At 32.3% G+C, this 72,089-nt stretch overlaps 2 protein-coding genes and 1 long non-coding RNA gene across 3 annotated transcripts; all 3 read left to right on the top strand.

The window, feature by feature from the left end:
- The first annotated feature begins 22,239 nt into the window (after nt 1–22,239).
- Nucleotides 22,240–41,049, top strand: LOC134722957 (uncharacterized). The gene is made up of 5 exons (XM_063586591.1): nt 22,240–22,389; nt 31,654–31,902; nt 35,461–35,690; nt 36,555–36,575; nt 40,708–41,049. The coding sequence occupies exons 3-5, from the start codon at nt 35,472–35,474 to the stop codon at nt 41,047–41,049; spliced, it is 582 nt and encodes a 193-aa protein (XP_063442661.1). The 5' UTR covers nt 22,240–22,389; nt 31,654–31,902; nt 35,461–35,471.
- An 11,331-nt stretch (nt 41,050–52,380) lies between these two features.
- LOC134723694 (uncharacterized) lies at nt 52,381–62,958 on the top strand. The gene is made up of 3 exons (XR_010108158.1): nt 52,381–52,636; nt 61,940–62,028; nt 62,469–62,958. It is a non-coding gene; the product is annotated as an uncharacterized LOC134723694 (long non-coding RNA).
- Nucleotides 62,959–63,593: 635 nt separating this feature from the next.
- On the top strand, nt 63,594–71,811 carry LOC134722956 (uncharacterized). The gene is made up of 8 exons (XM_063586590.1): nt 63,594–63,600; nt 63,826–63,887; nt 64,908–64,988; nt 65,731–65,823; nt 66,834–66,968; nt 67,953–68,099; nt 69,139–69,211; nt 70,757–71,811. The coding sequence occupies exons 1-8, from the start codon at nt 63,594–63,596 to the stop codon at nt 71,809–71,811; spliced, it is 1,653 nt and encodes a 550-aa protein (XP_063442660.1).
- Nucleotides 71,812–72,089: the final 278 nt, after the last annotated feature.

Below are 72,089 nucleotides of genomic sequence, written 5' to 3'. Positions count from 1 at the left end.
CTTAAAAAAAAAAAAAAAAAAAAAAAAAAAAGATTAACTTGTGATTGATATTCCTTCAAAACATTATCAAGATCACCTTCGTGTATCATTTGACCCAATCTGCAACATAAAGGCTGATGTGCCTTATGAATCTGCCTATTTTAACATATTTTTTAGCAACATAAATTGTTTTATCATTGAGGGTTGTTATTCTTGTTTGTCGGTTTCTGTATATGTACCGCTCATTAAGATCTTTCACTATTGATGTTCCCACCATCCCGATTTTTTCATTTTGATTCATATTTAGTGTCCCTTGTTTTTTCTTATTTATTTCGGAACTTACTTCCTTATTTTTACATGATGATTATTCTTGCTCATTGGTTGTGTCGGGTCTATCAGACAATTAGGGTGATAAATCATCACTTTTTTGTTGTTTTCTTACAGATAAATTCATATTTTATTCTTATTTCAGTTTTTTGTCTCTTAAAGTTTTATTTTTTTCAGAATTTGTGTCCCGGGGTCATTTTATGGAAATTTGTTTATTTTGTTCACAACTTCTCTTATTTCCTTGATCTCCGTTCATATATTATATATCATTTCATCTCCAGTTTGACTGGTCAAGCGATAGTTATTGGCGCGTGTCACCTGTATCTTTAATAGCTTACACTGTAAACATCCAAGTTCCGTATTTTTATGGCCCCGCAAAGAAGTTTTGGTATGTAAGTTAAACATGATGATTCACAGATCAAGTTAAAGTTTCGTTCCGCTCCGCTAATTTTTGCCGAAATTACGGGCTTTGGACTTTGATAAATGTTTGAAAATCACAGTTAAACGGACCTTTTTCTAATTGCGTTCAGATATCGGGCTGTTTTTTTTTGTATGTGAGCTAACCATGATGAATCTGGTTTTTGTATGTGTAGTTTAAAATCATTAATAATTAAGATATTGTATTTACATGTACTTTTGTGGTCAAGATACTTTGTGGTTTTTAACTGTTATTTACCAGAAGATGATTGCCAAGAAAGCTGGGCTATACCATTACTTCTCCGTCTGGTTTACCTGTGAATCTCTATAAGTTTGCAGGATTTCAGTATTTGTTCTTTTTATTATCAGGTCTGTTTGTGTAGTTTTAATATAGCACCGGACACTTTTAGTGACTGTTGGATTTGTGCATTTATATATGTTTTATTGTTTTATGTTAAGGTAAGGTTTGCATGAAACCTGGATTTTTTTCTTATTGATATTGTCCCAATATGATACATCATTTTGTTCAGGGAGGAATACCCAATCATTTAATGAAAAAAAATCAAACATCGCCCGTCTCGTTTTTTCAGGTGAAAAGCTTAAAATTTTGATTTTTGACGATATTTAGGGAAAAATGTATTTGAATTCTTCTGAAATAATAATGTATGCGAGTGACTATAACAAAATAAATCTGAATAAAACATGTACAAATAATTGTGGTCTATTCATTGATAATAAGTTTTAATAAAAAAAATCATGCAAAAGTTTCTAAAAACAAGATTTTTCAATTTTGGGATTAAAAAAACTCCGTTGCCATGGCAACAAAAAGCAAAAAATATCCCTGTTCCGGGTCCACCGTTTTTGTAAAAAACTGTGAACATATCAATTTAACTATTTTCACTATAATGAGCTAATAAAATTGATATGTCCCCGAACTCGTTTTTACGGTAATGGGCGTTATGCGTGCATCTTTTCATTTCTGTAAAACACAAAAAAAAATGTTTGTTGATCTGCAAAGAAGAAAGTCATCTTTAAAGCATCTTTTAACAAAGAATCTTTTTTTCTTGTAACTTTTTGGGATTGACCATAATCAATGAGATTTTTAGGGATGACATCAAAAGATCAATGTAGGATAAAAAAGTTAATTCAAATAGTTTGGGGTGGGGGATAAAAGTTGCTGCAAGTTTTGTTAATTTGACATGGATTTTACATATATTCATATTGGTCAATTAATTTTTCCCAAATTAAGTTAAGAGGGGGAGAGGGGGGGGGGGGGGGGGGGGGGGGGGTCAGTGAACAAACTATGTGACTTAAGGTTTTTTTTATGCCCAACCTACGATAGAAGAGGGGCATTAAGTTTTCTGGTCTGTGCCTCCGTTCGTTCGTCCGTTCGTTCGTCCTGCTTCCGGTTAAAGTTTTTGGTCGAGGTAGTTTATGATGAAGTTGAAGTCCAATCAATTTTAAACTTAGTACACATGTTCCCTATGCTATGATCTTTCTAATTTTAATGTCAAATTAAAGTATTGACCCCAATGTAATGGTCCACTAAACAAAGAAAAAGAAAGTGTGATGCTCAGGTTAAAGTTTTTGGTCAAGGTAGTTTTTGATGAAGTTGAAGTCCAATCAATGTGAAACTTAGTACACATGTTAACTATGATATACTCTTTCTAATTTTAATGCCAAATTAAAGTATTGACCCCAATTTCAGGGTCCAGTGAACATGTAAAATGATAGTGCGAGTGGGTCATTCGTGTACTATGGACACATTCTTGTTTATCCTGCATTGAACTTTTGAGGTCGTCCCTTAACTTTTATGCTCACCTATCAGTCGGAAGGGGAGGTGTTAAGCTTTGGTCATACTTGTGTATTAAAATATGTACAAAATGTACAAGACATTGGTTTTGAAGGAAACACTTATATTCTTTCAGTGCTTCAAACTGTAATATTTTGAATCTAGGAAAGAATTCAAATTGCCATTAAAAGTAATTCAAATTGCTTTATTGCCCATGTCTGGTAAATTGTTTGAATGCAGCAAATGGATGAAAAGACATCAGTTTTGACTATTAAAATCGTTTACAGCAGCCATGTTTATTCAATTCATTTAGATCTAGACCTCTACAAAAAACTATAGGTCACGGTACGGCCTTCAACAATGAGAAAAGCCCATACCGCATAGTCAGCTATAAAAGGCCCTGATAAGACAATGTAATTAGGATGGGAAAGCATTGAAGAAGAAAGATAGATTACTGGTATGATTTGTCCAATTGTTACACATGATGTTCAGATATGGGGCCTTTGACCAAACAAACAAGCTACATGCTCCTATACATGATGAAAGACGAAACAGGTGATGGCCTTGGAATACGAATGATCAGTCGTATATGTATTGTTCATATTTTCCACCGTCAATTTGCGATTTGATGTTCGCAAATGCCGTTTTACCGTCGACGCGTAGGGGAGCCATATAAACGCAAAATTGATTGTGGCTACCCTTCAACCACACTATTATAAAATAATACGTTAGAGCTTGGAATAAATGGGGAATATGTCCATGGGACACTGATGATGCCCCCTTATGCATAAACATAAAACAATATACTAAGTAAAGCATATATACGTATACATTTTATAACATTTGGTCGAAGCAAACTAAAGGTAGAGAACAGAAACGAAAAATTCAGAAAGCGACCTAAAAAAAAATACTCAGGCCGAGCGTCGTCTCTATTCTTCATTATGGTTTCATATATACAGAGAAAGACTGAAAACTAACAATTTTCAAGATTTTATAGTGCATACGTGCATGTGTAAAGACACATGTTACCATCCTTGTTTTTAGATAAAACTGATTGAAAGTTGACTGATATACATAGACGTTTGTTTGATAAGAGGTTGTAAAATGTCCGGTGGCAAATAGATCAGGCATGTTCAGGACGACACAATACAATCGTTGTGTATAAAAGACACATTGTTGTTGCATCCATAAAATAAATACTAAAAAAAGTGATTGATAAAATAACACTTATTTTGAATGATGTAAATGTATGGATTGTGTGCGTATTTTTTGACAAATTTGATACTTGTACCAAGTTCGACATTCTGTCATTCGTAAAAATTATGCAATAAAAATATTTGAAAATATATATATGCATCCTCTGTAAGTAAAACACATGGCGCATCATGTAAGTTCCAACCATTTTAAACGAAATTGACTAAAAGTGTCACAAAAATGTGACGTTTTTCACTCAATCCTGCGTTTCTATAATTTGTATTTATACTTTATAAAAATCGGAAACGGCGTGCATCAGACTAACAAATTCAATGAAAGAGACACCGTTCTTGAAGCAGAATAAACAACATTTCTATCTTATGAAAGGAGATCGATTTCTACTGTAATGAGCTTCCCATACAATGTTTTTTTTTTAGGTTTTACGGCGGAAGACCAGAGAAAGGGGACAGGAGAAAGGAGAAATGTATCCCCTGTCCGACCCCTCATAAATCTAGAACTGTAAAAGTGACGACATCAAAATTCAAATTTATTCTGTGTTTTTGTGGCAAAAAGCATTGTGCATAAGTTTTATATCAGTTTGTTGATGCTAATTAAAGTTAGAAAACGGAAATCAATTTTATAAAAACAGACTTACACTATGTACGGACATTCGTACAAACAAACAAGGATAAAACTTAACATGATTAATACCCCCTTTGCTACCACTGTGCTTAAACGGCCGTGGGTAACTTAAGTTACCCACAGCCCAAGATGGAGCCGCCTGGCTTCGGTTAGGAAGTTTTCTCCTATATAATTACAATACCATGAATGCAAAAGAAAAGTTCAGTAATTAAAAAGTTATATAAATCTTTTAGTGAAACTCTGCAATGTAAAACGTGGTTACATTTGTAGTCACTACAAAATAAACGATTACAGCACGATTTGCCAAAACACTTATGATGTCCGTAACTTCAAAACAACGTGTCCGTAACTTTTTCCCTTATACCAATAGAGATGTCCGTAACTTTAGCATGATGTCAGTAACTTTCAAAGAGGTCAATCCTTAGCAGAAATACAGATGAATCAGTCCAAACCTCTAAAGAAGATATGTATGATTTGATACCCGATCTTATTGAACCCCTGAGGTCAATGAAACTGTTAGAAGATTTTAAATCTACCTTTATTACTATAATAAACTGACACATGTTCAACAATATAGCCTTCCATCTACTAGATATTGGCATTTTTTCTCACAATCAACAACACATCACACTAGATATAGTAGAGACCATACCTTTTTGGCTAACAATTCAGAAATTATTTAAAGGAAAGAATATCATTTTTTTCCCGCCAAGGAATCATCAGTGAACAATCTATAAAGCTATAGAAAAATGTTAGATAAATTTCGCCGTACCGTCAGATCCCGTTTTATCCCGGGAATATTTTTTTTCAAATTTAACGGAAAATCCGTGACACTCTGGTTTACTTTTTCTCTTGTTTAGTTTGAAGCATATCGCTATTGTATAAATCTATGTAATAATTAAGGGGTTTGATAGTGTTTATTGTCCTTTAACTGTTGAAATTGTTAATCTTACAATTTTGAAAAAAAGTTACCCACATCCGAAAATAAAGTTACGGACAGTCTGATTATTTTTAACTTTAAGTTACGGACATCTTATGCATTTTTTAAAAGTTGGCCTTGCGCTAAAGTGAAGTCAAAATTAACGAATTTGAAGAGATGGTAAGTGATTTCTTTATTTAAAAATCCTATCAATATTTACATAGATCATGAAAAACGTTGCAAAAAGTATATTTCGTATCAACTGTCATCTCAACGAGTTTAGAGTCCGCCATCTTGGGCTGTGGGTAACTTAAGTTACCCACGGCCGTTTAAGCACAGTGGCTACGGCGGGGGCATAAAAATGTACATTTATGAAATAAAATAAAATTCCGCGAAACTTCATGAATGGCTTTAGCACAAAGACGTTATGGCTAAATGTGACGTCATATAAATGAAAACTAACAAACTGAAGGTCATAACGTTACTTGTACGATTCAAATTTTGATAAAATTAGCTAAAAACGGCGATTTTGAGGTAGGTGTTGTTTTATTTTCGATAATATTGTATTTGTCGAACATTGGTTAATCGAAGCAATTCAAAATGGCGGGTCCCTCCTTTTCAAAAATATTTTAATTCGAGTTATCAGTCGGAAAGCTGACCCCGGTTTGACCCCATTTCTTAAAGCAACAATGGACGTCATGTGATTACCATATATGGGCATTTTTTTACCCAAAAAAGGGAAGCCCGTTTTTTTGAATTTGTAGCTGTTACAATGAATTAAAACTGATTTGCTTTTACGTGAACATTCTTGAGTATATAAGGAATATTTTCATTAACTCAATTATGGTTTAACTCATTTCTTTCTTTCATAATATGTCTTCAAAGTGTAGGTTTTGACCAAAAAATGTGGTCAAAAAAAATTTAAATCGTAATTTTCTTTCTTAACTTCTCGGGAAGCTATGCTGAATTTAAATTATGTTATGTAACATAACTTTGACTATGATATGTCAAATTTGTGCCAGTTGATACATTGTATGCACAGATACGCAAATGTGCCAGTTAGAAGTGTCGATATTTCTGACGAAGCGGGGCCGACGGTAATTCACGAGTTACGTCCCTTTGTTTGACACTATAATGAAAAACTATTGTTATATCAAACACCATATGCTGCTATTTACAAGTGGATATTATTAAAAATAATCTCTTATATACATTTTGATACTATAAACATGTGCCAAAAAATAGAGAAACACATTTTATCACTTTTCAGAACTCAGTCTCAGTGAAATAGGCCCTAGATGTGTCCCTATGTGCCATAATAGGGTTAATAATTTAATATTAATTTAATATTCCAAGAGTTAATTTAATATTCAAGTTTTGGTAGGTATTTTTACTGCTGCAACCAAATTATTTTAACACAGAAATAAATGTCTACTCAATTTATACAAGGGGTAGTCTAAATGTTCATGAATAATGGATCAAGACAGTATGAAAATGATAAAAAAAAAAACAGGAGTTGATTTCCTTTTCATTTCTGACACTTGCAAGTAGGTCCTACCTTTTTCATTTAAACTTAAAAGAGATCATAATGAAAGTATTCTGAATGTAAAATCTTCTGTTCATTGTTTTAAATAAAAGGAAAATTATTTGCAATCTTTGTATGAACAATCTATTAAATATATCAATAAATGTTATCTCATTGATTTCATGCAAGTTATAGTTTTTAAATTGATGAATGGGCTCAAATTATAAAATAACACACTAAACCAATAAATAAATGCTGCTAATCATGAACTTGAAAATGAATAAGATTAAAATAGACTCAGTAATATTTTTCTTTTTCTATTTGAAAAAAATTACAATTAATAACATTAAAAAAACTATGCATTTTTATATTTATGTGAAAGTATTTCAGAGCAGTTTCTGGGGGCTAAGTGGACAATTATGTTTTAGATCACAAGTCAAAATTAAGTCACACTTCATGTCAGTATGAAAAAGCTTTGAATAAGATTGATTAAAATGATACTCTGAAAGAGATTGTTTAGGCAGCAACCATTTGTTTTCAGGGAGGGGGAACTATGGATTTCCCCCCCTGACAAGTTGAAAACAATTCTTCTCTTTTCAATTTTAGCATTTCATTAAATGGCAGCTGAGGGTAAAAGAAACATTTTTTTTCTCAGGGTAAAACAACAAATTATATTACAATCAATACTCAATAGCCACCAACCCCTACCCCACCAGAAAATCAAATGGTTTGTTGGCTACCAAAGTTCAAATTTAGGACAATACTTTTTCATTTACTTTTGCAGGATTCCTTAAAATCACAAAATGTGTTTTATGTCGGTCATCTAAAGCAGTTAGTGTTGAACAAAGACAGTATACGATTTACTTACCTTGTTTTAGTTAAGTCATACATTTCACTGACTTAGTCTAAAGAGAATATATTAATCCAGTCAAATATTCACAGCTGATCTCGCCATTACTTTATCAAACAAACATACTAAATATGTGTACATTGACTGTGTTTAGATGCAAGGTGACATCAATGTGTAAGACCGAAAAACTACAATGTCAAAAAATGTCCTTATTTTTGAATTTAGTTAAAACGGGGTTTCCCAAGGGGTGATAGAACGTTATACTTGATGCTTTTATTTTTATTTTGAAATACGTGTTATTAATTTTTTGTATAGTACATAGTCTTTGTTATTAAATCTATGAAAAAAAGAGAAGAAAATAATTTTAAACGACGATCAACGGCATTACGGGATCGTTAAAAGACGGCCAATTTGACATGTTTGAGAATTTATTCCTGTTGATAATATATTATATAATCCATGCTTAACAAATCGAAATAAATATATTACAGACCCTATTGGCTAGTAGGAAACTGAAAAAGGGATAAACTTCCAAATTGGCGCCAAAAAAAAATTCCGCGAAATTAACGCAATTTCAGAATGGCGGGTTTTAATATCAGTTCCATTGTTGTCTTAAGAAAGTAGCAACAACGGTCGTTTCTAAGGGCTTGCTTTCCGACTGTTATCTCCCTGTGTACGCAAACCTTACCTTAAAGACCAAACAGCCTATTGTTTATGCGCATCAGCTAACGCAACTTGGTAGTGACATACAATCTCTATGACGTTGTTTCCAGCAATGAAAAAAAAACGTCAAATTGTAACGTCCTATTTCGCGTTTTTCACGGATTCCAACATGGTGTACGCTACGTCTCCCAAGAAAAGAGGAACTATTATGCGTTGCGCTACTTTAAAATATCTTGTGGAAATTTAACACAAATGTACACATAATTTAAGATACTACATTATATTTAACCTTCGTTCTAATAGAAATAAAAAAAAAAAAAATTTTGATCTTGACTTTTTGCATTTGCGCCGTTCTGCCTTTCATTTTTTTTTTATTCTTTCACATGCGTAGATTTTGTCTTATTTTGGCGTCGATCTGTATTTCATTTTTTTCTTCTTCACTTTCGTAGATTTTTGTCTTTCGTTTGTGCCGATTGTATACAGGTTAGGTGAAAATTATTTGTATGCCCGATTTATGGACATATTATGTTTTCTGGTCTGCGCGTCCGTTCGTTCGTCTGTCCCGCTTCAGGTTAAAGTTTTTGGTTACAGTTTTTGGTCAAGGTAGTTTTTGACGAAGTTGAAGTCCTATCAACTTAAAACTTAGTAAACATGTTCCTTATGCAATGATCCTTCTACTTAAAGTGTCGATTTTGCAAAACTTTAAAAATTGAGTATTCACAAGGTTAGGCCGATATTCAATTATCCCTTAAAGTTTTAACATACTGGTAACATGTGCATGTAACTGATGTCTGGATGATTCTCGTAAAATAATGCCCGATCTTGCAATGAAGTTAAAATTTATTTATACTGCTTATTGGACAAAATCTTATAGTAAAAATAAAATGATGACAAAGGGTCATTTTTGTTTGTCATTTGTTTCATTTCAAATTGTCTTTAAGAGAAATGATAAACATATCGTCTAATCTCACTGAAGCTTACAGCTAATTTCCTAATGTCTGTAGATCAACACTTTGGTTTGCATGCTTGCTTTGTTTGTATATTTTGTATAATTATATTTTGATAACGTATATACAGATTTACATATCTATATATAAAGATGTCAATCTTAATTTCAGAGCTTCAGTAGATATTCATACAAACAAAGCAAGGAAGCCAACCAAAGTTTTACCCTACAAGCATCTGGAAATTAGCTGTAAGGCAAAAATATTAATAAAACTAATACTACTCAGCGAATGTGAATTAAAATCAAAATTTTCAGTGTTTAAAACTAAATTGTCAGTGTAAATTTAACTTATGACAAAAACAATTGCTCCAAGAATAATATCTTACATCAAATCGCTCCCTTTCATTTAGCTACAACTGTGACCGGAACGATTGAAAAAAAATCGATTTTAAATGCCGGCAACATTTTTTTCTTTGTTTTACTTTGTAATGTTTTAGAATCGAAACGTTCATTCATATATTATACCTATAACTTTAATTTCCTTATATCTTAAATATTCAAAAATAATGAATTCACAAACTTGATGCAAAAATTTCTAAACGTCCGTCTTAGTCGGGAAAAATAATAGTTTAATAATTGTATGTCCGTCTTTTAACAGTACTGAATTAGTTCGTTACGGCAAACTTCCTTCTGAAATTGACGCGAAAAAGAAACAAGCACATAAAGTCTGGTATAGTCAAATACTCTGTAAGTTAACCAGTGCAATCTTTCATTTCTTTTTTTATTTTCAATAATTCTGCTTATGTGGAACAGATGACAAAAAAATATATAAAGCGACGTGAAAGCTAGGTTATTTCAAACAATTTTCCATTCCGACGGATGGTGTTTCTGAAGGTTTATATTGTGCGGCAACATCATAAAGATCTGAAACTGATACATGCTTATCTCTAGTATTAACGGACAATAAAGTAGGTGAATATAGTTGTTGCTCTTTGAAATTTAAATGTGGGTTTCAAACGTTCAATTTGTGATTTCTTTTTTCAAATAGTGCGCCATCAAGGAAAGTTTTTCGGTAAAACAGGAAAATGAGGTTGCTATAGTGACAAAACTAAGTCGGTGACCCCCATTTTTTTTCATCATATTTTGTTCCTCAAATCATGAAATATCTTCACACAAAATTTTAAGGAAAAATCACTGGTAGAAATGAATAGGCTGTTTGGTCTTTAATACTTATGATTAATATGTAATTTCAATGAAAACATATTTATGGCATTTATATGATTGCTATTGTTTATTTATGCCAAAATATGATTATCATAACTTATGTGCTGAGTTTTGATTTACTACATCAGAATGGGATTGGAGGATCTTGCAAAAATCTTTATCGATGGGAAATGATTAATTCTCGAATACTTTTGACATTACTCGTTGCCTGTTTGTATGCAAAAATAAACTCATCATAGATACAAGGATTAAATTTAGTATTTATGCCAGACGCGCGTTTCGTTTACCAAAGAATCATAGTGACGCTCGAATCCGAAAATGGTACATAAGTCAAACAAAATACAAAGTTGAAGGGCATTGAGAATCCAAATTCTTGAAAAAAATCCAAATACAGCCAAATGTAATCTATTCCTGAGGTAGAAAAGCCTTAGTATATCAAAAATTTAAATGCTTTGTAAACAGTTAGTTTATCGTTAGTATTTTAATCTCATTTGATTGCTTGATAATTTGTGCATTTAAATATTTATTCCAGAATATTATCATTTCTTATGGATTTTTGTACTAAACCGTAACGGGAGTGGGGAAGTTTGTGTTTTGTGCGCTGTTGTTTGTCTGCTTAGTTTGTTCATTTTAAGCCATGGCTTTGTCGGTTTTTGTCAATTTATGAGTTTGAATGTCCCTTTGGTATATTTCACCTCGCTTTTAACAATAGATAATTCAACACAATGGCTATGTCTATGTGATATAAACCGTTGAACGGAGTAAACATGAAACGAACTAGGCATTAAAGGCCAACTAAGGTGTGTTTCTGTATGAGGGACAATGAAAAGAACACCAATTGAGTCTTGGATGCATTAATTTTTATTACATGCATTTTTTATTGGCTTTAAGCTGGCTGTCAGTAAATGTGAGAATAATCAGATCTTTTTGTTGTGCCTTTTTGTTGTTGGGATGTAAAAGTACCTGACCACGTCCACTCTGTTTTTCTTAGATGTATTTCTATTTGTATCCTTTAGATGAGTTATTTTTTCAAATGAATTTGTTGTTTGGTTCTTATATTGTACTGTTGCATTACTGTCCAGGGTCAGGAGGGATCCTACTTAAATGTTTAACCTCGCTACAATCTCAGGACTCCGTAATTCAATGGATGTCGTTTGTTGATATATGCTACATATTTGTTTTTCCTTTTTTTTATAACATAAATAAGTTCGTTAGTTTGTCTCGTTTTAATACATGTGTAGGTCACATTTGTCATTTTGGAGCATTTTAAAGCTGACTTTTCGGTACATATGGCCTTTGCTCACTGTTAAATACCTATAGTTGTTAATACGCTTGTCAATTGGTAATTGGCAATTATTCAACATTTCCTTTTTTATATTCAAGATGATCAAGTACATTTCGTAACATGGTTGTTCCATAGACGTATGTAAATCAAGCTTCTGAAATGGACTTCAAATGATAGGCCGTGTTCACACCAAACGCCGTGTACAGTTAACATGTTTACATTTAGTTTAATGTAATGGACACTGGTTTCACATTAAATTTGTTCACATCTATAAACCTTGTGTAATTACCTGTACATAAGATTTGTTCACACTTGTAAACTTAATGTTATTTAAATGTTCATTACGCAGAACTGAATTAAAAGTTTTTGGACAATTTTTCCTTAGAAAGGGAACGACAATTTGACTTCAAAATGGGGGGGGTGGAAATATTACGATCCCCGATTTGAAAAAAAAATCTGATCATACAGATGATAAAAAAATATTCTGAATCAAGAGTTTCCCCTTACATTATAATAGTGTTAAATATTGAAAAAAGTATTTGATCTCCAGCATCGAAAAAAAACCGGAATAAAAACGTACGTGCGAAAAAAAATCGGACTCAGATAAAAAAAAATAACTCTCCCCCTTTTTTGAAGTTAAGTGGTTGCTACTTTATGAAAGCCATTTTTATAATTTACAGTAGTTTGAATATACTAGAGATGTCTCGATTACGCATTAGAAAACGTTAGCTGCAGCAGCGTCCTTACAGCCGAAAAAAAGGATTGATATATTAGGAATCACTACATTTTTATCTTTTCTGTTTGTTTTAAATGGTATTTCTACTCCAATGTGTATTTGGCTAAGAAATAGGGTAACGTTGTTTTTTTTTGTATTTTAAGTGTTATTTAACGGATCGGAGATACTAGACAAACATATTATTTACCTATGGCACGCCTGAACCACTTTTATTAATTAATCTTAGATTATCTCAGTTAAATTAGGTTTATCTGAGATAATCCCGGTTTATCTCAGATAAACTAAGATTATCTCAGCTTAATTCAAATTCGAAAAAATCCTAGTTTATCTCAGATATATGGCACGCCTGAGCCACTTTTATAGATAATCCTATATTATCTCAGATAAACCAGGATTTTCTCAGATAAACTAGGATTATCTCAATTTTTTACATTAAGCTCAGATAAACCGGGATTATCTCGATTTTTTCCAGATAATGCCGGTTTATCTCAGAATTTTCAGATAAACCGGGGTTTTCTCCAGATAATGAATTTTCTTTATTTTCTCAGATAAACTAGAATTTTTTCGAATTTGAATTAAGCTGAGATAATCTTAGTTTATCTGAGATAAACCGGGATTATCTGAGAAAATCCGGGATTATCTGAAAATTCTGAGAAAATTGATTATCTGAAAATTCTGAGAAAATTGATTATCTGAAAAAGGAGCCAATAGAAAGTCACGACACATTGGAAGAAAATTTCATGGTCATAAGGGATAAGATATAGAGACCATGGAGCATCTATACAGACAGAATAATGAAAGATAAGGCTCTTACGGGAAAAGTTTTAGAACGTTTATTTTTTTCTAAATTTTTAAAAATTAACAATTGATTTATTCAGGATTAACATGTATTACAAGTATTTCGATATTAATGAGGATCAGAGGGAAGTTGTCTTGAACGGTTCTTTTAAGATAATTTGAATGTAATATCCGTTTTTTATTTTTCCTTATGAAGATAGTGAAATGTGTTACATGAATCTGACATCCGCACAATTAACTAGGACAAATAACTTTAATGTTGAAACAAGTTTAGCACAGTTGAAATACACCATTTAGAAGTCATTTAGAAAGTTATAATCTTAATTAAAAAAGATACCACGCTCCATTTTCTTTCCGTAATTTTCTCTATTAAAACAGTGAAATATGGTATCATACATTTTATTGCTTAAATACACATTTTAGTACTTACATTTTGTGTTTAGTAAATTGAAATTTAAAATTTTAATTGTTTTTGTCAATTAGATAATCTTATCATGATGATGGCAAATGCCCAATACCTGAAATATTTATTACCTAACAACTTTATTATATTGTTTATTGGTTTGTTATTTACGACACGTGCGACTGCCCAGTACAATGTTAACCATTAAACAAACGCTGTTTATCTGTTTATTCGGGTGTTTGATCGGTTCATTCTCATTTATCCAACTTTTTAAAAATTATATGTAGTACAGGTAAAAAAAAGTTGGATAGATGAAATCAAAGGTAATCAAGAACAATTTTTTTTCTAATTAGGATTTGGGTTGAAAAATAAGAGTGAAAATTAATTATACCCGGATTAAATTTTCTGTGGTATTATTTAGCCGGCGTTTTACGTTTCCGAAAATTGACATAACTTTTCCGGAAAAAAAAGATGACGTTTCCGGAAAAAAAAGTTTACGTTTCTGCAAATAAATATCTTACTTTTCAGGAAAAAAGTAACTATTCCGCAAAAAATAAATTATTACTTTTCCGCATATAATTATAGAATACCTGTTGATCGAAAGCAAATCCATAATAAAAAAAAATCAAAATTTATTAAGTTAAAGGTCATCAAAACATGCAAGTAAAATTCATCATTAAAATGGATGAAAACGTATGTTCAAAAGTCGGCACTAATTCGCCATATCTTGATATGAATTCATAAGTCAGTTCTGGCAGAATATTTTTAACCAAAACGTCGTACAAAGTCCACAGTAGTACATTCACCGTTTACAAGTTTTGTATTTTCTTCAAGATGAAGTCCATCTTCTCCTTTTCATATTTCCGAACGGCTACTTTTACAGTTAGAGTTAACATCTTAATGCAAGATGTTGTACATGCATTTTCGATGACCGACTCATAACCCATCGACACAAACACAAATAATAGGATGGCTTGAGTCACTCTGCTCTTTCGGGTAGGCATGAAAAGACTCGGCACCATTCGTTGTTCTCTTTTGGTCGGGGTCAGGACGTGATGTCCAAACGGTTTGTGGAAATCTCGAATTGATATCTGTATAAAACTCCAAGATGTAATCCGCAAACTTTATGCATCTACCGTCAGATGGAGAATCGGCTATCAATTCAACAAAGCATGCTTTAATCATGTCATTGGCAAGTAAGCCAAACCAAAAAAATGTGATAGCCATTTACGAAAATCCTTACCAGGCCTTGAAGGCTAAACACTATGCTCAGTGCTCGGAGCACAAAAATCATGCTCGAAACATGAAATCCAGAAATTTGATTGGTTGATTTTCGAGTCTGAGTACACAAATCTTGCTCGAAAGTTTTATAACCGTAAGACCAGAGTCAACTAGTTATATCTTATATAGACTATACACAATAGACAATATTTTATTGCACACACACATTTACATTAAATGGTTATGGCATACAAAATTAAGACAATAAACTTACAATAGTTAAATTGATTATAATAATTATATTAGAGTGACAGTGGTATTCACAGTGAAGAAGAAAAAGGCAATAAATATCAACAGTTAACACATTATTAATGTCCATGATCAATTAAAAAAAAAAAATACAAACAAAAATTAGGTTGCATATTTAAAGAAACACAAGTTATACAGATGTTCTAAAAAAAAAACCAATCATTAATATACTTTATGGTGATTTTTATAATGACTGGTAGACTGCTATTTAAGAGTACAGTCAAATGCTTCATGTTATTTATATAAATTGAAATTAAGATTTTTATTAATATTTTGTATATAGGTATCCCTCAATGATGTATAGCATGGACAGATTGAGAAGAAATGGTATTCATCCTCAATTTCTTGTCTGTCACAGGATAAGCAAATGCGTTTACTTCTTTCAATGTTAGTATTTATAACGCCCTCTTTCAATTGCTAGATAATGGGCACTTAGTTTAAATTTACTGAGAACTGATCGGTCAGTTTAGAATTTACATATATCAATATATGGGGGCCTTTTTCTAATTCTATTAGTATGACAAAAGAAATTTAATTTTTCACATTTATTGATAGAACAATTCATAATTTGATAAGCCTGGTCATAGATTCTTTGTTGGATACTATTTATGTGATATTTTAAATTAAAGGTATCAAAAGTGAGATGACCAAAACCTAATTTATTTAACCAGTCTTTTACATTGTTAACCCATTTACTTGTTTTTTCTATATTATTATATATTTTATGGATTAAAGTGTTAGGCGAGTTTACAATGTGGTTTAGAAATTGTATAGCTGAAATCTGAATTTTAAAGTACAAAGGGATTCTGTTTGTCTCAGTTACACAGGCTACATTTGTTGTTTTGCACTGTACTCCTTAAATTATATTAAAGATATATTAAGATCTGAACCCTTTCTAAATGTAAATATTAAATAAAATATTTATCTGATATAATTGTATTCAAATATTTATAAATTACCGGATAAATTTCCGGAAAAGTAATAAATACAAATTGCGGAAACGTATACTTTAAATTTGCGGAAACGTAGTATTGGGACTTAGAAAAATTAGCGGAAATGCAATACACCCTATTTAGCATAGCATGTTAAACTGTGCAACTGACATTTAATTTTCATCCTCGTTTAAGTAGGGGAAAAACTGCATCAGTGTAGACTAGTGATATACCTTGATGGTGATAGGTGTACAGAGTGGTAAAATATATACAGAGTGGTGATATATATACATAGTGGTGATAGATATACAGAGTGGTGATAGATATTCAGAGAGGTGATAGATATTCAGAGGGGTGATATATATACACAGTGGTAATATACATACAGAGTGGGGATAGATATACAGAGTGGTGACAGATGTACAGAGTGGTGATAGATATTCAGATTGGTGATAGATACAGAGTGGCGATAGATATTCAGAGGGTCGATAGATATACAGAGTGGTGATACTTGTACAGAGAGGGGATAGATGTACAGAGTGGTGATAAATATTCAGATTGGTGATAGATATACAGAGTGGTGATATTTGTACAGAGTGGTAATATATATTCAGAGGGATGATAGATATACACAGTGGTGATAGACATACATAGTGGTGATAGATATACAGAGTGGTGATAAATGTACAGAGTGGTGATAGATATTCAGATTGGTGATAGATATACAGAGGGTTGATAGATATTCAGAGGGATGATAGATATACACAGTGGTGATAGACATACATAGTGATGATAGATATACAGAGTGGTGATAAATGTACAGAGTGGTGTTAGATATTCACTGTGGTGATAGATATTCAGAGGGTCGATAGATATACAGATTGGTAATATGTGTACATAGTGGTGATATATATTCAGAGGGGTGATAGTTATTCAGAGGGGTGATAGTTATTCAGAGGGTTGAAAGATATTTAGAGGGATGATAGATATACACAGTGGTGATAGACATACAGAGTGGTGATACATATACAGAGTGGTAATAGATATACAGAGTGGTGTAAGATATTCAGAGGGGTGATAGATATACACAGTCGTTATAGCCATACAGAGTGGTGATATATATACAGAGTGGTGATATATGTACAGAGTGGTTATAGATATTCAGATTGGTGATAGATATACAAATAAGTATTAGATATTCAGAGGGGAGATAGATGTACAGAGTGGTAGTAGATATATACAGAGGGGTGATATATATACAGAGTAGTAATAAATATACAGACTGGTGCAAGATATTCAGAGGGGTGATAGATTTATAGAGTGGTAATATATATATTCAGATTCAGATTGGTGATATATACATACAGAGTGGTGTTAGATATTCAGAGTGTTAGATATTCACTGTGGTGATAGATATTCAGAGGGTCGATAGATATACAGATTGGTAATATGTGTACATAGTGGTGATAGATATTCAGAGGGGTGATAGTTATTCAGAGGGTTGATAGATATTCAGAGGGATGATAGATATACACAGTGGTGATAGACATACATAGTGGTGATAGATATACAGAGTGGTGATAAATGTACAGAGTGGTGATAGATATTCAGATTGGTGATAGATATACAGAGTGGTAATAGATATACAGATAAGTGTTAGATATTCAGAGGGGTGATAGATACTCAGAGTGTCGATAGATATACAGAGTGGTGATAGATGTACAGAGTGGTAGTAAATATACAGAGTGGTGATATATATACAGAGTGGTAATAGATATACAGAGTGGTGTAAGATATTCAGAGGGGTGTTAGATATTCAGAGGGTCGATAGATATACATAGTGGTGATATGTGTACAGAGTGGTGATAGATATACAGAGTGATGATAGATGTACAGAGGGGGTGATATATATACAGAGTGGTGATAGATATACAGAGTGGTGATAGATATACAGAGATGTGATAGATGTACAGAGTGGTTATAGATGTACAGAATGATGATATATATACAGAGTGGTGACCTATATAGAGAATACTGATGGATATACAGAGTGGTGATAAGTATACAGAGTGGTGATATATATTCAGATTGGTGATAGATATACAGAGGGTTGATAGATATTCAGAGGGATGAAAGATATACACAGTGGTGATAGACATACATAGTGCTGATAGATATACAGAGTGGTGATAAATGTACAGAGTGGTGATAGATATTCAGATTGGTGATAGATACACAGAGTGGTGATAGATATTCAGAGGATCGATATATATACAGAGTGGTGATAGGTGTACAGAGAGGTGATAGATGTACAGAGTGGTGATAAATATTCAGATTGGTGATAGATATATAGAGTGGTGATAGATATACAGAGTGTTGATATTTGTACAGAGTGGTAATATATATTCAGAGGGATGATAGATATACACAGTGGTGATAGACATACATAGTGGTGATAGATTTACAGAGTGGTGATAGATATTCAGATTGGTGATAGATATACAGAGGGTTGATAGATACTCAGAGGGATGATAGATATACACAGTGGTGATAGACATACATAGTGATGATAGATATACAGAGTGGTGATAAATGTACAGAGTGGTCTTAGATATTCACTGTGGTGATAGATATTCAGAGGGTCGATAGATATACAGATTGGTAATATGTGTACATAGTGGTGATATATATTCAGAGGGGTGATAGTTATTCAGAGGGTTGAAAGATATTCAGAGTGATGATAGATATACACAGTGGTGATAGACATACAGAGTGGTGATACATATACAGAGTGGTAATAGATATACAGAGTGGTGTAAGATATTCAGAGGGGTGATAGATATACACAGTCGTTATAGCCATACAGAGTGGTGATATATATACAGAGTGGTGATAGATATACAAATAAGTGTTAGTTATTCAGAGGGGAGAAAGATACTCAGAGTGTCGATAGATATACAGAGTGTTGATAGATGTACAGAGTGGTAGTAGATATATACAGAGTGGTGATATATATATACAGAGTAGTAATAGATATACAGACTGGTGCAAGATATTCAGAGGGGTGATAGATTTATAGAGTGGTAATATATATATTCAGATTCAGATTGGTGATATATACATACAGAGTGGTGTTAGATATTCAGAGTGGTGATAGATTTATAGAGTGATAATATATATATTCAAATTGGTGATATATACATACAGAGTGGTGTTAGATATTCAGAGGGGTAATAGATGTACAGAGTGGTGATAGCTTTACAGGGTGGTTGATAATAGACAAAGTTGTAATAGCTATTCAGATCAGAGATTGATATACAGAGCGTTGGTTTTCAGAGGGGTGATAGATATACACAGTGGTGATAGATATACAGAGTGGTTGATGATAGACAAAGTTGTGTTTGATATTCAGATCACAGGTAGATATACAGAGTGGTGGTATTCAGAGGGGTGATAGATATTCAGAGGGTCGATAGATATACAGAGTGGTGATATGTGTACAAAGTGGTGATAGATATACAAAGTGATGATATATGTACAGAGTGGTGATATATATACAGAGTGGTGATATATATTCTGAGGGGTGATAGTTATTCAGAGGGGTGATAGATATTCAGAAGGTTGATAGATATACACAGTGGTGATAGATATACAGAGTGGTGATGGATGTGCATAGTGGTGATAGATATTCAGATTGGTGATAGATACACAAAGTGTGATAAATATACAGAGTGGTGTTAAATATACAGAGTGGTGATAGATATACAGAGTGGTGATATATATTCAGAGAGGTGATAGATATTCAGAGGGGTGATCGATATACAGGGTGGTTGATAATAGACAAAAATAGATAGATATTCTGATCAGAGGTAGATAAACAGAGTGTTGGTAGATATACAGAGTGGTGATAGATATACAGAGTGGTAATATACCTACAGAGTGGTGATAGATATACAGAGTGATGATATACCTACAGAGTGGTGATATATATACAGAGTGGTGATAGATGTACAGAGTGGTAGTAAATATACAGAGTGGTGATATATATACAGAGTGGTAATAGATATACAGAGTGGTGTAAGATATTCAGAGGGGTGTTAGATAATCAGAGGGTCGATAAATATACATAGTGGTGATATGTGTACAGAGTTGTGATAGATATACAGAGTGATGATAGATGTACAGAGGGGGTGATAGATGTACAGAGGGGGTGATAGATATACAGAGTGGTGATAGATATACAGAGTGGTGATAGATATACAGAGATGTGATAGATGTACAGAGTGGTTATAGCTATACAGAGTGATGATATATATACAGAGTGGTGACATATATAGAGAATACTGATGGATATACAGAGTGGTGATAAGTATACAGAGTTGTGTTAGATATTCACTTTGGTGATAGATATTCAGAGGGTCGATAGATATTCAGAGGGATGATAGATATACACAGTGGTGATAGACATACAGATTGGTGATAAATGTACAGAGTGGTGATAAAGGTATAGAGTGTTGATATATATTCAGATTGGTGATAGATATACAGAGGGTTGATAGATATTCAGAGGGATGAAAGATATACACAGTGGTGATAGACATACATAGTGATGATAGATATACATAGTGGTGATAAATGTACAGAGTGGTGATAGATATTCAGATTGGTGATAGATATACAGAGTGGTGATAGATATACAGATAAGTGTTAGATATTCAGAGGGGTGATAGATACTCAGAGTGTCGATAGATATATAGAGTGGTAGTAAATATACAGAGTGGTGATATATATACAGAGTGGTAATAGATATACAGAGTGGTGTAAGATATTCAGAGGGTTGATAGATATTCAGAGGGTCGATATATATACAGAGTGGTGATAGATGTACAGGGTAGTAGTAGATATACAAAGTGGTGATATATATATACAGAGTTGTAATAGATATACAGATTGTAAGATATTCAGAGGGGTGCTAGATATTCAGAGGGTCGATAGATATACAGAGTGGTGATGTGTGTACATAGTGGTGATAGATATACAGAGTGATGATAGATGTACAGAGTGGTGATATATAAATATATACAGCGTGGTGATATATATTCAGAGGGGTGATAGATATTCAGAGGGGGTGAAAGATATACACAGTGATGATAGACCTACAGAGTGGTGGTAGACATACAGAGTGGTGATAGATGTACAGAGTGGTGATAGATATTCAGATTGGTGATAGATATACAGAGTGGTGATAGATATACAGAGTGGTGTTAGATTTTCAGAGGGGTGATAGATAATCAGAGAGTCGATAGATATACATAGTTGTGATAGATGAACAGAGTGGTAGTAGATATACAGAGTGGTGATATTTATATACAGAGTGATGATAGATATACAGAGAGGTGTAAGACATTCTGAGGGTTAATAGATATACAGAGTGGTGTAAGCTATACAGAGTGGTGATAGATATACAGAGGGGTGTAAGATATTCAGAGGGGTGATAGATATTCAAAGGGTCTATAAATATACAGAGTGGTGATAGGTGTATATATAGAGTGGTGATAGATATACAGGGTGGTTGATAATAGACAAACTTGTGATTATATTTAGATCAGAAGTAGATATACATAGTGTCGATAGATATACAGAGTGGTGATAGATGTACAGAGTGGTAGTAAATATACAGAGTGGTGATATATATACAGAGTGGTAATAGATATACAGAGTGGTGTAAGATATTCAGAGGGGTGATAGATATTCAGAGGGTCGATAGATATACACAGTGGTGATATGTGTACAGAGTGGTGATAGATATACAGAGTGATGATAGATGTACAGAGTGATGATAGATGTACAGTGGGGGTGATAGATATACAGAGTGGTGATAGACATACAGAGTGGTGATAGATATACAGAGATGTGATAGATGTACAGAGTGCTTATAGATATACAGAAAATTCATTATCTGGAGAAAATCCCGGTTTATTTGAAAATATTAAGAAAATCTAGGTTTAGTTGACTGATTTTCATATAATCCTAATTTATCTCCAGATAATTAATTATCTGAATTTCAGATAATTCATTATCTCATTTTCCAGATAATCTAGGTTTATTTCGGATTCTAAATATACCAAAGGACGATATAACAAGTGTTTTAATTGGACGGCAATTTTTCGACGTTTTACTTTCGTTTTGAAACCGACAACACTGTTTATGATTGTACGATAGAAAAGGTAAGAATCATTTTTTTATTTAATAAAAGATGTAACAATTTCATCAATGAATTATTATATGGATTAACAGATATTTCAGGTGACAAGTCCTTGTCAAAACAGTTGACAATTGATTAATGAAATGATTGCATATTCTATTATTCAATTTCAAACACTAAAAAAACAACAACCACACAGTTAATATTAATAATAATGTGTGTACCTATGCACCTGTCATTAACTAAAGTCATTTATTGTAAAGGGTACTGTAAAGGGTCCTCTACCGACTTGATAATATTGTCATTAAGGATACTAATTAGCAATTATAGCACCTTTGAACGTCCTCTTCCATTGTTTTTAATTGACACTGGTTATTTTGAGTAAAAAGGCCAATAAACAAGTCATTACAGGGGTATGGCTTCATTACCTATATAAAATCCCTGTTATTCCAAATAATCATTAAACAGAAAAAAGCAAGATGAATAGTGGTGAGTTTTTAAAATTTCTTTACCATTTTCAAGAATGTGTATATAGATTTCTTGTTAAAATTTATTTAACACTATATTTTTATAGTCTGATTTAAGTACGGGAATGCTTTCCGTTTTAACTGTTTTCTTGGAGATACTTTAAGTTAACTCATCAAAAGATAAGTTTGATGTAGAAAATGATATATTTTATAGACTTAATATTAAAACATGTTTACCAGTCAATGGTTGTATGCTCTATGGTTGGGTTGTTGCTGCTTTGACACATTTCCCATTTTCAATTATAACTTTAAAACAATGCCAGGAGGTCTAACTTTGAAAGCAGTTTTAGGTTATTATGGTCAGGACATTTATATAAATTATATATAATTCCTTGCCTTTGCAAAAATCTCATGATTTAAAATTTTGGTCCAAGGTCTTGACTCTGAGCACTCACCTCACTTGCAGTAAAGAATAATGTGTACCTAATATTATTATTCTGTTCGGCTAATAACCAAGAATTATGGATTTCTTTCTCATAGAATCTAATATGAATTTCTCTTGTTCATATTCATGAGGAAAAGCCTGTTTAAATCATTCCCAGTCTCTTATTTTAGTCACATACCCTCCTTCCTTTCTTTAAGAATTAATGCACCTTTTAAGCAATCAAAAACTTTTATTATAGATTACATAAGTATATATCTTTATTTCTGAAACATAAGCACAATGCTACATTTACAAATTTATAAACATATTTATAACCATTATTCAACTTGATATATCAAACACTGATTTAACAAATGTAAACCAACCTTTATCTTGTAGTAATATATATATATATTCGATAAAATGGTAAACAGACTGAATTATGTCATAGGACAAAAAGTAACAGGACAAGAAGTCACAAATAATTTATTGACAATTGTTTGCACAAATAAGAGAAAGATCTTTAAATATTTTATAACATATTAATTTTTATCTTAAGCTTTGATAAATGAACATTTATTAAATTTAAATCATGCAAAGGTTATATTTCTTAGCACCATGAAGCCATTCAAGTACCAAGCTACATTGACATTTTGTTTTCATAACAATTTTTCAATCATTATTGATATTTATTGAAAAAAAAAAAAATACAAAGTTGCTTTATATATAATAGTTCAAGGAATCAGTAAAGTTATATTTCCATAATTATTTTTTTCTTGTCCAAAGGAAAATAATCTTAAAACTGAATTGTGGCTTTTGTCCTGTGACTTTCTGTCAGTCCTATTTTCTAAATAAAATAACAGGGAGTTGAATTTCATTTCTGGTAACAACTTTACCAAAAATTAATATATTTTATTTGATGAAATATACAACGTGTATTTTAACCAAGTTCCACATATATATATATGTTAGCGGTAATAAGTGAAATTAGACATTAAGCTTAAATCCTAGGCAATAAGCTAACGCCTAGGCAGTAAGTCTAATGCCTAAATGATGTTAGGCATTAGTCTTAAATCCTAAAAAATGTGTGCAGGCATTAAGCTTAATGCCTAAAATATAAATGCGAGTAGATAAAAGACATTTATTCATTTAAATGAACGAAAAAATATGTGTTACATCATAGCATTATGAGAACTGGGTCCTGTTTATCAAAACTGTCTTAAAATCAGTCCCATAAGATACTCTGAGAATAGAATTTATAATAAAGTTGGTGGGGGGGGGGGGGGGGGCTTTCATATGCTGAATCTAAACATGTATTTAGAATTTTGATTTTGCGCCCAGTTTTTAAGTCGGTCCAAAATAAAAGTTTGATTGATTTCAACAAAAATTGACTATGAGGGGATATATGGAATCAAACCATGAAATTTGATTTTTGGACCCCCTAAGTCCCCCTTTATCAAATTGGTCTACATTTTTGTCGAAAATTGATTTCTTGGGGTTCTTTGATATGCTGAAGCTAACCATGTATTTTGATTTTTGGACTCCATTATTAAATTAGTTCACACTAAGTCTGAGGTCTAAGGGGAAAAAGATTTAACTTTATTTGATTTCATAAAAAAATTCTTGATATACTGAATGTAACCATGTATTTTGATTGGACCATAATAGGTAAAATAAAAAAAGGTCTAAGACCACATTTATTCTGCTTCAGAGACTGATTCTGCATCAGATAAATAATCACAAACCAAATTCAGGGCTGTATTAGGCTTCTCATGTGACACTTTAATACAAATTGAATGTCAATAGCCACTCAACATAGATAAAGGTATTCATGTATTTTCACTTATGAATTGGTATTCAGTTTTGCTACAAAAAAGGTGGGGGTAACAGCTATATGACCTCTCTAATTAGTTAAACCTAATTTTTAAGAGGAATTTAATCATTTCATATATACAGTTGGTCTGATTGATGGGCAAAGTATGCATAAAACATATATTTCAATTTTCATTATGAATAATCAAGATCTTTTAACCGAATTTGGCATAATAAATTGTTTACCAACAAAAAAAACTGGCAAAGTTGTCTATAAACTTCTCACAAATGTAACTCATATGTTGACAACAAATGGAAGTTTTTAACGACCTTGACTGGCTATACAGCCCTTGCACGGTCGGTCATATGTTGATATATCATTGTCAGCAATTTCAATGACATTTAGCGAGTTCCAAAAAAAACAAAAAAAACAACCATGTTTCACTTTCAATTCACAAAACAAAATCTATCGAACATACTGTCAGTCTTTGATTCCATTACCTTAAAGTCATCCCTACAATCTTACTTTCTTTTTTGGCATCTTCAATTATGTCTCAAATTTGAAACAAAATATCAAGTTAGTAAACAGCTTTTGAAAATGACAAAAAAAAAATGAGTAAATACATGTACTGATTGTTTAGTAAATCCTAATTTCACCTTATTCACCTATTTACTGTCACATGTGTTTCCCAAACTGTGTCTGAACAACCATTAATGTGAGACAGATAATTTATTCTTTTCAGTAAGAAAAACCCTCAAACAGTTGGCAATTACAGACTGATAAAGATTTATATATATAACTCCTCTAAACATAAGCCCAACAATGTTATCCAATAAATTTGCTTTCACAATTTTTATTCGACCGCAAATTTTTTTTTTTTATGTATATTGGTATCACTTCGTCGTCATTGTCTGAAGACTTCGGTTTTTGCACTCTAACTTTATTAAAAGTAAATAGAAATATGCGAAATTTAAACACTAGGTTTATTACCATAAAAGGAAGGTTGGGATTTACTTTGGGGGTTTTGGTCCCAACAGTTTAGGAATAAGCGGTCAAAAAGGGCCCAAATAAGCATTTTTTTTGTTTTTTGCACAATTACTTCTGTATAAATGGACAGAAATCTATCAAATTTTAACATAAGGACTATGATCAAAAAAGGAAGGTTTATATTGATTTTGGGAGTTTTGTTCCCAAAGAATTAGGGGCCAAAGGGGGCCAGAATTAAACTTTGTTTGATTTCACCAAAAAATAATTTTTAGGGTTCTTTGAATATGCCAAATCTAACCGTGTATTTAGATTCTTTATTTTTGGCACTGTTTTTAAATTAATCTACATTAAGTTCCAATGGGTTCAAAATTAAAATTAGCTGGATTTCAACAAAAATTAAATTCTTGGAGTTCTTTGATATGCTGAATCTAAGCATGTACCCAGATTGTTTTATTATTGGTCAAGTTTTCAAGTTGGACCAAATAGGGGTCCAAAATTATTATATTAAGTATTGTGCAATAGCAAGAAATGTTCAGTGTGCATTATTGCACAATAGCAAGAAATCCTCAATTGCACAGTATTGTGCAATAGCAAGAAATTTTCAATTGCACAGTTGTGCAATAGCAAGAGATCTTCATTTGCATAGTACTAAAGGAATGACTGTAATATTTTTTCTGTCTATGAAGATTTAACCTAAAAAATGGTGCACACTGAATGACGCACGTAGCGGGTTATTTAACAGTGTGCACCACATTTTTTATGTTATTTCGAATAGACAGAAAAAATATTACAGTCATTTCTCATAGTTTGTTTCTAAATTCAATTTCAAACCATGAAAAAACGTTGATGATGTCACAGTCACATGACTAAATAATGTATATGGGCTCATAACAAAATAACGTCAGCCAATCAGAAGACGCCTTACATCCAAAATTTAATTATTGTGCAGTAGCAAGAAGTATCTAATTGCACAATGTTGGGCAATAGCAAAAAAATTTCAATTGCACAGTTTAGCGCAATAGCAAGAAATAATCAATTGTACAGTATTGTCCCGTTTTCGAATAAGTCTACATTAAGGCCCAAAGGGGCAAAAATAAACTTTCTTTGAATTAAAAAAAAAATTGGATATATGGGGTTCTTCAATATGCTGAATCTTACCATGTATTTAGATTTTCAATATTTGGGCCTGGTTACCAAATTGGTCTACAATGAGGTCTAAAGGGTCTAAAATTGAACATTATTTGATTTCATTAAAAATTGAATTCTTGGGGTCCTATAATATGCTGAATGTAACCATGTATTTAGATTTTGGATATTGGACCATAATAGTAAATGTCTGATTTAAAAGTTTCAAGTTTTTAATTAAGTTTAAGTTCTTAGACCCCATTCAATTTGTGTCAGAAACCTATGTTGTGTCAACTATTTAATTACAATCCAAATTCAGAGGTGTATCAAGCTTAAATGTTGTGTCCATACTTGTCCCAACTGTTCAGGGTTTGACTTCTGTGGTCGTATAAAGCTCTGCCCTGTGTAGCATCTGGTGTCTTTTCTTCTCTTGCTGGGATTAGAACTAATATTTATATATACAAATACAGTTTCAGTTTCATGTAAAGGCATTATACCTCTAAAACATATTAATATGTCACCTCTATGTGCATATATATTAATGAGTTAAAAAAAACGGTTGCACGGCAACTAATCCTATATTTCATAGCAGTAAAACAATTCTTTTTTATATGTTTCTATAGATTATATTTGAAACTTGACATAACATGGTTACTAAAGCTTGTACACTAGACACTAGAAGGCTTAGGGGTGGAAATTTACTTTCTTAAAATATGGCATGAAATGTTGTGTCTATAAAACAGAACAGGATAAAACATATACATAAAGTTGATAACAAACTAGGATCATGTTTTAACTCTTATAATGGGGTTAGACAAGGGGATGTTTTAAGCTCTGCCCTTTTTGATCTATTCATAAATGATCTACCTAACTGTTTACTAAATTGTCCTGATAGTGTAAAACTCAGCACTAGTTGCATAGGCTGCCTTATGTAGACAGATGATGTCATTGTATTTTCTGATTCTAAGGATGGACTTCAAAAACGCTTGAAGGCATTGGAATCATACTGTGATACCTGATGCCTTAATGTAAACTTAAAAAAAACTAAAGTCTTAATCTTTAATAAAAGTGGACGCCACATAAAAGAACCATTGTATTTTAAAAATGAATTTATTGAAACTGTTTTCAAATATAAATACCTTGGATATTCCAGTCAAGTGACCTATTTAATTATGCAAAAGAAGACTTATTTAATAAATCATTAAAAACTTCATATAAACTTCATAGATGTTTATCTGGCTCAGATGCTAGTATTAAAACAAATTAACATCTGTTTGACCATACCATTAAACCTTTTATTTTGTATGGCTCAGAGATATGGGGAATGTTTAAAACCAACTCTGCTTCTTGTAAAAAAGATGCTACAAATGTACTTGAAAAAATATACCAGAATATTGTTGCTGATAAAATGAACTTAAAGTTCTGTAAGCATATTCTAGGCTTAAATAATAAAAGTTCAAATGTCGCTGTACAATCAGAATCAGGTAGATTTCCTATATATTTTAATATTGTTATATCTATGATAAGCTATCTGCATAGATTACATCATTGTTACTCAAATTTATTGAAAGAAGCCTTTTTATGTAACACAGATATGCATGAAAATAACACTTTGACATGGTATTCCTCTGTTAAATTTATTTTACAAAAGCTTGAATTGAAAGAAACATATTGTATTGATTATTCAATTAAGGTGGCTCGTGGGTACAAAAATTTCAGCAAAAAATTAAATCTTTATTTTTGCATTACAAATTTTAATTAAGGTAAGACCCCTTTTTGGCCCCAAAATATAGCAGTTTTATAAAAATTTTAAAATGTAAACTTTTAGTTATTTATTGGACAGTAGAATGCTTCTGCTTCATAAATATGGGCTCTTTTTTACCAATACAATGCACATATATCGGGTACTAGCACCATTTAGTCATGCTAAATTACTGAATTCTTCAAAATTCCATCGTTTTGGTTAAATTTTAGACGGTTTTCGGGTAAAACAAAAGTGGCCGCATTCGTGTTCATCCTTAAAATTGAAATGTAAGTTGTATTTTATGATAAGATATAGCATATATAATGGTTAAGGATGAACGCGGATGCGGCCACTTTCATTTTCGACAAAAACCATCTGAAAAGTGACATTTTCCGGCATATTTGGTAGATTTTTCATATTTGAGCTTGAATAGGATCATTGTTAATGACTTAATCAGTTAAAATCGTTCACACAAACTAATTGATTCAAATGAAATAGACACTTAAGTGTTTAAAAAGTGGTCAAAATCGTTCGTCAGATGAACTTGAAATTTTAGGCCAGAATCGGTCCTTACCGGACCTACTCCTTTGTAAAAAAAGTCACTTTTCAGCTGGAATGCCCCAAAAGTAGCTTTTTCACTTATTTCAATATTATTGCAAAAGCAGCATCCTGAATTTTTCTCTGAATTTTTTTTTCTGATATCTATTTGTGTTTGTGGTATTTATTTCATGTGTTTTACTCATTTATGAACTCTGAAAATAGAGAAAAGTGGATTAAAGCATTAAAAGAGTGCAAAATGTGCTGTTTAAATTGTCTAGAAATAACGGTTCGTACGAATCAAGTGAAATATGAAGTTCTACACACTTAAAAATTGTATTTCTTTAAACAGATTGCACTGAATCTATATGAAAAGCACTTATTACAGGTTGTTTAAACTTGTCTGTTTCACAGAATACCTTTATTTTCTTCTGTTGGATGGCTGGTGGTTGAAATATTTGCATTTTAAGACTGAAATTTCATGCAGGTTTTAAACAGTAAATTGAAAAAACTTTGCATCAGACCATACTGTCTATATATATAGTTAAAAGCAACAGTCTTGTAACATCCAGGCTTCATATTTGATCATATTTCAGCAAGGATTTGAGCAAAAAGAAGCATATTTCCATCTCCAATATCATTTATATGCAATTTAATATGGACATATAGGGAACGGCCCAAATTGACAACTTGTTATTTTAAGCTTGACATTGCTTAAGACAATGTAAAATTCATGTGTTATGCTATATGAAACTTATATTTACATCAAAAGAACATTTATGATATGTAAAATATTTTGTTTTAACTTAACAACTTCAGAAAATTGTTGTAAGTGGAAAACATTACATTTCATATAAGGCCTCACTTCATTTGAAAACCTCTTCTTTTTTGGCATAGGCACCTTTAAAATAACTTTTGTCGAATTTTTATAAGTCTCATACATTCAGTATGCTATCATGTACTTTGAATAGATAATATCTTATCCATTGAGACATTATAAAGTGCAATTTGGTGTTTTTTGGGGATTTTTGAAGCCAAAATTTGAAAGTTGAAATTGTTCTATTTCAACTTCACAATTCAGCAACCAAAGTTGATATATAAAAAATGCCACATTTTCTATAATATATATCATATAGCTTTGAAACTTTGTAAACTGACTCATAATACACTAAGCTTAAATCATGCCAAGTTTTATTGGAATTGGTCAAGTTTTTGGCCCCTAATAGGCCCAAGACCACAATTAATGACCCCGCTTTTCGTTGTTCACGAATATAGTTCCCTTTAATTATAGTGTATTTTTTCTTTATTTTTTTTCTTTCCCTTTCTCATTCATTTCTTTGCTTTTCTGGGGTGGAAATGAAAGAAGAGAGCTGAAATAAACTTTTGGATGTTTTATTTTAACTGATTTTAATAAGGAAAGAGTGATTAGGCCAGGTTCAAAAAGGTTATATTTACACTTTTCGGAACATCTCTTGACTTGCCTATAGGGGTATGGATGTGTATTGGCTAAATTTGTTTTATGTAATCATGCAATTTTTCTGAAAATTGCATATATTTTTGGACTTGTACTGTACATTACACACACAAAACATTAGACAAAAAGAATAGGCAATTTTTTTTTAATGCGACAAAACGGTATAAAGAAATGATAGAGGAATTAATTGTGGTCTCGGGCCAAATGCATGCAATAACTGTTCAGTGTTCTATTGTCATGTATTTCATTTTAGTATTTCATTGTTATAACAAATCATTGTAATCATTGTATGAAATTTAAAACCTGCAAGGGTCCATAATTGGATTAATAAAGTATTCTTATTCTTATTCTTATTCTTATACTCTAACTCATGCCTGTGAAGCACCTAGTCTGACTGCTCTAAGAGGGGACCCTTTCTAATCCTGCTTCAGTGATTCTCTATATAATCAAAGATTATTTTTTCACCTATAAAGGGGGGGGGGGACCTTAAACTCAAATATTTAACTGTCTTTGGCTTGAACAGACAAATTAACGTCAATGACTAGAACTTTCTGAATTTTGAATGATCCAGTGCTACTATGCAAAGAGTTAATGTTTTTTCACAAAACTCTTGCACCTCTTATTATTATGAATACCATGTAATATTGTTAAAAGACCTTTAATCTTTCAAGTAATTGTTCCTACAACCATTGTCATTTGTTTTTTACAATTACAGATCACAACTCTGATGATGATTTCCAACCCAACCTGACCTATGAGGAACGCATTGAATCAGCCATTGCAGATATTGGTTTACTCAGAAATTACTCAAGACCAGCAAAGAGGTCAAGGACAGCAAAACAGAAACCAGGTCCAAAAGCAAGAGTAGTCCGGTTAAGATTTTATCTGCTTCCAGATGGCAGTGACCTTCCCAAGTTCACAAAACCAGACCCGCTTATTGAGAGGCATCAAAATTTAGGATATGGTATGTAAAGCATCAACTAAATATTTTTGAAAAAAATTATAATGTTTCATAATACCAGAATAATTGATATTGTCTGAGCTACATTTTTTTATGCCCCCGTCCTAATAGTGGGGGCATTATCTTTTAAGTTTTATCCTTGTCAGTCTTTACATACATCTGTGTGTCCAAACCTGGTTAAGGTTCTCTCAACCAAAATGTTATTAAACTTATACACAATGCTTATTATCACAGAACACAGATTGGGTTTGAATTTTGGTGGGGTCACTTATTCCATTTTAATAGTTATGCCATTTACATGTCGACAAATTGTTTTTTTTTCATTTCCATTCTCAGCTAATTAACTTAAGTTTGTCTCAACCAAATGATATGAAACTTATACACAATGCTTATTACCACAGAACACAGGTTGTGTTTGAATTTTGGTGGGGTCACTTATTCCATTTTGATAGTTATGCCATTTACATATCGACAAATTGATTTTTTTTCATTTCCATTCTCAGCTAATTAACTTAAGTTTGTCTCAACCAAATGATATGAAACTTATACACAATGTCTTTACCACACAACATGGATTAAGTTTGAATTTTGTTGGTGTCACTTACAGTACAAGAAATATGCCCCTTTACCAAAAGGAAAAAGTGCTGAGTTTTCCATTTCTGTTTTCTTACTTATTTTGCTTATAATACTAAATGTAATGAAACTTTTACACAATAAAATATAGAATAAAAATGGGGAATGTGTCAAAGAGACAAAAACCCAATTTAAGAGCAGACAACAGCCAAAGGCCACAATGGGAGAAAACCATACACCCCGAAATGTGCTTCAGCCAGCCCAAAAATATAAGTGATAATAGACATAACATTAAACTCCAAAATATATAAAAGAATCTATCAATAAGATAAAGTCAATCACCACAAAACACCCCTCAAGTATGAATTTTGGTTGTCATTTCTCCATTCTAGGGTTATGCCCCTTTTTATCGTTTGTTTCCATTCTCTTACTTTATTAAGTATGTAACTAAATGTTATGAAATGTGTATATAATGCTAATTACCACAAAACTCAGGTTTAGTTCAAATTTGTGTAGCATCACTTTTGCAAGAGATCAGGCATCATCAGTGTCCTTAGGGACACATTCCCTCTTTATTTTTTTTATCAATATTGTTCAGAATGTCCCTTGAATTATTCATGTTATTATCAATGAAATGTTAACATACAAAAAATGACTTCATGAGAGGTATGATATTTTGCTGGTACAAAAAGTCTTGTATATTAACCTTATATTATTATGGATTATCATTAGACATCTAAAAAATAAGATTTTTCTTGCTTGAGCTGGTACCCTAAAAGTGAGAATAACAATGATACACTTTTAATGACTATTTTGCCTATGACAAAGATGAAATATGTACAGTTAAATATCTGGCATGTGCCCCCTTAGGCAGCGACCATTTGATTTTCTAGGGTGGGCTATATTTTTTTTTTTTGATAAACCTTTTTCCCCCCCTTTGGCGAAAAACAGGTTTTTTGGGGGCACCAAGTCTTTCAATTTTAGCATTACATATAGTGGCAGCTTAGGGTGAAACAAACAAAAATTTGTTCAGGGTCATAAATTATTGTTTTCCCCAAAAACTGGAAACAAACTTTTTTTTCCAAAAAAAATCCATAACATTTTTGTTAAGGTACTTTTTTTTCTGTTGAACTATTAGGAGAAACATAGGTAATATTGAAATAGAAAAATGCCCCTACATTTGTGTACATTTTGCAATTGTTTAGTTTAAGTACAGCTTATTTGAAAATTTAAAATGTAGTTCACTGATGAGTAAATTATTTTTTAATGAAAAAAAAAGGCATGTTTGCACCAAAGGGAGATAATTTTGAGCTATTACAGTGATATAAAGATATTTTCAGTCATTATGGACAAACATGAACAGTTTCTTTTAGTTTTTTTTATACCATATCATAAAGTAACAATTGAAAGTGTACTAAAGATGCACTAGCTACAAGATATATAAAAAATCTGATATATTATATATTTGCTCAATCATTAATGAAATGCAAATAGTGAAATAATAATTCTCTTTTAGAAGCCAGTGTGGTTCAATTTTGTCAAAATAAGCTGGAAAACATTGATTATGAATTATTTACTTGCAAGTAAAAAATGACCTTATTGCATCAGTATTCTCCCATTTAACACCTTAGCTATAGTCTATAGATGGATAAAATGTGAATTGTATGAGTAAGGGCAAATAAGGTTAACATGGACAGTGAAACAAAGCTAAAACATTTGATTGACTGATTAGATCCATAAAAAATCATTCTTATACAGGTTAAAATGATGATATTAAAAATTTATTTTTCATTCATGATATATAATTAAATAGACCTAGAATAATCCAACAGCACATGTAAGTTTGCTTAATATAGATTCTTCCACTGCATCTAGTGTGATACAATATTTATCCATTCTAGACAGTTAAACTTTCAAATTTAAAACGTGATGCTGAACCTTTTGAAGGTTTAAAATTTAACTGTTGAGAGTGGATAAATATCTTATTACACGAGATTTGGTTTTAGAATCTGTTTAACTAATGATTTTCAAACAATTTGCAGGTAAACTTTTTCCTTCTTAACTGATGTTCTTTCTATGTGACGTCATCAGACATGGTCGCCTTTTTTCGTGCCCTCACAATAGGAAATTCAGAAACAAGCAAGAAAATTTGAAGTCATAATCTGTTATAACCAATGAAGAACTGAGATCAAACGAACCACACTTTGATTAAATTTTTATACAATGGGTTCAGAAAGGGATAAATTGACGAAGAATTATAGAAATCTATTTATATCTATATTTATGTTAACATCGCTTATATGGTCATCAGATGACTTTAGAGGTCAACTCAGTAATTAATTAGATGGCATCTAGACAAAAAATACACGAAATAAAGCTTCATATTTTCATGGCCGTGTCCTGTTAACTGTTTATTTTAGTTTTTTAATAGTTTGAATAAATGTTTAATATGATTATAGATTCAATTTGAGAATTTGATTATAATCGGTGAACATGAATTTGACAGCTAGTGCCCCTTTAAATAAACTTAATTTATATATAATGCAAAGGTATTTTATATAGTTTTTCTAGATTTTTTTGTACTTGTGAATCTGTATATTAGGGCAATGTTTAAATCATGTATATGTAGCATGAAGGAACATCTTTTTGTTTCTGATTCAAAATTCTTTTATGAACATTTGAAATTTTTATTGTATAAGGGGTATAGTTAACAAAATTCTTATCTAAAAAAAAAACAATTATTAAATGTTCTGTGGGTTTTTTAAGGACACCTTCCTAAATGATTTTTAGATGGAGATGCTCAATGTTTAAATACTGATGTTAAAGGTTAAAATTTTTGATTTTCGTGGAAATTAATATACAGTGATTTAATGTGATTGTTCATGGTAAACCTTGATTTAATTTGTAAGCAATTGTTCTTTAAATTGGCATTATATAAGTTCAGGTCTACGGTTAAATGATTGTTAAATAGTGGGTTTTTTTTCATAGGATTTCCAGTGATGTACTACAACAATTTCAAGGGCAAAAACCATCCTGTGGCACTCCACCTTAGTGAAGATGAGTTTAGAGAAATATTGCAAAGACTTTTCCCAAAGCTCATGAACAAGACGTTCAACCTGTACACACAGAATCAAAGAAGGAAGTTGACTGAGGCACCATTTCATCCTCAACACTTCAAGGACCTGAAGTACCAAGGAGTTGTAATAATAAAAATCCAAGTAAGTATCTGACATTTAACTTTATAATCATCAATTCAAGATAAAATGTCTGAGTGATTTATGTTCTGTCCATAACCCAGCATTTAATTTTAAAAAGTAATAGTTTCTGGTTATAAATTATGGCACATGTTATGCCCTCACTGTAGGGGTGGGGCTAATCATGCATCTGCTTTTATGTCTGTTTAACCATCTGTCCATCAAGATTTCCATCACAATGTTTTGAAAAATGCAGAATGCAATAACTTTTTATTTTCTATATGAAATGACTTAATTTTTGGCTAAAAAATTTATACACTTTTTCTTATTTATCATTATCAGCAAATCTCATCAAAAATTATTGGCTAGAGAAGGAGTAAAGTCAGTTAGGATCTTATTTGGCCTGAATTATAAGGGTTCAATTTGCTACAAGATAAGAAATGTTTTAAGTTGACTTAAAGACACTTTTTAAATTGTTATTTGGATGGAGAGCTGTCTCATTGGCACTCACACCACATCTTCCTATATCTATGACAAAGTTGTATAGAACAATTTCTGTCATAGTTTTATTCTAAAACGTTGATTTCTACACCAAGTTAGGTAAAAAAAAAGTTGCTCTTTTGAGTCCTGATTATAAGAAACACTCCAGCTGCAACTGAATTACTGCAATATTTGAAATTTGAACAACTTTTGGCAGGATTTATATAATTATGGTAAACAGTTGTTATTAATTTGTCATAGTAGGAAAATAATAAGAATTTTCAACACAAATATAATCAAACTAATAGTCAGAAATATATCACCACTTAAATATTACTAGTTATGGTAGTGTACATAATGTTTCAATTTCTTAAATCACACAATCTTAATTTTTTCTTTCATTTTCAGGATGCTACAGGAAATTTAGTGGTAAGTTACTATTTATATTATATTATAACACCCCCTCATCACTATTTTATAATGTCTGTTGGTCTGTCTTTTAGTGATCACTTGCCATCACTTGGTGTCTGAAATGTTGTCATAAACTATCTTCACCTCTGAAACTACTGGGCCAAATACCTTTAAACTTTAAATAAATGTTCCTTAAGATATCAAGATTATAAATTGTTTCCAAACTCACGGTGGGTATGGTTGTCCTGCGAGAGAACGTACTGTGCTGGTGATTCGGTCCTGATGGGTGCTGGTGATCAATGAAAAAATGTAAACAAAGACGAAAATGATGATTTTTGACGTTTTCACTAATAAAAAATGGAAGAAAACAGTTGAGATTTTTTAATTTTGTTTCTTATTGGTTCATATATAAACCATTGAAAAGTTGACCCTCTAAACTGTTTCAGTAAGCGTAACACTAAAATGCTCATTTTCAGAAAACCTCGAACTGAAAAATTAAAACAAAAATGCTCATAGAGTCCGCTTTCTATACCGCAATCCACACGACAAAACTATTTTGTAAAAAAACATTGCAATTTATAAAAATTTAGCATTTTCTCAATTTACTCATGTCCTGATACTGTGCTGGTGGGTCCTGTCATTGTGTTGGTGGGTCCTGATACGGTGCTGGTGATTTTGGATTAGAAGTTGGTCATATTTGAAACAAATGTTACAAAATCAATAAAATTGGGCAGCTAATTGTTGTCAATAGGATCTATTACTCCTATTTAGCTCTTGTGCATCCATTTGGCTGTTTAATATGTGTTTTCAAATGATCGTAACTTGTATAACATAATTACATAAAAGGGCAACATCTTTCGTCCAATATCAGAGAACAATATATAGTATCTAAAATAAGAATAGTTTTATTAAGATATTAAATGCCCCTTACATTGATGCCTCAACAATGATCAAAGCCCATGCCGCATAGACATGTTTGTCAGCGCTCCGCATACCCCTCCCCACTTCCACCCAACCAACCCTCCTCATTTCTTCCTTCATTGTTACAGTGGTGTACCAACACAACAATTTATCACATTAAATAATTACACAAAGACACACATTATTGAACAACGAATGCTCGCAGGGACTGAAAGCTAGTTCAATGCCGCATTTTCAACTAATAGATAAACCATGTTCTCATATACAAAAATCTCAATCGTGTCGATTAAAAGTCTCAAAACTTAAGTTCACATTTTAATGTTTGATGAAGCAGAACTTTAAAAGTGTGCAGTGAATCTTGTGCTCACAACAGTTATTGTCATAATTATGTTTACATGAGACTTATAAAGGAATTAAGAAGGTACCAAGAAATGTTTTACAGTTCAATTTAATTATCATGAATGGAAGGTGAATGGAAACTGTGAGGGTCAAAATCTTAAATTGCTTATAAATGTTGCTGGACCCAGTTTCGTTATCTGATCTGAATGTTCTGAAATGTGCAAGGTGGAAAGACATTTTGATTTTTTTTACTCGGAAAGTTTTGCCCTAATTGCTTGAACTTTTGCAATATTAAAGCCGATTTCAATGAGTGTGAAGACAAAGGGAATATCTTTGGTTATATTGCTTGATGAACAGAAAAGTCATAGTTAGGTTATGTAAACTACCCTACTTTAAGAGTATACTAGTCCGACAAATGACACATCTTTCTGTCTGTAGGACCAGGCTACTTCGAAAGGAGCAAGCTAACCAAAGATATTATGTTTGCCTATATACTCGATGGAATCGGCTGTAACTAAAACCTCGAATACATTTTAACAGACAGTGGTCATGTTTGTTGCTGAATATTGTTTTTCCTAGATTCACTCTTGAAAAATCATTTGGTAACATTTGGTCAGGGACGTATATAATTTAAGTCCTTGATTTGGTCAAGTAATTTCAAAAAAGATCTTTTTTTGTAATTGCGGACGCCAAGACAATATATGAACCTCACATGACCCCTCGACACAGGTGAGCTTATATATGATCTTATAGCGATTCAGGTTGATAACCATTTGAAATTAAGCCAGTTTGTGTGTGTGTGTAGATTTGTATTGTTTTAAACTGTTATGACCTTTTAAAGTTAAATGTAGGTGTTTAATCTAAGAATTTCTTTTTTAAACTCAATTAGTAGTATGAAGCTATTGATTGATTGATTGTTGGTTGCTTAACGTCCAGTGGCAAATATTTCATGCATATTCAGGACGAGAACAAGTTCACAATAAATACAATAGGTAGGTCTTGTCATAACAGAGGCCAATAGTCGTGGAATTTTGGACTGCCACTGGAAAATGAGAATGTATTGGATAGGAACAGAAATTTTGCCTTGCAGCAGGCCACCTACGGACCCCTCAAAGAGTTGCTGCAAGGGTTATTAACGTGCAAAGACGTCCCCATTCTGACCGGACGCGACTGCGAACTTGATACATCCCGCACAGCCAAACGGACGCCCCTCTTCAACAAGCGTTTTACTGCCGGTCAGGAGAAGACCAAGTGACCATATTTCTATATCCCAGTAACCCTTGGGGAATTTTGAAATGCACAATTAACAAAGCAAACGTTAGTTTCAAATACTTTTAAATAGATTTTAAACATAAAAATGTGATTTAAGCTGCTAAAGACATATGATTCAAACGCTCAGAAAGTTCTTTGTTCTATATTTTTTCTCACCATTTTTATGCAAAACGGTAACCTTTTACATTTTTATTTAATGGGTTATTGTTGAAGGTATTACGATGACGTATGGTTATTAACACATACTTCCTTTGGTTTCTTAAGGAAACTTGTCCATTGACAACAAACATACCACATCATCTACTTTATATATATTTTGGTGATCTTGCAAAATGATCGTAATCCCGAAAATCGTTAACATATTTTCTTATCTTAAAAGGGGACAAGAAGGGTTCCATTAACAGGCCAATAAATAAGATTACAGTTAATTTAAAAAAAATAAAAAAAAATAGGGGTATTTTTTCTTGCATAATAACAGTAAACGGATTCAAAACAATGTCAATTTCAAGAAAGCAGGCAGCAGTTACTTAGTCAATAACAGTACAGGATCAATGATCTTGAATATATGCCACTTTTAACTAAAAAAATAAAGGCACAGAACCAGGACATCGGAGCACAGAACCAGGACCGTTTTTCTAATCACCAGCACCGCGTCAGGACAATTCCGTTAAACGAACTTGCACGACTTTTGCAATAAAATATTGTTGTAATATACTTTGCATGGTACTTGTGACGCATCAGAGAAAAATTAAGCAACAAAACAGTCGTTTTATTGCCGTTCTGATACAATGTAAACAAACCCACCAGCACAGAATCAGGACCCACCAGCACCCGTCAGGACCGAATCACCAGCACAGTACGTTCTCTCGCAGGACAACCATACCCACCGTGAAACTTTTTATCCAGTGACAAACATGGCAACCATTGCTCAAAATGGAACATAAAGGGTCAAATGCAGATAAATTAAAGCTTTTAGCGCAAGTCTGACATATGATAAAAGTGATCAATAGGTTAATTTCTATCAGCTCTGAAATTTTTTTAAAAACCCAAAATACCCAATTTTAGCATTTAAGTTAAATCTTAGACACTGATTCCATCTCAAAATGAAAGTGGCTGCATTTGTGTTCATTCTTAATATTGAAATAAAAGTTGTATTTAATGATTATACAACCATATATTAAGGTTGAGGATGAACACGGCTGTGGGCATTTTCATTTATGACAAAAAAACATCTGTTAAGTGACATTCTTTTGCATGATTGATAGATTTTTCATATTTAAGCTTGAATCAGAACAAATTGAATGAGTAAATCAGTAAAATTTTTCACCTAGACTAATTGAATCAACTGAAATAGACACTTAAGTGTTATAAAAAATGTCAAATCTTTCATCAGATGAAGTTTACCCTTACCAGACCTAATTTTGTATTTTATTTCTTTGTACATCAAGAAATATAGACAAAATGACTTAAATGGAACATATGGGTAAAATCATTTATTTGCTTTTGAAACATAATATAACAGATACAATGAACATTTAAATGGCATTTTAAGCCATTCATTAATATATAAATATTCCTAATTTTAGTAAAATTTAAAAAATAATGAAATTTATTTTAGAATCCTTCAAACAGCTTAACAGTTCCTACTTCAACTGCAGCACTTGCAACATCAACCCAACCTTCAACTTTTAGACCAGTTCCCATATCAACTCCAGCCAGGCCAGTACCTGTATCTACGCCAGCCAGGCCAGTACCTGTATCTACGCCAGCCAGGCCAGAACCTGTATCTACGCCAGCCAGGCCAGAACCTGTATCTACGCCAGCCAGGCCAGTACCTGTATCTACGCCAGCCAGGCCAGTACTAGCACCTTCTCCTACTACTACAAACAGAGAGCAGAATAAAAAGGGAAAAAAACAATTTTCCTCTTTTTTCACTCTAATTTCTGACAAGTGCAATTAGAGGCCAAAATAGGACAAGAACGTAATAAATTTATTCTATAACCCTTGTATTTGAGAAAAAATCATGAAAAACAAAGACAATTCTGTAAAATTAGTATTTATTTGATACATTTTAAAATAAATTTATACTGAATTCTACACTTTACTGTAGTAAATGATGCAACTTAGAATAAATTTATTCTAAATGCATGATGCTTTCTGTATATAATCATTTATAAAATAAATTTATTATAAAGAGCCTTGATATCTATTATTAGTTCGAGAACATCATAGAATAAATTTATTCTACATTTAATGTCATTTATGATTATAATAATATTTAAAATAAATTTATTTTGAAAGTCCATGCAGTAATCTGTATGGTGAGGCTGTGATACAGAATAAATTTATTCTACATTTAATGTCATTTATGATTATAATAATATATAAATAAATTTATTTTGAAATAAAAGTAATAAAGTAATCTGTGTAACGTGTACACAGGGTAAGCGTGTCTATTTTAATTTAGAATGTGTCCGTTACAAGTTTGATACTGGATCCAAAATTGCTCTATTTACAAAATGTATAACAAATAATCTATATTCAAATATATACGCCAATGAACCAAAATATATACAACTGCTCTTTGCAATCTTTAATAAACTATCTATAAACTATACTACTCAAATTATATACACCGGTACAAATTTGTACTCTTACAAATTTGTCCTGGGTCAGGAACAAACTTGTCCGCCTGGTACAATAATGCACCCTACAAGTTTACACACTTGTCTTATTCTTTCGGTACAATTATGTACTTTACAAGGTGGTCACACAGACTCACACTTGTCCTATACGGTACAATACGGTTCCGCTTGTAAATGTACAAGTCCGTATTTCTAACAGGCACCGACCTGTTCTTTATTACACTTAGTAATAATATTTAAATATATATACGAGCGAGCGATCTCGAATATCACCGTACCGTGGTCCTATGTCTCTGAAGACTTTATGACAATCGACCCTGAGCTAGGATTCTCTCCAGCTTATATACCCCAATGGTAGCCGTACCATTATTGAAGGAGGGGTGTTCTAACAAAGTGTCTCGTTTCTCGTATCTGAGTTTCCTAAGGAACACCCCTTTACATTGAACCTGACCCAAAGTTAAACCGTGAAACGTCTTAATCTTTTCTATGTTTATTACAGTATCATATACATATATAAAACAAGGCTTCTGCCGAACTGTAACCAATATAAACAATTTAAGGGCATACGATACAGTTACAGGGAAGGTAATGGCGTTGCTAACGTAATTTGTTATTTTCGCGACGTCAAACTGTGACATATCGGGAAAAGATGCATTTTTCGACATATTTTTATCATTCAAACTGATTTAATTTGAAAAGGAGTTCATGGACCCCTATTTATCAAAATGGCATTTGGTTTCATTTTGCAGGGAGATTATGTGACCCAAAATTTATCAAACTGTAAATAGAGGATTTTTTTTAATTGTGATAAACATGCAGTAAAAAATTACGTTTTTTCCTCAATTCATGAACATTTTGATAAATATGAGTTATTTCTGGAAAAAAAATTGCATTTTTTTAAAGATATTTATAAAATACATAAATTACCGATTATTTAACAAAAAACAGTTTGTTTTTATCTTTTATAACAAAAAAGTTATGTCTTTCTTTCGAAAAAGAAATTACGGCCACAAATCTGAATTTCGAGCAAATATACAAAATTTCGACCTCATTTTACTCAAAAAGTAGCACATGAAGGTATATTTTTTATTACATATTTAATTTAATCGGGTAAAAAATAGCCTATATGCAAATTTTCATGAACTTGTAAATACAGGATCAAAACTGTATCGTATTCCCTTAACCATAGATACAAAATCATCACATCTGTATGGTGAGGTTGAGACACAGAATAAATGTATTCTATGTTGAATGTTATTTTTGTCTTGTATAATAATATATAAAATAAATTTATTCTGAAAGTAAAGTAAGAAAGTAATCTGTATGGTGAGGTTGAGACACAGAATAAATTTATTCTATGTTCAATGTGATTTTTGTCTTGTATAATAATATATAAAATCAATTTGTTTTGAAATAAAGTAATCTGTATGGTGAGGCTGTGACACAGAATAAATTTATTCTACATCAATATGAATTTTGTTCAATATAAAAATAATCTTAAAAGTATTACATGATACAAAATTAAAATAATTTAAAAGAAAATTCCAACGGTCTTATTTATTACAGAAAACTGATACAATAAATTGCTTTGCCAAACGAAACTGGATACGACTGTAGAGGTCAAATCCTTTAAAGACGGTGTGCACAAAGTTGACGGCAACTGTAAAATGCGCTTTTTTAAGAGCTTTAAGCATATAATATTTATATGTAATTTTAATATTTTTTGAAGAAGATTTTTGTTCATGATAAAATGATGAATGCATGCCATAAGAATCCACATTACTAGTAAGGTAAATTAATATTTAATCTATAAAGCATGAAACGGACATATAGAAAACGTCAAAAAATCGGTATAACTTGTAACATTAAATTAGCATAAAATAGAGTTTTTTACCTAAAACTTATACAAATTTAACATTGTATCCCACATTTTCGTATAATAGAATTGTACAGATTCAGACTGACATTATATTAAATTTACCGCAAAAAAATCAAAAACGACCATAGTAGATATGCTTGGAATGATCTTCGGTGTGTGTAAGAAGTAGTAATTTGGAAGGACTAATAATCAAAATGGAAGAATTGGTAAGAAAAAATATGCAATTGCTATCTTTTGATTTTCAAAATAACTTGGTATTCGAAATGTGGAAAACCAGAGGTTTAATAAAATCTGCAACATATGTATGATTCGATAGTCCAGACTGAACACCGTAATTTCTATTATGTTACAATCTAAAGAAATAGCGTTTTGACGCTGTTTTCTGAAAAGGATCCAAGACATTGTAGCTAATTATTTCCATTATACGGCGTTTGTGGACTCAGCTTTTTGCACGCCGTCTAAGCAGTTGGGACAAAAATGGACCCAATGTTCGTGCATGATACAGGTCTGAATTTGGATTGCAATTAATTATTTAATGCAATATAGGTTTCTGACACAGATTAACGGTAGCCAAAGAACTTAGAATCGGTTATATCATTTGAATAATATTTAAGTTTTGGCTTTTGTGCAATACACTATGCTGTTGCGAATTGCCCCCCCCCCCCCAAAAAAAAAATACCTCTTTTTTATGCATTTGTGCAGGACACTATGCTGTTGCTATTTGAACCCTCACTCCAGAAAAAATATACCCTTGCCCCTCTTTTTTTGGCAAAATGATTTTTGAAATTTCATTTTCAATTTCTGAAATCTGTAATGAGTGAAAATTACCCCCCCCCCCCCTCAAAAATAATCTTTTCATCTACCCCCTCTTTTAAAAAAAAATCCTTTAAGATATCATAATGGTCATAATCTCAATTTAAATGACCTATTGAATTTGCAACCATCACTACCCATTTAAAAACAATATAAAAGTCTTAAAATAGAAAATGATAAAACATAATCACGGCTAACATCAATATTCCTTAATCAGCATGTTAAAAATAGTAACTTCAAAAAATAAATTGACAGCTAATCACCACAACATTTCTTTATACATACTGTAAGAACAGTGTACGATGGAAATCCAAACTTAACCTTGTAATTGTCCATTAACCAGGAAACCTTCTTTTGTTATCATGTGATGGCATACAAACAGTTCAAAAATACATCTAAGTCGTATTTGTTTGCTTATAATATAATCCTGAACATTTTTGTTCAATGTTTTGTCACTGGTCATCTGTTAGAATAATTTGGGGTCGTTTTCTTTTCACACGAGAGACAACTTGAAGCTTCGTTATAATGCAGCTGGTACTAATCGTTAAGTAATCTGATCTTTTAGTGACATAAAGATCTGTAGTTGGAATTATTCATCTTCAAACTCTTTTAACTTTTCGAACAATCATCTTTGTAAATGTAATATTCCCAAATACATGTTTCCATTATTTCGTTCAACCAAAGCTATCTGAAAGATCAAATAAAAAAATGCAGTTCATACAAAACAAAATGGAAAATGTGTCTATGGGCTACAAATAATCCTGCTCGTAAATATGCACGTGTCAACTTCCACATTGAGATACATGTACAGGATCCAAGTAGTTAAGACTGTTTTGTGATTTTAACATTCGGTTGAGGCAGACTAATTAAAAGTTAATGGACGGAAACGAAAAATTCAGCATTTTTTTATGTTTATAAATGGCCTTAACTCATATATCAAGAACGGTAGAAGTTAGGCCACTCAATTTAAATCTTGATCTGTGTTTTATGGTAATATGCATTGTATATACGATTTTTTACATTTGCTTGAGGCAAACTAAAGTTAGAGAACAGAAGCGAAACATCCAGCTATTTTTATGTTTATAAATGGGCATAACTCAAGATGGTAAAAGTCTTGCAACATCTTACACTAACCTTATCAAAAACGAACTGTAACTTGTAAAGTAAGCAAATGTGCCAGAGAGATGTACAAGGACTGAAGGAGCAGCCAGATCTCATCGTCGTATAAATAAGATGTGCAAATGATTGTACAACTGCACATCACATATCAGGCCCTCGCTCTAAAATTCATAATATATTCCTTTTCATAGAGTAACCGATTCTTTGCACGCATTCTTAAAATAATGACTTTTAATTCACTAATAATCATTCCGACCGAACTTCAATTGTCAAAATATGAATTATATTTAAAATAGCACTTTCAAAACCTTTTGCAATGAGATAAGAAAGAACACTTTTCAAAAACAATTATGATTCTTAATTTCAGCATTCCGAGATACTTCTTTCTAGCCAGTTAAAAGTTTAATCTTTTAAATTATCTCTAAAGATTTTCCTCAAAATGTATCCGTCCCTAATGTTCTCTGTGGTTGTAGTAACTTCTGCCATTTTGTCTGCCTTCTAAACTTTTGTGTTTCTTTCAAAATTCCTTTTCATAGAAGTGTCTGGTGACCTATAAAGAACACCGTATTACATTTTGACTGAAATGGTCATGTTATCCATGAAGACGGAGACTTTTTGTCAATTATTCTGTGTGCCAAACAGATTGCATAAGAGTGTGAGTACAGTTCTTAAGGTACTTATGAAAATGTTCAAAACTAGTTTTTTTTCATAAAATAAACTCTTGCTCGTTTATTTTTTTTATTGTTTTTCGCAATGGTGTGTTACTTTTCAGTCATAGACTTATGGGTATAAATATCCTTTGGCGGATCCAGTTAGGGCTCCGTGCTTTGAACACCCCTTTTTTGACAATCAGTGGTTTAAAATTGGAACAAATGTTTAGAACCCTCTTTTAAAAAAGACTGGTCCCGCCCCTGGGTATCTTTCACTTTTTGCTAAAATAATAGGTACATGTTCTTTCTATGCAACAATTTTATAGCTAGTGCGTCCTAACAGCTGTTCTAAGACTAAACGTAAAGAAAGTGAACTTATTATTTTTTTTTAATTTTTAAAGATTATTTCATTTTCCACCCGTAGGAAATAATAATGAGATTACCAATTAGAAACATTATTAATATCATAATAATTAGGGCCCCGCCGAAAAGGCGGGTCGCCCTATAGTGATCAGTCTGTCCGTCCGTCCGTCCGTCTGTCCGTCCGTCCGTCTGTCCGTCCGTCTGTCCGTCCGTCCGTAACACTTTCGTGTCCGCTCCATATCTAGAGAACCATAATGATTTCATACTTTATACTTTACATGTATATTAACCACCACCAGAGGGTGTGTCATGATGTATGTACAACTTCCTAGGTCAAAGGTCAAGGTCAAAAACTTTGGTTTCAGTTGACAACCCTGTGTTCTTTGGTGAAGATCGTGTCCGCTCCATATCTAGATAACCGTTATGATTTTATACTTAATACTTAACACGATTATTAACCAACACCCAAGGGTGTGTCATGATGTATGTACAACTTCCTATGTCAAAGGTCAAGGTCAAAACCTTTGGTTTCAGTTGACAACCCCGTGTCCTGTGGTGAAGATCGTGTCCGCTCCATATCTAGATAACCGTTATGATTTCAAAGTTTATACTTGTCATCCATTTTAACCACCACCAGAGGGCGTGTCATGATGTATGTACAACTTCCTAGGTCAAAGGTCAACGTCAAAAAAACTTTGGTTTCAGTTGACAACCCTGTGTTCTGTTGTGAAGATTGTGTCCGCTCTATATCTTGAGAACCATTATGATTTCAAATATTATACTTGACATCCATTTTAACCAACACCAGAGGGTGTGTCATGATGTATGTACCACTTCCTAGGTCAAAGGTCTGTCTGTCTGTTGGTCTGTCCATCGCTAACAAATTTGATCCACACTATATTTTGAGAGGACATGGAGGACAGCTGTTATTATTTCATACTTTATACCTGACAAACATTTTCAACTTAACATATATATTAAATGTGTCATAATGTATGCATCCTAGGTCAAAGGTCAGTCCGTTGGTCTGTCCATCCGTTCGTTGTTCTTAACAAATTGTGTCCGCTTTACCTCTCGAGAACCGTTAATATTTCATACTTTATACTTGGTGGGTCATAATATATTGAAGGCATAATTCTAAAAATATGTGACAAATATCAATTGGGCAGCATCTTTAAACATTGTTCAAACATCAATCCATATATCCAGAAGTCACCTTAGAGTAGTCAACAATGAGTTCACATCATGCAGTCATATCACTATTATACTATGAAAGTAAGTTGAGAATATTTATCAGTTTTAACTTAAAATCTTAGATTAAAATCACATGTGAGACTATGTAATAACTTCCAAATAATGCTTCATATCAGATTATCCATACAACTTATTTACCCCACATTATTGACAGCGGGGCCCAAAGAGATGGCTCCCATCTCAATGAAATCTAGTTAAACTTAAGATAATAAATATTATTTATCTAATAATTTAACGTTCAAACTTATGTTCGCATGTTTTCAGATACCATCGCCAATAAAAAAAAATCGCATGAAAAAATTAACTTGGTATGTGTTCTTCTTTTACTAGCTTAAATTTAAAATGTATCCAAAATCAAGAATGTGGAACATACTCTATCTGACATAATCATTTGGTAACTGATGCAATTAGTGTCTCGAGCTCTTTTATGCCGGTCTTGATCATAAAAAAACTAAATATCAAATAAAAAACAACTCTGCTAATGCTCAGGTTGGTTGTCATATTATACAACATATTTAATAATATAGAAACCAACGGGGAAAACACAACTTCTTTTGTCATACAAAACACTGTCAAACATCCAAACATACAATCCACACTGATCTGTGTCCACACTTGTAGTATATAAATTTATCTTAGTGATATAACAAATTGTCAGAGTAGTATAGTCAATTTGTTCCATAAATGTTATATTCCAAATTGTTCTCGTTTATTTTGGAGTGATCGATATTATTCTTATTCAGTGATATCGTAAAGAATTATGCAAATTGATTCGCAGATGCGGATCGATCGAGGATTTGAAAAGGGGCATAAGCAGAGACTTGTAAAACGTCTAGTATGCATTGAGCATATATGTCGGGGATCCATGAGGAGATCCCAGTATCCTTGACCCCCACCCCTAACCCCACCTCTAGTATACTGAGCAAAACTAACCTCTAATTTCTTGAACTGTGATGAATGTTTCATAAACGAAACTGGAAACCTATCCCGTCTATGTTCAATTTGTCTTTCCTCCTTTTGATGTCCACTTGTCTTTCATCTTCGTTGCACGTACATAGAGAGAAATACCAAGTGATCATATTATACAAAATTACAGATCATTGTCCTGTAAACTGGTTCGTCGTTCCTTCTATAGCTTCGCACCGTCAGTGTAGCGATAAGTGAACACAGCAGGGGTCCAGTTTAAGTGTCCTACGTCTTGTCATTAATTATCTTGTGTTTCCATTTGAAGACTTCTCAGCGTGTGGTAACACTAGGGGGCCTACAATCAACGTACGCGTGCATTACATAAAATTGATAAGGCTTTTAAGCCGCGTTTGTTGTAATAAGTAATAATTATTTTACAACTTCTGATAGATATGCGGCACTTGTTTGCTAACATGAATTAAACAAATCGAAGGTTGTAAATTATTTGAATCTGTGTCATTTCATAGAGGTTATTAATGTATGGTCATTTTATATCATTCAAATAAAATAATATGTTAAACAAAAATGGACAACTACAAAATTATATGGATGGATGGTCCATCGATTCTGTATTCTTTTAATTTTTAAAACATTTTTTTTCTATTTTTATAATTTTGCTCATTATTCTCTATTTGATCATCTTTTTAATTTCTATTCTTTATCAAAACAATGTTTAACGCCACCCCTTCATCTTTTTCTACAAAAATGATATATGTGCAGATCACACTGCTGACATTACTAGACCAGGCCACATATATGACACTTCGTCTATACCTGAGGCTGTGGATGGGGGTTTACAGAATAGAGAATAATGAAAAAAAATAGAAAGAATAGTAAGAGAAAAATGGTGTAAATTTGACCCCATCCTGACCCTCGTACTTGTGAGAACGTATATATAGGTTGAGGCCTTGCCCTCCATGTATTCAAAGTAAAACATTAATTTTATTATGAAACATTGTGATTAGAAACGGTTGCTTTTTTCCAATAGATCTTCAAACCCTATACCTTGAGTCTGGGTGATAAAACCGAAATATAGATGTTAACGTAACTTTCAGCACTATATTGTTCATTTCGTGGTGATCAAACTGTAAAGGTGGAGAAAGCCGGAATGCAAGAGAGAATCTAAGATTTTTGTCGTGAAAACTGATAATTATATTCAATCAATATATTAAACCCCTAACGAAAAGAACTCCACGTGTTTCCCGTCGTATTGGTCATGTTATTACAAACCCGGTAATAATTCGGTGGGTCACATCGGCGTGAAAAGGGAACGGAATTGTAGCTACAGCATAAAAGAATCATTACTAATGATACTAAATCCCTAACGAGAGGGAGACATAATCTTTCAATCAGTTTAATTGAAGTCTGGGGCCTCTTGTTTGTCAGTTAACTGCTATAGTAGTATTTTAAATGCCTATCGTTATCCGTATACTTTTCTACATTGGCTAGAGGTATAGGGGAGGGTTGAGATCTCACAAACATGTTTAATCCCGTCGCATTTTTGCGCCTGTCCCAAGTCAGGAGCCTCTGGCCTTTGTTAGTCTTGTATTATTTTTAATTTTAGTTTCTTAGGTACAATTTGGAGTTTAGTATTGCGTTCATTACACCTGGTTATATAGCTAGCTAAACCTCACACTTGTATGACAGTCGCGTCAAATCCATTGCATTCATCTCCAGATCACAAGTATCGGAACAGAATATAAACAAACAAAAACATAAATTAATTGTGCGGTTCTAATTAGAAATGATTACAGTTAAAACACAGCTGCATCATACATTAAAGTTAACGGTCAATCAGACAGTCTGCTTAAGTTCATGAAAACAATAAGTGCAAGTTTCAGCCTATGACAGTTTTCAGATAAAAAAAAAAGACGATTTTTAAGTTTGCTGAACGTGTTGTGGCTGATATTATACGTGCATATTCAACTTGAACAAAATAACAATAAATCCAGTAGATAGGTTCGTAATTGAATGTCTTCATTGACTTTGTCTTGTGTAAAAAGCTCTCTTGAAATCCCCGCGGGTTTAAGCAACTTTGAAGTAAGTGCTTCGGTACTTTCATAGTTTATAATGATGAGGATGACGATAATAACTATAATGATGAGGATGACGATAATAACGATGTCTGGCCTTGAAGGCATACAATTTTGCTCAGTGCTTGTATCACAAAAATCATGCTCGAAACATGAAATTTAGCAATTTGATTGGTTGAATTTCGAGTCCGAGTACAACATCATGCTCGAAAATTTTATGACCGTGAGGCCTGATGTCCAGTGGTAATAATACATATATACACCCAGAATGACAGTATGCTTTATGTTATTAACACGTTTTGTAATAGACAATCTGAGTCAGATATTGGACGCATTTTTCAGAAGATACAAATAACTTTGTAAGAAGACATGCCAAGACACATTATTCTAACTTCATTCGTACCAGTCTCGATCAAATGCTTTCACTACTTATAAACGAATGTTTTCTTAACCTTCATTATTTCTTTGATAAAAGCAATGTTACATGTAAAATCATGGAAAAGCCATTGGTTTTTTTTTACGGAAAGCAGGAACAATAAGCTAGGTCAACAGTGTAGTATTCCGGACGTCAACACAACAAACGGCATGCAAATATATGTATGGGGGATAAGTATACCATTATTTACACATCAGACTGTACTAGTTATACCATAACTTTGGATACACCAAACTAGGTACTTCATCTCTGAGTAACAGCTAGGCAATGTACGCCCTCAATTTTATAGAATTAATTCATAACTTTTTGTTTCATTTGTATTCATCTGTCAAATGTGTGTGTTCTGCAAGGTTCAGCAGTCCTTACCCTTTCCATTTGATACATGTATCTATATAACCTAACAAAAATCATTCTGCATACAATATAGTTTGATTTAAATACGTAAGAACTAACTAATTGTTTTTAATACGTATATATATATATACGTACTTCTTTCCTTTTTGAACGCGCCCAAAATGGTGGTGTAACATCTTCCGAAGTCTATTCAATGTTTTTGGCAAACTATTTCGCTCTGGCTGTTTCTAGTGGTCGTCTTACACCTGCAGTGTTGTGAGATACTTTTCGTTCCACGTTGAAGTTTTAAGGTGACTTACAGCAATTACAGCGCTGTTCCTTAGCTTAATTTTTGTATGTGTTCTTTTAATGTGCTTATAATATTCATTTTGTGTCACGGATCGATACCCCATATTCTTTTGTTTTTCTATGGAAAAAAATTCTTTTACAAAAAAAAAATATTTGTATATTCCAAACTTCGATTTTTTTTAATAACGTAAATGATTTTTAATTTTAAAAAGGAGGTTATTATGAGATGATATAACCACCTTGATTTTAAGAACTAAACGAAAAAGAGAATTGTAATATAAAATCTTACGATTCTTTCTTCAAACAAGATTTGTTATCATATGCTAATTACCCATATCATATTTAAATGACCACCCACTGTGGCCATCATGATTATATAAACCCTAATAAATTATAAACATCCGAATGTAAAATTTCGCACGATAGATAATGACAAACAAACGACGGAAATTACATAATAAACCCACAGCGTGTGCATGTAACTCTATCTTAATATGTTTGTCAGTACCTGGATAACCCGAATAATCCAGTCGTTATTTAACGATCACTTCGATCACTCCATTAACCATTTCCTCGAGAAAAGTATTGGATAGGGGGCGCTGAATTATTCGAGTTATTACATGGAGAAAAGGTCTATTTCAAATGTTATTCAAAGATTAGAAGCGACGATTCAATTTCCATTTGTGTATTGTATCTGTCGTGGTTGAAACGGCACCAGGAACATATCAGGATAGACAACAGAAGTCTGTAAGTATCTATTTTATGTATTTATATATGTTAACATAGATATTATAAGCCTTTCATGCCTTCTGTTGACAAATTTTCATAACTATGCACTATTTTGATAGACCACAGATGTCCTTTTCGAACTAAAAGAACCTCTTTGAAAAGACACACCTCAGTCGAATCTTTCTTCTCAAATGAATGCCTGAATGGTCACCAAATTTATACTTGTAATGGGCAGGCATTTTCGAATAATTGTAATAAAAAAGATGTATTAATTCTGACTGCAAGGAATTTCAAATGCCAAATAATATACATGGTATCTCGAGGGAAATGTACACACATTAACAACAGTGAATTTTTCATAAATATTATATAATGGTTAAAGTGTAGCATATACATGATATTATATATCATGTTAAAATTGAGAATGGAAATGGGGAATGTGTCAAAGAGACAACAACCCGACCAAAATAAAAAAAAACACAACAGCAGAAGGTCACCAACAGGTCTTCAATGTAGCGAGAAATTCCCGCACCCGGAGGCGTCCTTCAGCTGGCCCCTAAACAAATATATACTAGTTCAGTGATAATGAACGCCATACTAATTTCCAAATTGTACACAAGAAACTAAAATTTAAATAATACAAGACTAACAAAGGCCAGAGGCTCCTGACTTGGGACAGGCGCAAAAATGCGGCGGGGTTAAACATGTTTGTGAGATCTCAACCCTCCCCCTATACCTCTAACCAGTGTAGAAAAGTAAAAGCATAACAATACGCACATTAAAATTCAGTTCAAGAGAAGTCCGAGTCTGATGTCAGAAGATGTAACCAAAGAAAATAAACAAAATGACAATAATACATAAATAACAACAGACTACTAGCAGTTAACTGACATGCCAGCTCCAGACTTCAATTAAACTGACTGAAAGATTATGATTTCATCATATGAACATCAGGCACAATCCTTCCCGTTAGGGGTTTAGTATCATACCATCATAACATATATGAGAAGAACATAACCCGTGTCATGCCAACAACTGTTTTTAGAATAAATGTGTTTAGTTCCGACGCAAAGACCTTATCAGTAACTCAATATTAACGCCAAAATATGCAATCTTTAATGACTTGACAACAGTATCGTAATTATATCCCTTCTTAATAAGTCTATTCAAAGGTTTTGTAAGTTTATGAGGTGAATACTGACACCTTTGTGCTTTATAAAGAATATTTCCATAAAAAATTGGATGTGAAATACCTGAACGTATAAAAAGTCTGCATGTTGAGCTATATTTACGAATGATGTCTTTATACCGATGATAAAATTTAGTAAATGTTTTGACTAGTTTGTGATATCGAAAACCCTGGTGTAATAATTTTTCAGTAATACATTAATTTCTCTCGTTAAAATCTAAAACATTGTTACATACACGAGCGAATCGTACAAGTTGAGATATATAAACACCGTAAGATGGTGACAAGGGAACGTCACCATCTAAAAACGGATAATTAACGATAGGAAATGAAAAATCATCCCTTTTATCATAAATTTTAGTATTCAGCTTTCCGTTAGTGATATAGATATCAAGATCGAGGAAAGGGCAGTGGTCATTGTTAGTATTAGCTTTATTTAAAGTGAGTTCACCAGGATAAATTTCATTAATATACATACTGAAGTCGTCATTATTGAGAGCCAAAATATCATCCAAATATCTAAAAGTATTATTAAATTTGTTTATCAGATGTTGTTTTGATGGGTCTTTGCTTATTTTTGTCATAAATTGTAACTCGTAACAATACAAAAAGAGGTCCGCAATAAGTGGTGCACAGTTAGTCCCCATTGGAATTCCGATAATCTGACGATATACGGAATCCCCAAAGCGAACAAAAATGTTATCTAGTAAAAATTCAAGGGCATATATAGTATCAAAGCATGTCCAATTAACATAGTTTTTTTGTTTATTGCTACTAAAAAATGACCTAAAAGTGTTTGAACATATATATTCACATTCTGATTTTTTGAATGCCCATTTAATTAGGTGTGTGAATTTTTTCTTAATGAGAATGTGAGGCAATGTGGTATACAGGGTAGAAAAATCAAAACTTTGAACAGATTCAAAATCACCAATATAAGCATGCAATTTATCAAGTACTTCCAACGAGTTCTTGACACTCCAAAAGTAATTTATTCCACTATTTTCGAAGGCCTTATTTGAACAATTTATTATAAGGTTTTTAATTGTACCAAGTGTGCTGGTAAGAATAATAGACAATTTAGTAGTTGAACAATGGCTTGAAGACGAAATAAATCTATATTTGTAAGGGGTTTTGTGTAGCTTCGGAAGCCAATACATAGTTGGAACTTTCATTGTATTTGGCTCTGCTTGTAAAGCGGTGGCTAAAAGTTTATGTTTGTTACAGGTTTCGTTTTCTGAAAATGGAGTCAGTTGGAATGTTGGTGAATTGGTGATTTCCTTTTTCAGAACCTCGATGTAAAATTTACGTCAAACAATAATAATATTATTAGCAGCTTTATCGGCCGGGACAAAAACAAATTCCTTGGCTAGTTCTTTTAGTTTATGTTTGATACGAGAAATAGGTTTATTGTGGTTATTGTTAATAGTAAAATGTTCTTTAAAATGTTGAATACGTATATCAACTATCTTCATTACTGAATTAAAAAAAGAGTCCAAAGATTTTTTGTCAGCTTTTTCCCGTTTTATCCATTTCATACAGTAAGTATGGAGTGAGTCGTGGATGATATTACGACACTCATTCCAATTAATAATTGACGGGGGACGATATTTAGGTCCTTTACTGAGAAATGATTTTAACTCTCGGTCTTGAACGATGTTAAGATCTCCTGTTATAACATGGGAAATGGGTCCATAAATATATTCGGAATTACTGCAATTACATGAAGTAGGTGTATTTTCACTGATATTAACATCTTTACACAATTGACTATAATTAAACACAAATTTCCGGGTAGATTTCTTGTAAATATAACAAATAAGAGGTAGCTCAGTATTGTCAAAATATCCAGGAATTTGTTCTTTAACAGAATGGTCGTTGAATATACCGGCAATATTTACAAAATCAAAGCCTTTATTGACATACTTAATTTTAATAAAATGTTTAATATGATCTTCAGGGCGATCAATTTTGGGAAATAATTTAGAATAACAATATGCCATAATAATTTGAACAATTTCATACTTAGGACTGCTATATGAAATTGTGTTGCAATCCTCCAAAATTTTATTTAACTTATTAACCGGTAACGAACAGAGTTTTGTTAACAGATAATGTCTGCCGTTGTTTTTTGAAATAGAAATTAGGTCCGAAATATTGGTATGATTGGCCCGAAATTTTCTTTGATTGCGATTTGTTCTACAACCGTGAGAACGGTTTTTACAAACAGTTTTAGAAACAATATCCAAAATGTTAACGGAATTGGTTCTAGATATATTACCAATTCCCATGATATTATCATTTAGACCGAGAGGGTAAACTGTCTGTAATTTTTTAATCCAATTTAATTCAATTATTTTCCGTGATCGTACAAACTTTGAATGCGATTCACCAGGCTGCTTATTTACTACTTCTAAAGGTTGAACTGCTAAATATTTAAAAGGATGGTTGTGCTTCTTAAGGTGTTGGTAAATGATACTTTTGAATTTATTAGGTCTTTTAAAACGATACAGATGTTCTTGAGTGCGTTTTGATAAATATCTTCCAGTTTCTCCTACGTACTGAATACCACATCCCGGTTTGTTTCATGTGAGTAAATAAATAATACTGTTTGTTTTTCAAGTAATATCAGTTTCAAAATTTAAAGAAAATGTGCGACCATTAAACGTGGACCTTACCGTATTGTTGGTGGAAAGACGGGGACATGTAAGTCATTTTTTGGCATGACACTTATCGATAGAAGGGTAACCACGATTTTTATTGTTAAAAATGGTAGCGATGGTAGTATTTTTAGATAACCGATTTTGAAAATTGAGACGTGTAGATACCCTTTGAACAAGTTTAGTATTTAGTATTTTTCCGTTTCTTAGTTTCATAATTGTTTTGTTAGTGAATTACATAATAAAGGAGCAAAGATTGGCGTCCAGAATATGAACCAGCATACAATAATTAAGTTAAGTAAAAGTGATAAATTTGTTCGGCTGAAAATGTCGAACGCTATCAGTATTAATTACCCGAAAAAGATAGTGTATATCAGGGTATGACTGATGGCTGACCAATTAGTAGAATGGGGCTGAATATTGAAATACTACTTTTTGATAAACATTCCTAAAGTAATGAACTAGAGCAGTTCTCGCTCGGACACACACTCCATAATCTAGTATATTATAAGAGCATAAACCTGAAGCACGGGGAGGCACTCTACTGCCTCCACACGGCACTAAAGACAAACTCTGTAAAAATTAAAATTGAGAATGGAAATGGGGAATGTGTCAAAGAGACAACAACCCGACCAAAATAAAAAAAAACACAACAGCAGAAGGTCACCAACAGGTCTTCAATGTAGCGAGAAATTCCCGCACCCGGAGGCGTCCTTCAGCTGGCCCCTAAACAAATATATACTAGTTCAGTGATAATGAACGCCATACTAATTTCCAAATTGTACACAAGAAACTAAAATTTAAATAATACAAGACTAACAAAGGCCAGAGGCTCCTGACTTGGGACAGGCGCAAAAATGCGGCGGGGTTAAACATGTTTGTGAGATCTCAACCCTCCCCCTATACCTCTAACCAGTGTAGAAAAGTAAAAGCATAACAATACGCACATTAAAATTCAGTTCAAGAGAAGTCCGAGTCTGATGTCAGAAGATGTAACCAAAGAAAATAAACAAAATGACAATAATACATAAATAACAACAGACTACTAGCAGTTAACTGACATGCCAGCTCCAGACTTCAATTAAACTGACTGAAAGATTATGATTTCATCATATGAACATCAGGCACAATCCTTCCCGTTAGGGGTTTAGTATCATACCATCATAACATATATGAGAAGAACATAACCCGTGTCATGCCAACAACTGTTTTTAGAATAAATGTGTTTAGTTCCGACGCAAAGACCTTATCAGTAACTCAATATTAACGCCAAAATATGCAATCTTTAATGACTTGACAACAGTATCGTAATTATATCCCTTCTTAATAAGTCTATTCAAAGGTTTTGTAAGTTTATGAGGTGAATACTAACACCTTTGTGCTTTATAAAGAATATTTCCATAAAAAATTGGATGTGAAATACCTGAACGTATAAAAAGTCTGCATGTTGAGCTATATTTACGAATGATGTCTTTATACCGATGATAAAATTTAGTAAATGTTTTGACTAGTTTGTGATATCGAAAACCCTGGTGTAATAATTTTTCAGTAATACATAAATTTCTCTCGTTAAAATCTAAAACATTGTTACATACACGAGCGAATCGTACAAGTTGAGATATATAAACACCGTAAGATGGTGACAAGGGAACGTCACCATCTTAAAACGGATAATTAACGATAGGAAATGAAAAATCATCCCTTTTATCATAAATTTTAGTATTCAGCTTTCCGTTAGTGATATAGATATCAAGATCGAGGAAAGGGCAGTGGTCATTGTTAGTATTAGCTTTATTTAAAGTGAGTTCACCAGGATAAATTTCATTAATATACATACTGAAGTCGTCATTATTGAGAGCCAAAATATCATCCAAATATCTAAAAGTATTATTAAATTTGTTTATCAGATGTTATTTTGATGGGTCTTTGCTTATTTTTGTCATAAATTGTAACTCGTAACAATACAAAAAGAGGTCCGCAATAAGTGGTGCACAGTTAGTCCCCATTGGAATTCCGATAATCTGACGATATACGGAATCCCCAAAGCGAACAAAAATGTTATCTAGTAAAAATTCAAGGGCATATATAGTATCAAAGCATGTCCAATTAACATAGTTTTTTTGTTTATTGCTACTAAAAAATGACCTAAAAGTGTTTGAACATATATATTCACATTCTGATTTTTTGAATGCCCATTTAATTAGGTGTGTGAATTTTTTCTTAATGAGAATGTGAGGCAATGTGGTATACAGGGTAGAAAAATCAAAACTTTGAACAGATTCAAAATCACCAATATAAGCATGCAATTTATCAAGTACTTCCAACGAGTTCTTGACACTCCAAAAGTAATTTATTCCACTATTTTCGAAGGCCTTATTTGAACAATTTATTATAAGGTTTTTAATTGTACCAAGTGTGCTGGTAAGAATAATAGACAATTTAGTAGTTGAACAATGGCTTGAAGACGAAATAAATCTATATTTGTAAGGGGTTTTGTGTAGCTTCGGAAGCCAATACATAGTTGGAACTTTCATTGTATTTGGCTCTGCTTGTAAAGCGGTGGCTAAAAGTTTATGTTTGTTACAGATTTCGTTTTCTGAAAATGGAGTCAGTTGGAATGTTGGTGAATTGGTGATTTCCTTTTTCAGAACCTCGATGTAAAATTTACGTCAAACAATAATTATATTATTAGCAGCTTTATCGGCCGGGACAAAAACAAATTCCTTGGCTAGTTCTTTTAGTTTATGTTTGATACGAGAAATAGGTTTATTGTGGTTATTGTTAATAGTAAAATGTTCTTTAAAATGTTGAATACGTATATCAACTATCTTCATTACTGAATTAAAAAAAGAGTCCAAAGATTTTTTGTCAGCTTTTTCCCGTTTTATCCATTTCATACAGTAAGTATGGAGTGAGTCGTGGATGCTATTACGACACTCATTCCAATTAATAATAGTTAATGTGTATTAACGATTAAACTCTGGAAGAAATATAGTCCAGCATGAATACAAATTATTGGGTCCTTTTTGGAAAAAATAAATTTTCTCAAAAAGGTATCTCTTTCTTCAGAGGTTTACATGAAACGTTGATGTCTGTTGTGCAGTGATGTTTTTTTTTCTCTTTCTCCGACGCCTGTATGCGAGACATGGTAGGTATTGCAACCCAGCGGCGCCGACGACGATGGTGTACACTATTTGTTTGAAGATTATATTTCATAAGTTAGACAATTTAAACTTTTCATTCCTTATGTTACGGAATTTCCGTCCGTCATATGTCATTGTCCCGGCAACCTTATTTTGATGGTTCGGTAAACTGCTTGACACATTTTGTTTTGTTAAATGAAAAACTCACTTATTATGAGTAATATAAAACTTATGTTTGGTATATGGGTTCCTAGCAATATTTACATGTTCGTCAGCAAGGTACATGTAGGGTTAACCTGACCGCGACCTTATTCCATGGATCATTTATCAAAGATAAAGTAACTTAAGCAAGACCGTATCTAGATACTATAACTAGTCAGTCATCTATATTTGGTGTATTGGTTATTGAAATGATTGTAAGGTGTACATATCCACCCGATAGGTTCCGTCTGACCTTGGCCTCAATTTCATGGTTCATTGGTCAATGTATAGTGTTTGTGGTTTGGTCTATTTCTCAAATGCCTTTAGCAGTAGGGTCACTATATAATGTGTATCATGTTTGGAATCATTGTCAGCTGGAAATGTCGGTCTGACAGGTTTCAATTGAATTCGACCCCATTTTTATGGTTCATTGAACAATGTTTATTTGTGTGGCTGGGTCAATTTTTCGGGCATTTTAAGCAATACATGTAGGACAATGATATTGGTGTATGGAACAACCATGACAACTGTGGTATCATGTCTATCTGTCGGGGTTAACATGACCTTAACGTATTTGTTTGATGTTAAGATGTTGTATTAAGATCCGATTCTCAGGTACTATTAGCAATACTAGAACACCCACGAAATCGCGGGCATATACAGCTTGCATTTTGTGAACTGTTGTAGGATGATTTTTTGTAAAAGATATTATGTATGGAGAATTTCATAAAAGGTATCAAAAGCCATCTCCCTTTTTTCAAAGTCCGATATTTGTTTCCTTTCGGTTAAATTCAATATTTTTGTGTCTCTGGTCTCAGACCACAAGTATTCTTCTCCTTTGCAACAATGCATCTTTTGGTAAAAGTCAAATTAAATCAAAAATTTGCACCGCTTCAAACATGAAATAAATGTAACTGCTTATATATAGACCTTATTAGTCTAATAAAATATGCTTCTAGGACAATCCATCAGTGTTTTTTTAGGGCATTATTAACATGCCAATGGTAGGATATGGATCTTGTATAAATGGCTAAGACCGACTAAGGGTAATTTGAGGGGAGGTCGGAGGGGTCCTGATCCCTAAATCCCGGGCTTAAAAACATGAAATCCCGTAATGCAGAATTTAAAGAAATGCATATCCCAAAATTGAAAAATATATTCCCGGATCCCGCAAGGGTCAATCCCCAAATCCCGAGGTCCCGTAAAAGCCCTGCCTCCCTCTTATCCCTACCCTACTTTTTTTCTTGCCAACTCTCTACTTTCAATTTCAACAATAAATTTTATGCCCCAGCTTTGGGCATTGTGTTTTCTAGTCTGCGAATCTGTGCGTTCGTCCATTTGTTCGTCCGTCCGTCTGTCCCGCTGCAGATTGAGGTTTTTGGTCGAGACATGATAATTAATTTATCATGGTAGAAGGAAGAGAAGCGAAACACAAAATGAGGTTTTCTCGGTTAATAGCAGTCATGACAACAATCATACATTGTAGCTTTGCATTGCTAATGTTAAGTATACGTGATATTTGTAGTAAAACCTCCATTCTAAAGACTTTCAACATGATTTGAATATGTAAGAAAAAGGCGAAACATTTGCACTCATATTTTGGTAATAAAATGTGTTAAGTGTTGACTTAAAATATATTTTTGTATCAGAGTGCCGAAGGCGCATCTTTAACACTTTGAGTGGAAAATTGATGTTTTGTTGAAGGGTGGGAATGTGTTGGGTACATTACTCATACTTTTGCCTGTGGAAGCTGCTGTTCGTTTTTGGAACACGTCTTACTTGTTTTCTGGTATGTTGAATGGTGTAGGTAAAAGTATTGTCAACACCAGTCCTGTATTTTGTTTAAGACTTAATGAAACCTGTTTTTTTTAATTGTTATTTGTGTCTTCAGTTCGCTGTCTCCTAGGCATGAACCATTCACCTGTTTTAAGACTCTACGGTTGATTGATTGATTGATTGATCATGACTGGCTGAATGTCTAATGACAAATATTACATGCATATTCAGGAAGTTGGGAACGATTCATGCCAATCCTGATAAAAATAAAGAAATATGCCTGAAGAAAAACAATAACCATGATAATAGAGTAAGTGTTTCTGCATTTTAAACTTCAAAATATTTCTTGTAGGGTGAGAAAAATGTTATGAAACACCAGCAAAAAAGACTAGATTTTTATTCAGTCCCGACTTATACAGTGTTTCTGAAGATTGAGATTAGGTATGTAATAATGAGATTTAAATTTGATAGAGTGTTGACTTTTAAATAGTAAAAGTTTAATGAGTTACTGTACGTTAATCCCTTTTTTGTATAAAAAATCAACAATTACTGTTCAAGTGCATAGCATAGCCATTTTTATCTTGCTGTATCCAGAGGCAATAGATATATATATATATAAGAAGATGTGGTATGGGTGCCAATGCGACAACTCTCCATCAAAGTCACAATTTATAAAAGTAAATCATTGTAGGTCAAAGTACGGATTTTAACACGGAGCAAGACTGTTATAAATGACAATAAAGAGAGTGAATGTAAACAAAATAGACATCATGATTTAGATTAAAAGAAAGACGAGCAGTTTCTTCATCAAATATAATGAATTTTGGTATGATAACTAAAAATATTTGAAATTGTTTTGAATTTGTCGTTACTTCTTTCAGATCAGGCCTATCCAGAAGCCAGAAAAAGGACAATTCATGGCACGTACATCTACAGAGAGAGACATGTTTAAAAAAACAGATTTATTTTCAATTTAAGAAAAACCTGTTGAACTATTACTATTTCTAATCTGTTTATTTACATTTATATGTTGATATTTTGTTTTTTAAAATTGCTGCACAGTATTTCTATTCAGTCCCACATAAAAAAATCAGCTGAAGAAATTGATATTTTCATATTTCAAGGGAGTGTCCTTTTGCATTGTTGATAGCAGATATATGTATTGTATTGTATTGTCAGATCGCAACTTCAAATAATATAAAATACTTTTTTTATGAATGTTATATGTCTTTGAATAGACATGAAAGATAGAAAATTATATAGGAACACAATTTTCTATGACCTAAATGTATTGCCATGGTAAATTTATTATGTGAACATATCAAATATTATCAAAAACGTCGCTGGTTTAATTTAAAATAAAATTATTCTCTGTAGCCAGATGTAATCATACAGATCAGTGTAATTTTTCCTAAACAAATTTTACATATTTTTATAACCAGAATAAATTTATTCTGTGTCTCAACCTTCACATTATTACTGGACTATCAAAATAAATTTATTTTATTTATCATAAAACTTTTAATCCACATTGAATGTAGAATAAATTTATTCTGTGTCGCCACCTTAATATGATAACTGTACTTTCAGAATAAATTTATTTTATATATTATTATACAAGACAAAAATAACATTGAACATAGAATAAATTTATTCTGTGTCTCAACCTCACCATACAGATTACTTTATTACTTTTATTTCAAAATAAATTTATTTTATATATTATTATAATCATAAATGACATTAAATGTAGAATAAATTTATTCTGTATCACAGCCTCACCATACAGATTACTGGACTTTCAAAATAAATTTATTTTAAATATTGTTATAATCATAAATGACATTAAATGTAGAATAAATTTATTCTATGATTTTCTTGAACTGATAATAGATATCAAGGCTCTTTATAATAAATGTATTTTATAAATGATTATATACAGAAAGCATCATGCATTTAGAATAAATTTATTCTAAGTTGCATCATTCACGGAGAGTTGAATGAAAATGGACAGTAAAGTGTAGAATTCAGTATAAATTTATTTTGAAATGTATCAAATAAATACTAATTTTACAGAATTGTCTTTGTTTTTCATGATTTTTTCTCAAATACAAGGGTTATAGAATAAATTTATTACGTTCTTGTCCTATTTTGGCCTCTAATTGCACTTGTCAGAAATTAGAGTGAAAAAAGAGGAAAATTGGTTTTTTCCTTTTTTATTCTGCTCTCTGTTTACAGAACCTGAACTTTCTCAAGCTACACCTAATCATCAGACCTGGATCTCATCAGGAACTCCAGTGGTAATTTATTATTATTATTTTTTAAATTGATTGGCTTGCACAAAACATTTCCATAATGACTACAAGAGTTCTAGTTAATTCTGATTTAAAAGGCATTGATATGATTTTTAGTTAAATAGGAATACATTTTCTTGAATATCAAATCCATTGAAAAAATATAAAGATTTTTGTAACTTATTACTACAGGTATTGTTTAGAACCAATTTTCAAGACAAAATAGTTTATAGGTTGGCACCTGATTTATAAACAAGCTTTTTTAAGGAGCAACAAAATATTTATGTTATAGTCATGAGGGTTGCAAAAGGAATACCTTCAGTGGCGGATCCAGAAAGTTTCAAAAGTGGGGGCCCACTGACTGACCTAAGAGGGGGCCTGCTTCAGTCATGCTTCAGTGATTCTCTATATAAGCAACCAAATTTTTTCCCCAAAAATGGGGCCCTTGCCCCCTGCCCCCCCCCCCCCCCCCCCCCAATCCGCCTCTGACCTGTATGGCAAACAACAGTTAAAATTCTTAACAAATGACTGTTTTTTACCTATAACTCCAATTTCTACCATAAATTTTTTTTAATGAAAATTATTTTTGACCTCTTACAATTCAAGATAAGGTTAGGCAGCAAGCATTTGATTTTGGGGAGGGGGACTATGTTTTTTTTGGGGGAAAAAAAGTTTTGTTTCCAGGTTTTGATGAAAAAATCATTTGTTTAGACCCTAAGAAAAAAAAATTGTATCACCCTCACGTGCCACTATATGTAATGCTAATGTATATAAAAAGGCGATAAAAAAAAGTTTGCACAGAAAAAAAACCATAGCCCCCCCCCCCCCCCCCCCCAAATCAAATGGTTGCTGCCTTGTTTGGACAAATCACAGCATCTTTGAACCAAATGAATAAAAACTTAAGCTGAAAATGACTGTTAAAGGGCATTTCTACCCTTATAGTTATTATGGTTATATAAGTTTTAAAAATTGTTTTTTCAAAAAATGTCTATATCAGTCTTAAGTTGTTTTTTTCATTCTTTCCAGGTGACCTTCAATCCAAGGCAGCACCTAGTAAATGAACAAGATATTGACTTTGCAAGTTCCCTAGCAGCAGACAGGGAAAAGGTTTGTAATACAAGATTAAACATTTGATTTCAAATTAAGGAAATATAACATTTTATTCATCTAAGTTTAATATAGTTGTTTCTTCAATTTGACATTTCATTCTAAAACAAACCATTAGCCACAGGTTTAGGTACTAACTGAAGAAAATTATAATTTCAAAAAAAAAAATTTAATGTATCCTGATCAATATATCTGGTTGAATTAAAAAGTTTTATAATTGATTTTGTAAGACACACTAGGTTGTGTTTTATTCAATTTAGTTTTAGTTTTTAGTTTAAAAGCTTCATACTAAATTAGAATAATATGTAGTTTTCTATTTGCAAAATTATAGAAATAATTTAGTAAAAATAAATATGTCTCATTTACAAATATGTGCTACACATGAATATAAAGTTTGTAAAAAACAGCAGTGTTTTCCCTAGAGGGTTTATGCATGGTGGTACCCCCATGCATTAATTTAGGCCCCCATCCTTCAATCTTGAAATTCTTTATTACTCTATACAAGTCCCCATCCTTCAAAATTCATGCCCACCATCCATTCAGCCAATCCCACCATCCTTTAAAACATTTCTAGGGAAAACACTGAAACAGTATATAAAGTTCATGTTATTGAAGAAAGAAAACATCATACTAAAGTTTATTAAGATTTACATTTTGTTCTATTATTATCTTGTTTTAGAGTTGTTTACATTGAAACTTTTCTTTACAATATTACATGCTTATAATGTTTTATGAATTATAGGAGGAGTCTAGACAGGCAGCAAGAGCTCGCAGAACATTGGAGCGTACTGAAAGGACTAGGCAAAGAGAACAAAGAAAAGAGGAAATAGAACAGGTTTGTAATTATCACATTACAATTTTTATTTTAAAGAAAAAGAAATATTACCGGTAAACAATCAAGAAAATGGATATATGTGATAATACTATTAAAAAACTAAGAAATTGAAGAAATTTTGTTTTGTTTTGTTTGATAAACAGCTCAAACTGAGGAATCATACAAGAAATTGTTACAGCTCTTTGAATCAGCACAAATTCATAGACTATTAGCTTTACAAATCTTTCAATGTTCTTGCGGTCATCTAGTATTTGAAATAGAATATTCTCATTTGATAGCTGTATAATGCTTGGTCACAGGATAAAAGAATCTGTAATTGAAGAGATATCATTTTACACAGAATATTCATTTAATTATTGTTTGTGCTGTTTTATATAGGCTGAACTTTTTATAATTTCTATACCACATACACTAGTAAAATAAAGGTGTCAATAAAGTTATGGTGACAATTTACTTTAAATTTTTATATGCCTATTTATGGATTACTGGTGTCTGTTCGTCTGTCCATACCTCAGTCTGTCTGCCCCTCAGTCTTCAACATGTCTGTACAATAAATCAAAAACCTTTAACATTTATAATAGCATATTTGCCTGCCTGGAACTTAGGTGATTTGTTTATATTTATAAACATGAGGTCCCTTATGTTTATGTATAAATTTTGTGTTTTATTTTCCAAGACTTGTTTTTTTCTATCTTTAAATTTTCATATATTTAAATTTTTATTTTTCAGAGTAAGACAATATAAATCATTAAAATGGGCAATTTCCCAGCTCTAAGCTTTTCATAAAACGTAGGTCACTAGTTTATACCTATAGATAATACCCTTGTAATTATTATTCATGAATTTCTGATATAAAATTGAGAATTTATTGAACTTTATTCTTTGAAAAGAGACATGCATATCATGTTTTTCACAAATAAGCAGTGAAATCCATATGTTCTTGCTTAAGAAAGAATTTGCCACTAAGTAATATTCCAGGGTGGAACATAATATATTCCTTTTGTTTTCAGCTACAAACAAAGGCTGTTGGAGATCTGCAAATCTTATTCATAACATCTCTAGCTGAGGATCATGTCTCACTTGTATTTGTGTTACCAGACCAGACAGTCTTAGAAAAGACTTTATCTAAAAAAACATCTTCTGAGGTAACTATTTACTTATTGTTTTCTCTAGGGATACAGTACATAATATTCAGAGATGGGTCCAATTACCTTCAATATAATTGATTAAATTACAATTACTTTGTCAGTTCTGTATGATTAGATAAATTTAATGATAACACAATTTCTAGAAGTTGTTGATTTTAAAAATATTAGTTTATTAGTAATATAAAAAAGTGGTATGATTGCCAATGAGACAACTCATAAGAGACCAAGTGACATAAATTACGATATAAGTATTGACCTTAGAGTCATATGAAACCTCAAATTACAAAACAAATATGCACATGTTTTTATAACTTAATGGATAGTTTTCATTTTGAAACTGATGTACACATACTTTTTTCTAAAAATTGCTTTAATTTGTCCGCATTTAGAAGAAGTTTATTTCTTTTTAATAATTACTTGCTTCAAGGAAGCATTTTGCCGACATATTTTTTGCATGCAAAATAAGGCAAGTAACCTTAGCATGACCCTTCTTGTAAAAATGGGGTGATTGCAATAAGTTATTATCTGATTGTACGTGTTACATGTCTGCTTTATATCCATGATTCTTTGATGATTGTTCTCTATAAGGTGACAATCTGTTAACTATAAGGCTTCAAGCCATGATGAATAATCAGCCGCCCTATTATCACTTCGTATCAGACAGACAGGATAAAAGATTGACAATTACACAATATGTTAGCTTAAAAAATGATAAAATTGTGCACTGAACACTTAAGTTTATGACATATTAATGCATTGGTTCAGGAATCGGATAAACATTATTTTTTACCAGACACTTGTTTTATATGACTTTAATGATATCATATTATGTCACTGGCTATCATGTTAATTATGAAATATTGACTTAATTTCAATTTGTATCAAATCCAAGTACTTTTAAATCTGAAATAATGAATTTATGTTTTAATGCTGTTGCTGGGTCTGTGAATTACTTATAAGTTTATTTTCTCAACTCTTCAGGTTCTTCACCTGTATGTAGAGGCATGTACAGATGTTGTTTTGGCAAAGCTTGTGTATTGTGGTCAGCTACTAGTAAGAGAGGATTCAACTATAGAAAGCCTTGGTATAACAGGGAACTCCAGAATCATTGTTGAAGAGAATCTTGAGGTAGATATTCATAAATGAAATTAGATTAATTATATTTTAGCTTGGGGCAACAGTTTTCTTATATTGGAATTTTTTTCTTATTTGAACCCATAAAAATATACATTTTGTTTGTATTTGGGAAACAGACCAAAATTTCTCTAATAGTTGGGTTGATTTTAAGGGTTTATTTTCCAGACGATTCAGTCTGCTTGAAATTTTGTAAGAGAATTATTTCCAAAACATAAGGTACAAGGCGATGATTTCTTAATTTAAAATACAGATATTATAATCCAATTTAACTATATAAAAAATGTGTACTGGAGTATGATAATTTAAGATTTTATAATGCATAATGTGTCAACAAACAAAATATCATAGAAATCATTCTTTTTAAAAAAAAATTAAATTTGGAATATGTTTTTTCTTTTTTCAAACATTTAGAACATATAATTTATACTTCCGTAAAAACCAAATTCACTAAATGATTGCATGGCATTCAAATTTACTGATATTTCTGCTTTATTTATAATCAAAGCACTGATATAAGTTTCTTTGGACCGTTTATCAAAACATAAAAAAAACTAGTATGTTAAGTATTTGCCTCACTAGAATTCAATGTATCCTTTGCCAACATTAAGTAAAAGTCTTGCAGATGAACAGAATAACCACAGGTTACATTTTATGATTGTTAAGCATGTTCATTATGTATGAATGCATTCACTATATCGAAACCTATAAAAACCTTGATTACAAATCGTAAGATCATTTCATGCCCAAAATTCAAAGTATGATGTATTGCCATGTAGTATAAGATGCTGACTCAAGCAAGACTCAAGCAAGAAGTCAGTCTGCAGTTCACAAGATCTAAAACATAATGGGAATCATTTTTAAGTTAATTAAGAATTCAACCAATATTTCACTTATATTCTGTACATTTTGTATGCGACCACACTTGTATTCGTTTAATTTGTATCGGGTCTATATCAAAAGACTTGTCCCTTTGGAAATATTTTTATGTACACTATGAAGACAGATTCTGATTTTCACCTTCATTTTTTAGGAAATCCTTGATGATAGCAGCTCTGAAGAAGAACCTGAAGATTCAGAACCTATCAACCTCCTTAATGTAAATGGTAAGAAATTATTTAATAGGAGTGTTTGCCCAATTTTTTATACGACCGCAAATATCATCCATTTAAGACACTGGGTTTTTGCACTATGACTTTTGTATAAATAAAAAGAAATCTATGAAATTTAAACACAAGGTTTATGACTGCAAAATCAAGGTTGTGTTTGGTTTTGGGGGTTTTGGTCCCAAAAGTTTAGGAATTAGGGGCCAAAAAGAGCCCAAATAAATATTTTTCTTGGTTTTCGCACAATAACTTTAGAATAAGTAAACCATAAGGTTTATGCCCACAAAAGAAAGGTTTGGATTGATTTGGGGTGTCTTTATCCCAATAGGTTAGGAATGAGGGGCCAAAAAACAGTCACAAATAAGCATTTTTCCTGGTTTTTGCACAATAACTTTAGTTTAAGTAATTAGAAATCTATAAAACTTTAAAATAAGGTTTATGACTACCAAAGGAAGGTTGGGATTGATTTTGGGAGATTTGGTCCCTACAGTTGAGTTAGGATAAAGGGGTCAAAAGGGAACAAAATCAAACTTAGTTTGATTTTAACAAAAAATGAATTCTTTGGGTTCTTTGATATGCTGAATATAGACATGTACCTAGATTTTATTATTATGGGCCCAGTTTTGAAGTTTGGCCAAATCAGGGTCCAAAATTAAACTTCATTTCAACAAAAACTGAATATATGGGGTTCTCCAATATGCTGAATTTAACCATGTATTTAGATTTTGGATATTGGACCGTAATAGGTAAATGTCCAATTTAAATTTTTGTTTTTGAGTTTAAGTTCTTAGACCACATTCATTCTTTGTCAAAAACCGATGTTGTGTCTATCTAATCACAATCCAAATTCAGAGCTGTATCAAGCTTAAATGCCCCAAATTTTCTGGGGTTTGACCTCTGCTGTCGTATAAAGCTGCGCCCTGCAGATTATCTGTTTTTATGACAAATTGAAACATTGACGGCAAATTTTAAATTCTATCAGTAGGGAACAATTGACAACAAAGATGTAGTGGCATGATTATCATGAGACTTACAATTATCCCTGTTATAGACAAAGTGACCTAGTTGCTAGGAAAGTTATTTGTCCCAACTTAATTATTGCCATCAACAATGCAAATACATATGGCATGCTGTTTTATTATTTGTTTTAACTTTAAGATATCTCATAAACTGATATCTTATATATTTACATGCTCCTCCCTAACACGGTGGGGGCATAAAGTTTTATCTGTTGGTATATTCATCCTTTTGTTCATTTGCGTTGAAATCCAAAAGTTTCTGTTCTTTGACTTAAGGAAGTTTGCCACACAGATTAACGATAACAAGCTTTTCAAAACATTAGTTTATATTGATAGGGGTTTATAAAGGAACCAAAAAAGCAAAAAAAAAATATATATGATATGTCAATGTGCTTGTGAAAACAATTAAAAAATAACAAAGATTTTGTAAGACCTTTACAGATGGCTTATCATTACATATGTAAAAGATTTACAAAAAGAAAAATAGATTTTTTGATTGCATTTTAATTGTGACTTTAATTTTCAGATCTCACAGATTTAGAAACAAGAAGAGACAGGATTCGAGAAGGCCTTCTTCCTGCCATCAATGTCACTATAAGAAGAGAAGACATCATTCAAGATGTACTCACTACTTACAGAGAGCACCCAGACATTATTCACCACCACATCAATTGTACTTTTGTTGGGGAAGAAAATGCTCTAGACTTAGAGGGTGTGACTAGGGAAATGTTTTCTGTTTTTTTTATGGCCGTCATTATGAAGTTTTTCATCGGGAACCAACATAAACTCCCTAGAGTTGATGCAAGAACTTTATTTAATGGGACCCTTCAGTTGATAGGTAAAATCATCAGTCATGCATATGTGTTGTGTAATTATCTTCCTCAAGGAATTTCACCGCTTCTTTACATCTTTGCTGGCAATGGCATATATACTGATGAACTCCTTTTGCAAACATTTTCATCATTTATCACTGAAACAGATAGTAACCTTGTGAACCATCTATTATCAAACACAAATTGGGACGGCCTACACGCTGAGATTGTAAATCTCATCTCTACATATGGAGGTTTTGAGGTACCAACAAAAGCTAATGTTAAACAGACTATTCTTGACTTGGCGAAAATAAATATGACTGTTATCCCATGTGTTCCTATTTCTAAAATCAAAGTGGGTATGGACTGCTACCATTTGTTATGGAACGGTGTTACTGAACATGTGATTATTAATTTAATGAATCAATACAAACCGACACATTTGAAAGTCATCAACCTAATATCCTATACAACATCAGATGACCCAACCCTATGTTCCTTAGAAGAAAAGGTCAAGACTTATTTTGAAAGATTCATCAGAAGCCTTTCCAACCAACAACTTCTCCATTTTCTTAAGTTTTGGACATCAAGTGACATTTTATGTTTACCCAGGCTTTACGTTTCTTTCAATTCCACTGAAGGCTTCAACAGAAGACCTATTGCAAACACTTGTTCAGCTACTTTTCAAATAAGCCGTTTTTATTTTTCTGCCGATGAACTTACAGAAGAATGTTCCTTCATCCAAGCATATCTTGGATGTGCAGGATGAAGGTCATTCTTAGAATATGAGCCTGAGGCTCGAAAGTAATGAATTAGCTTAACTTCTCTTTGAGGGGTGAAGCTTACATATAATATCTCTGTTTAAAGAAACGAACTATAGTATAATACCTGACCAGACCATATAGCTGGCCAGTGACCTTGACCCTAGTATATAAGCACCTGTTCCATAATAACTTGTCATAATTTAAAGCAAGTTTGTGTCGACCAAATATAACACCCAGTGGAAAAGGGTGGGTCTGACTGATTATCCCTAGGGTGGGAATTAAT

This window comes from Mytilus trossulus, chromosome 6 (assembly GCF_036588685.1).
Source record: "Mytilus trossulus isolate FHL-02 chromosome 6, PNRI_Mtr1.1.1.hap1, whole genome shotgun sequence".
NCBI lineage: Eukaryota > Metazoa > Mollusca > Bivalvia > Mytilida > Mytilidae > Mytilus > Mytilus trossulus.
The sequence above is the reverse complement of the archived record's forward strand: the minus strand, read 5'-3'. Positions and strand labels throughout refer to the sequence as shown.

Bases quoted from the DNA above. Each gene is read 5' to 3' on its own strand.
- LOC134722956 (XM_063586590.1), top strand. The intron at 63,888-64,907 runs GTAATTTATTAT...CATTCTTTCCAG, and splicing joins TCTCATCAGGAACTCCAGTG to GTGACCTTCAATCCAAGGCA. The intron at 64,989-65,730 runs GTTTGTAATACA...TATGAATTATAG, and splicing joins TAGCAGCAGACAGGGAAAAG to GAGGAGTCTAGACAGGCAGC.
- LOC134722957 (XM_063586591.1), top strand. From the start codon at position 35,472: ATGTACTACAACAATTTCAAGGGCAAAAACCATCCTGTGGCACTCCAC. The intron at 35,691-36,554 runs GTAAGTATCTGA...TTTCATTTTCAG, and splicing joins TTGTAATAATAAAAATCCAA to GATGCTACAGGAAATTTAGT. The intron at 36,576-40,707 runs GTAAGTTACTAT...AATTTATTTTAG, and splicing joins ATGCTACAGGAAATTTAGTG to AATCCTTCAAACAGCTTAAC.